This window comes from Mesocricetus auratus, unplaced genomic scaffold (assembly GCF_017639785.1).
Source record: "Mesocricetus auratus isolate SY011 unplaced genomic scaffold, BCM_Maur_2.0 Super-Scaffold_100055, whole genome shotgun sequence".
In the NCBI taxonomy this organism is placed as follows: Eukaryota; Metazoa; Chordata; class Mammalia; order Rodentia; family Cricetidae; genus Mesocricetus; species Mesocricetus auratus.
In genome coordinates this window covers 698,695-770,783 of record NW_024429232.1, presented here as the reverse complement: position 1 = coordinate 770,783, position 72,089 = coordinate 698,695, and the positions used below count along the sequence as shown (strand labels likewise).

The 72,089-nt window shown below is 45.9% G+C and overlaps 1 protein-coding gene across 3 annotated transcripts; it reads left to right on the top strand.

Moving 5' to 3' along the window:
- Positions 1-18,059: 18,059 nt before the first annotated feature.
- Kcnk9 (potassium two pore domain channel subfamily K member 9) lies at positions 18,060-59,580 on the top strand. 3 transcript variants are annotated; one of them, XM_013124769.3, is made up of 3 exons: positions 18,060-19,097; positions 48,753-49,661; positions 54,701-59,580. In XM_013124769.3, exons 1-2 carry the CDS (start codon positions 18,101-18,103, stop codon positions 49,616-49,618), a joined length of 1,863 nt encoding a protein of 620 aa, XP_012980223.2. In that variant the 5' UTR covers positions 18,060-18,100; the 3' UTR covers positions 49,619-49,661; positions 54,701-59,580. The 3 variants fall into 3 exon arrangements, with proteins under 3 accessions (XP_012980223.2, XP_012980222.2, XP_005085501.2); XM_013124768.3 differs by lacking the exon at positions 54,701-59,580 and adding an exon at positions 49,792-54,681; XM_005085444.4 differs by lacking the exon at positions 54,701-59,580 and having other exon boundaries at positions 48,753-54,681.
- Positions 59,581-72,089: the final 12,509 nt, after the last annotated feature.

Genomic DNA, 72,089 nt, shown 5'->3' with positions numbered 1-72,089 from the left:
GTAGATACTGGGGTGACTGCTTAGTTACCCCAGGGAACTTCAGGGCACCTTGGGGGCAGTCCAATTCAACTTTGGGCAGGTCTGGGCATCTGTGTGCTATGTTGTCCTGGTTTGTCAAAGGGAGGAGACCCAACTGACAATTGGCCTCTGGCCAGATGAGAAGAGAGACAAAGTTTCAGTAAGTTCTTGCCATTAGCAGACACCTCCTTAGGCTCTTCTTACAGGAGCTGGGCATTCACCCAACTTGCACCCTAGGGGCCACAGGCTGACATTCTCTATGCTGAGGAGCTCTCTGGGACAGCCCAAGCTGCATTCTGGCTAGCCCCATGTGATCCCTCACACTGCCAACTCCTGAATCTATGATCGCCTCCACCTCGTGTCACCCATAGGTGATATCTGGGCTGGAGAGCAGTTCAAAGTTGAAGAGGTTAGAACAGACACAGTGCCTGGACCCCAGAGACACCGGGGCTCAATTCTAATTGGTCAGTGTTTCTCTTGGTTTAGCCTGGACATTGTACTAGGGATGGGGACATAGGTGAGTCTTCAATGTCCTTTGGAAGCACAGAGAGAGGTGACTTCACACCAAAGGCAGAAGCTGCTTGAAACAGGATGTGTCTCAGAACCAACTTGAGAGCCCAGGAAGGCTTCCTGGAAGGAGTAACCAAAGAATCGGAGTAAGAGGAGTCTTTGGAGCCCTCTGGAGCCTTTGCTCCTTTGCTTCTCATTCCTTGGAAGTTGACAATGCCCATAAAGTCCCCAGAATTCCAAGGGTGAGTTCAGCGATGTTGATTCATGCTGCAAGTTGTTGTCGCATCCAAAGTGAAAATGGCAAAGGAGAGAATCAGGCCTCCGGAAAGGAAAATATTTAAAAACACCATTTGTGGAGGAAAGGGTTTCTTTGTCTTACAGGAAGCCAAGGTAGGAACTTGAGTCAGGAATCTGGAGGCAGGAATCAATGCAGAGGCCAAGGAGGAATGCTGCTTACTGGCTTTCTCCATTGTTTTCTTATTCAATTTAGGGTCACTTGCCCAGGTGTGGCACCACTCACAATGAGCAGGGCCCTCCCACATTGATAATCATTCAAGACAATGCCTCACAGGCTTGCCTATAGGTCATTTTCTCAGTTGACTCTTTCCTCTCTGATGATGCTGTGTCAACTTGACAAAACAAAAACAAAGCAAACAAAAGACAGAATGGGATTTCTACCTTGATTAGAATCCCCTACCCCCACCCCCAGGAAGCCTCCAAAACTTCCTCTTCATCCCAGAGAGGACCAGACCACCCCTGTTGTTTTGCCATAGAGAAAGTGAGAAAGGGGGATCTTCTTTTACCAAATCACATGAGGAGCAGGAGACAGGTGGGGACCATGGCTGAGGCCTGACACAAAAGCTTTAGTTGCTCCACAGTCTGAGTGGACTTTGAAGTCCTATTCAAGGAACAGTGATTCTAATGGTAAGGAACCAGTCATTTGGGGAGGTGCTCTGGGGACAGACTAGGATCCTCTGGCCAGGGAAAAAGTCCCTTGTCTGTCTCTTAACTCCTGCTGTCCCTTCCGAGATGGTGGCCATAGTTCATTGAGGGGATCCTATTTCATCTCCAAGTTAAAGGGCAGGAAACTTAGTTTCTTTGTCTTCTTTGGGTCTCCTAGTAAATTCCCAATAAATTATTTTTAGGTTATTTTTTAAAATCTTAAATAATGTTTTTATTAGTTCTTTGAGAATTTCTTTTTTTAAAATTGATGAATTTTTTCTCACATAATATATTCCAATTACAGTTTCCCCTACCTCTACTCCTCCCATCTCCTCCCCACTTCTCCTTCCATCAGGATCTACCCTCTTTCTGTCTCTCACTAGAAAACAAAATATCATTTGGGCCAAGGTGTCGTACGCCTTTAATCCCAGCACTCGGGAGGCAGAGGCAGGTGGATCTCTGTGAGTTCCAGGCCAGCCTGGTCTACAGAGCGAGTTCCAGGACAGCCTCCAAAGCTACACAGAGAAACCCTGTCTCAAAAAACAAAAATGAAAGAAAGAAAGGAAGGAAGAAAGAAAGAAAAAAAAGGAAGGAAGAAAACAAAATGTCTTCTATGGGATAATAATAAAATAAAATACAAGATTAAAAAAAGAAAAACCTAACCCATCAGAATTGGACAATACAAACAGAAGGAAAAGAGACCAGGAGAAGGCACAAGAAACTCACTTATTTGCACACTTATGAACCCCATAAAAACACTAAACTGGAGCCATAATATACATACACAAAGTACCTGTAGGGATAGATGAGGGAAGAAAACATGAGATTAAAAAAAAAAAGGGAAAACCCTGACATGACATTATGAGCTAAAGAACCTTCAAAGATACCACTGAGTTAATGGACTGTTAGTCGTCTACTGCCCTCGGTTTTCATTTGTAAGTGGTTATCAATGAGAGATGGCTTCTGGGTTAGGGATGGGGGCTTGTGTCCGCTTCTCCTCTCAGCTCTAGGACACCATGTGGTGCAGGCCCTGTGCTTGCTGCCTCATTTTCTGTGAGTTCGTATGTGAGTCAGCTTGGCTCTCCCTAGGGTTCTCTTAACCCTGAGGGGAGGAACTTGACGACAGAGATATGCCCTTTATGGATGAGTGTTCGGAGGTCTCTCACTCTCTATTTGACATCTAGCTGTGGGTCTCTCTATTTGTTCCCATCTACTTCAAGAGGACGCTTCTCTGATGATGACCAAGCAAGGCACTGATCTGAGTATAGTAGAATGTCACTGAGGAGTCATTCTATTGCTCTGTTATTGTTGCTTTTCTTTTTTTTCCTAGAACAACAGTATTGGGTTTTACACTTGGTCTCTGGACTGTCTTGCTTAACCAAGCAGTATCAGGCACTGGTTCCATCTCATGCAGTGGGCTTCCATTCAGATCAGACATTGACGGGTCACTCACACAAATTTCGTGCCACCATGGCACTAGCGTATCTTACAGGCAGGATACTATTGAAAATCAAAGGGCTTGTGGCTGAGCTAGTGTTTAAGGTTCTACTTTTGTAGCATTCAGCGAACCTTCCTGTACCAAAGATGCTAACACACAGGGGTGAAAGCTCTGTGTAGGCACCGGCTTGACTTCTTCATCTTCAATGAATTGTGTTGTCTTCAGCAATGGGGCCTTCCTGTCAATTTGTGGAGAATAACCTACAGTCTTGGCAAAGGCCTAGATTGTTTGTTGGTTCCTGTAAGACCCTTTTGGTCCACAACTCAATTAGATATAATCCAATCCCAGTACATGGAGGTTCATTTAGATTGCCTTCATATATATGGAAGCTTCTACTGTATGTTTCATACCCTTCCCTTTCCCTCTCTATGTGGTACTACCATTCCCATCTTTTACCTCTCATCAGTCCATAATTATTCTTTTCTCTTCTTTAGGGAGTTTATCTGCCCCCTCTCATCAGTCCCTTACATAATACCTAACCTCAGTGGGTCTATGGCTTATAGTTTGGTTTCTATTGATTGACTTAACAGCTACTATCCACATATAAGTGAATCATACCATATTTGTCTTTCTGGATCTGGGTTACCTCACTCCGGATGTTTTTTTCTAGTACCACCAATTTCCCTGCAAATTTCATTATTTCATTTTTTAGTGACTAATACTCATTATGTAAATGTATCACATTTTTAATTCATTATTTTGTTCAGAGACATCTAGGTTGTTTCCAATTTGTGGCTATTGTGAATAGAGCAGCAGTGAACATGGTTGAGCAGGTGTCCTTTTGGGAGGATGTAATATCATTTGGGTGTATGCCCAAGAGTGGTACAGCTAGATCTTGAAGTAGATCAATTCCCAACTACCTTAGGAACTGCCATGCTGATTTCCTTAGTTGCTGTACAACTTTGCACTCCAGCCAGCAATAGATGAATGTTTCCCTTACCCCATGACTTTATCCCACTAGTTTTACTGAACTTAGCCATTCTGACATGTGTAAGATGAAACCTGAAAGTAGTTTTGATTTGCATTTCTCTAATGAACTAAAGATGTTGAATATTTCTTTGTTTCTCAACCATTTGAGTTTACTCATAATTTGAGTAATTATGTTTAAATAAGTATCTTATTTTTAGTTGGATCATTTGTTTTCTTGCTATCTATGTTTTTTTGGGTTTATATATTTTGGATATTAGCCCTCTATTGGATGTGTAGTTGGTAAAAATCTTTCCCATTCTGTAGGCTGCTTTGTCTGAAAGATGATGTCCTTCGCCATATACAACGTTTTCAGTGTCATGTGGTCACATTTATTAATTGTTGATCTTAGTGCCTGTGCTATAGATGTTCAGTTCAGATAGTCAAGGCTATTCCCCACTTTCTCTTCTATCAGATTTGTGTATTTGGTTTTATGCTGAGAGTTTTTAAAAATAATTTTGAATTGAATTTTGCATGTTATAAGTATGGATATATTAGCATTCTTCTACATGCAGACATCTAGCTTGACCAACACCATTTCTGGAGATGTTCCAATATGTATTTATGGCTTTTTAAAAATATAAAATCAGTGTCCATAGGTGTGTGGATTTATGTCTGAGTATTCAATTCCATTCCATTGATTGACATGTCTGTTTTTGTGCCAATACACCATGCTGGTTTTTTAAAAATAATAATAGCTTTGAAATTGGGGATTATGATATCTCCAGCAATTTTTTTGGTGAGGATTGTTTTAGTTATCCTGGGTTTTTAATGTTTCCATATGAATCTGAAAATAGTCCTTTCAAAATCTGTGAAGAATTGTGTTGGAGTTTTGATGAGGATTGCATTGAATCTATAGATTGCTTTAGGTAAAATGACCATTTTTACTATGTTAATCCTATTGTTCCATGAGCTTGGGAGATCTTTCTATCTTCTGGTAACTTCTTCAGTTTCTTTCTGCAGTAACTTGAAATTGTTTATCATACAAATTGTTTGCTTGCCTGCTTAAATCTAACCTAAGATGTTTTGTATTATATGAGGCTATTGTGAAAGGTCTTGTTTCCTGGATTTCTTGCATCTCTGGGGTGAAACTTGCTTGATCATGGCAGATGATTTTTCTCTCTCTCTCTCTCCCCTCCCCTCCCTCCCTCCTCCCTCCCTTCCTCCTTCCCTCCCTCCCTCCCTCTCTCCTTCTCTCCCTCCCTCCCTCCTTCTCTCCCTTCCTCCCTCTTTCCCTCTTCCTCTCTCCTCTCTCTTTCTCTCCCCCTCTCTTTCTTTCTTTTTCTCTTTATCTCTTGCTTGTTTGCTTTCATTTGATGTGTTCTTGGATTCGATTTGCAAGTATTTTATTGAGATGTTTTGCATCTTTGTTCATAAGGGAGGTTGGGTAGTAATCCTATTCTTTGTTGGATATTTGGTATTAGGGTAACTGTGGCCTTGTAAGATTAATTGGGAAATGTTTCTTCTTTTTCTATTTTGCAAAATAATTTGAGGACTATTGGCATTAACTCTTCTTTGAAAGACTGGTAGAATTCTGTGCAAAAACCATCTGGCTTTGGGCTATTTTGGTTGGGAGACTTATGATGACTGCTTCTATTTTACTAGTACTTATAGCTTAAATTGTTATCTGATCTTACTTTAAATTTGGTAGTAGTATATATCAAGAAAATTATTCATTTCTTTTAGATTTTTCCAATTTGGTGGAATATGGGATTTTAAAGATGTCCTTATTACTCTCTGGATTTCCTCAGTCTCTATTACTATGTCCCCCTTTCATTTATAATTTTGTTAATTTGGATATACTCTCTCTACCTAGTAATTAATTTGGATAAGAGTTTGTCAATATTATTGATTTTCTCAAGGAATCAACACTTTGTTTCATTGATTCTTTGTATTGTTTGTTTCTATTTTATTGATTCCAACCCTGGGTTTGATTATTCCTTGCCATCTACTCCTTTTGGGTGCAATTTCTTCTTTTTGTTCTAGAGCTTTCAGGCATGTTGTTAACTTACTAGTACAAGATCTCTCCAATTTTTTAATAGAGGCACTTAGTGCTATAAGTTTGCCTTTTATAACTTCATTGTGTCCCATAAGTTTGGGTATATTGCATATTAATTTTCATTTAATTCTAGAAAGTCTCTGATTTCTTTCTTAATGTTGGCCTTGTCCCATTTTCAATCAGTGGAGTGTTGCTCATGTTCCATGAGTTTATAAGCTCTATGTTGTTTCTGTTGTTATTGATACCCATTTTTAATTTATGGTAGCCAGATAGGATGCAGGATGTTATTTCTATTTTCTTGTATCTTTTAAGACTTGCTTTATGTCCAATGATGTGATCAATTTGGGAGAAAGTTTCATGAGATGTAGAGAAGAATACATATTCTTTTGTGTTTGGACAAAATGTTCTACAAATATTGCACCTATAACATCAGTTAGCCCCAGCATTTCTCTGTTTAGTTCTTGTCTGGATGACCTGTCCTTTGGTGAGGATAGGGTTTTGACGTCTCCCACTATCAGTGTGTGAAGGTCAGTGTGTGAGGATCAGTGTGTGATTTAAGATATAATAGCATTTCTTTTATGAACGTGGGTGCCTTTGTGTTTGTTAAGATGTTAAGAATTGCAATCCCCTCTTGGTGGATTTTTCTTTTGAGTATGTGTTTTCTTCCTTATCTCTTATGATTAGTTTTGGCTTGAAGTCTATTTTATGGTATATTAAAACGACTACACCTGCTTTCTTAGTTCCATTTGCTTGTATTATCCTTTTTCATCTTTTTACCCTGAGGTGATGTCTATCCTTTATGCTAAGAGATATCAATGAGCAGTGTTCGTTGATTCCTTTTATTTTGTTGTTGGTGGTGGTGGTGGGGTTTGTGTGTGTGTGTGTTTCCCTTCCTTTGATTTGTTGGTCTGGGATTACTTATTCCTTGTTTATTTGGAGCATAATTAATTTCTTTTGATTTGAGTTTTCCTTCTAGTACATTCTGTAGGACTGGATTGTACATAGATGTTTCTTAAATTTGGTTTTATGATGGAGTATCTTGTTTTCTACATCTATGGTGACTGAAATTCTGCTGGGTAAAGTAGTCTGGACTGGCATGTGTTGTCTCTCAGAGTCTGCAGCCCTTCTGTTTAGGCTTTTCTGGCTTCTTGAGTCTTCACTGAGAAGTTGGATGTAATTCCAATGGGTCCGTCTTTATATTACTTTGTCTTTCTCCCTTGCAGCCTTTACCATTCTTTCTTTGTTCTGTATGTTTGGTTTATTATTATTATTATTATGTCCCAAGGAAACTTACTTTTCTAGTCCTGTGTTCTGTATGCTCCTTGTACCTTGACAGACGTTTCCTTCTTCGGTTAGGAAAATTTCTTTATATGATTTTCTTGAAAAGATTATCTATGCCTTTGACCTAGGTTTCTTCTTCTTCCTCTATTCTTAGATTTGGTCTTTTTTTTTTTTACAGTCTCTCAGATTTCCCGGATATTTGATGCAAACAGTTCTTTTTGAATTTAAGGTTTTCTTTGACTGAGCTATCCATTTCCTTATGGTGTCTTCAATGCCTCAGATGCATTCTTTCATCTCTTGTATTCTGTTGCTGAAGTTTGCCTCTGAGGTTCCTAAATTTTTTATTTCCAGATATCCCTTAGTTTATTGATTTCATTTCCACTTTTCAAGTCTTGAACAGTTTTCTTCATTTCCTTCCACTGTTTGTATTTTCATAGATTTCTTTAAGGGATGTATTCAATTATTCTTTAAGGACCTCTATCATAGTCATAAAGACTGTTTTAAGATCATTGTTTTGTGCTTCAGTTATGTTTCAGTATTTAAAGCCTGCTGTGGTAGAGTTGCTCAAGTGATGACATATTGTACTTGCTGTTATTGTATTTTTAGCTGGCTTCTAGGTATCTGGTTTTAGGAGGGTTGTAATTCTAGGTGTAATTCTGATTTTGTCTTTGTTGTGTGGGTGTTTTGTTTCTTGGTTTCTGTTGGCCTCTCAGGATTGTAGGAGAGTGTGTTGCCCCTTACGAAATTCTTCTGGGATCGTGATAAATGTGGCCACCAATCCAATATTCCTAAATTGTACAAATATTAAAAGTCTCACAAGTATGCAACAGGTGGAGATAAAAACCAAAGGTGGCAGGGCAACCTCTAAGCTTCCCTAGGAAAGTCCTGAACACACTAGCCATCCTGCTTTTAGGGAGATGTCCTTATCTATGCAGTTAAAGAAAACTTGCCCTCTTCCAGCAGCTATCAAATGCCAGTAGCTTCTCAGCTGTGGGGGGATTTCGTGTGCACCTCCCACTCCATACTGGGATTTGATCTGGCCTGAGCTTACACAGGTCTTGTGCACACTGCCACAGAGATTCTGTCAGTTCCTGAGAGTGTGTCCGAAAAACAGTTTCCTTGATGTTGCTCACCACCTATGGTTCTTACAGTCTTTCCACTCCCTCTTCTGAAAAGATTCATGTGGGGAGGGGTGTAGCCTAGATGGTTCACTGAGGTCTGGACATGCCACAATTTTTATTTCTCTGCCTGTTGACCAGTTGAGGATGTCGGTGTGAGTATCAGGCCAGTCATTATAGTAGCTGTCAGAATTCACGGTGGGGTGAGATTGATGTGTTTGTTTAGACAGAACATGCTGGCTTTTAACACACTGTGTACCCAGCATCTCTCCAGAAATTTCCTCTGGAGTTCTGGGATTGCATTTGTGTACCACCATGGCCAGTTTATGCGGTGCTGAAAATCAAACCCAGAGCTTTGTGCATGCTAGGCAAGCACTCAGCCAACTGACAGCAAAAGATGTTTTTAAATTTTTATTTTTAAAATTAAATTTAAAATAGAAACAAGGTTGTTTCACATGTCAATCCCAGGTCCCTCTCCCTTTCCCTCCCCTCCTCCCATGCCCTCCTATCAACCCCCCAATACCCCATCATTTCCCAAGGGAGGGTGAGGCCCTCCATGGGGGTGTCCATAGTCTGTCATTTCACCCAGGGCAGGGTCTAGACCCTCCCCCAAGAGTCCAGGGTGAGAGTGCATCTCTCATTGCTGGATGGGCATCCAAAATCCATTTGTATGCCTGGGATAAATACTGATCAACTACCCAAGACCCAATAGATTGCCTAGACCTCCTCACTGACACCCACATTCAGGGGGTCTTAATCAGTCCCATGCTAGATTCCCAGCCATCAGTCTGTGATTTGAGAGGTAACCCTTGTCAGGTCAGCTGTTTTTGGGGGTTAAACCAGTCCATTCTTAATGCCTTTGGTCATCAGTCCTCCCTCTCTGTTACTGGATTTCTTGAGTTCAGCTCAGTGCTTAGCCATGGGAGTCTGCCTCTGCTTCCATCAGCCATTGAATGAAGGCTCTGTTTCCCACATTCTCTGGCCATGGGATTGTATGCTGGCACTCCCCAGATCTATGTCCAAAATCTATATATGAGAGAGTACATACTATGTTTGTCTTTTTGTGACTGGGTTACCTCACTCAGGATGGTTTCTTCTAGTGGCATCCATTTCAGGATTCTATTGTTTTTTTCTGCTGAATAGTACTCCATTGTGTAAATGTACCACATTTTCTCTATCCACTCTTCAGTTGAGGGACATCTAGGTTGCTTCCAAGTTCTGGCTATTACAAGTAATACTGCTATGAACATAGTGGAACAGATGTCCTTGTTGTATGAATATGCATCTTTTGGATATATGCCTAAGGGTGGAATTGCTGGGTGAGCAGAAGATTTTTTAATTCAAGATGTATCTTATTTTATGTGTGCATGTATGTTCGTGTGTGCACTCACGTGTGTGCGTGTATGCCATAGAGATGTCATGTAGATGTCAAAGGATAACTTATGGGAGTTAGTTCTCTTTTTCTACTGTGTGGATTCTGGGGATGTAACTCAGGTCAAAGACTTGGAGGCAAACACCTTTATATACTGAATCTCCTCACTTGCTCTGTTAAGTTTTATTTATTAAGAAGACATAAGAATGGGTCAGTAAGTGTCCCTTGACTCTGACTGTCTAACCACTACCTACCCTGGGTAGTGGGAGGTGACGAAGAGAGGTCATCGTTGTCATTTTTTTTGTCTGCCAATGTCCCCATTGTTCCTGTGTCCATTTCAGGACTGGGGTCACTGAGAAATGGAGCCTGGTGTCAGGGATGTTCTCTGCTACTCACAAGGCACAGACCTGGGTTGCAGTGTCATATTGTGTAAGAACACCCATTACTGTCCATTCTATTGGCTGGGCTTCAGGACAGCTTCCAGGCACACTGATCCTGCCTCTCCAGTCTGTTACTGAGACCCTGATGATAGACACAGGTGTTCTGACTGCAACAGACCCCCTGAGAGCTGTCAATCGACCTCTGGTTGATCCTAGAAGATGCTGGAGTCCAGCTCCAGATAAGGGCAGGGACTGAAGGTGGGTGGATACAAGAGCCACGACTGGAGGCATCAGACACAAGACACTTGTTAGTTTCATTTTAGGAGAGAAGGACAGAGAAGCAGCACATCCCTTATAGAGATACAGGTCGCAGCAAGAGATGTAAGGAGTAGGTGAGGGAAGGAAATGATGGTGGCCATGGTGGTTGGGGAAAATCTTGCTGCCTGCCTGACTAGTAGTCAGAGCGCCTCTTTTTTATACAGAATTCAGTAAGTAGGGCTACATCCATGTTGTTCCAAAGCATAGGTCATATCATTTTTGTTTTTGGACATGTGCTTAACATTTTCTCTTATTCATCTTTTAGTCATCATTAATAAACTATGACAGAGCAGAGTTAAAATGTCCAATCATTTTCCCTCAAGTTTTGACATCATTGATAAATAGTTGTCTTTTATAACCATTTTTACTCAACTCATGACCCATAACCCAAATTTTAAGAGTCTAGAGGCATATGACAGCCTGTTTTCAAGCTGGTAGTTTTTGTAGGAATGAGGACATTAGATCAAAACAATCTTCAAGTCATCCCAAGTATACTGTCTTGACTCTTAATGGTCAGAGTGCTCAAGAAATCTCCTCAGGCCAAAGCTGCTGTAGTTATTATTCAAACTCTGGCACAATGCAGTGTTTATATTTATATCCTTACAGAATACTTTTATCATCCTTCCACAGCATTCTTTGCCCATCAGTATACGTCTCTGCGTAGGACAGGGGTAACTTCCGCTAGTCTAATTCCATTGCGTATCTATCTGAGTGCATAGTGGGAAGAGGCTAGCAGTCTGAACTATGGCCAAGTCCTCCAGCCCACTGAATCCTGTTGACTGTTTGAGTTTGCTTTGTTTTGATTATCTTATTCCTGAGTGAGTACAGGGGCAGATGTTTCAAGAGTGTCTCATAGCCTCATAGAGAGACCCTTGGCTTCTTTGTGTGTGTCACAACCTCCAAGGCGTAAGGAAGGCCTTCAAGTAGATAAGGACTCTAAAGCAGGGGAATGGTATGTGCAGGACTTTCCTGGGAAGCTTAGAAGCTCAGAGAGGCATAAATGAGGCATAAATAAATAAGAAATTCCCCCAACCCAATATTCCTAAATTGTACAAATATTAAAAGTCTCTCAAGTATGAAACAGGTGGGGATGAAAACCAAAGGTGTCATGGCAGACGTCATGCAGCTCAACTTTGCTGGATTTTGTCAAACAGCTGTGCTGTTTCCATCAGACATGGCTGTGCCTGGACTCCTTTGGAGAATGCAACACAGCTTCATATGGGTCAGGTAGGAGATGAGCAGCAGATCAGGCCACCTTAAGAAACCTGAATTCTACTAATCCAGTTTTCTCTAGTGGAGAAGGGCACCATGGGGCTTTATGGTGCCCAGAGGCATGCTGGTTTCATGGCAGAGCTCTGCGTGGCAATCCCTGAGCTGGCTTTGCCTTTGGTCACTTCCCTCACTTGCCAGGTGACCTTGCCTCCGAGAAGATGCCATTTATCATGAATGATATTCACACCATTAGAAGTCTTTTAACCCAGGGAGCAGACCACATCTACCCCCAAAGAATTTTATTCTTGCAATGGATATATGGTTTTCTCTGCCCATTTGGGATGAACAATGAACTGGCAAGTTTGAAGCTTGTAAATCCCCAGTGAGACCACCAGGAATAGGCAACCTGTCTAGACCCACATCCTTGGAAGCCAGGAGCTTGACAAGTCAAAGGTTATGCTCCCTGAGCCTCTAAAAGACCCAGTCTCTGTGTCCATCTTCCATCACCTGCTTGTGTCTTAGAAGCTCTAAGCCATCTTCCTTTCTTTGTTACCTCTTGTGTTTACATCATTGACACAAAATTCTGGGAACTCATTTTTAGCATCTTTCAGTAGCCACAAAAGAGTTAGGGGCACCTGGTGGGTAGCAGGATCTGGAGGTTCCTATCTTCCTTACCAGTCTTTATACCATCATATCACCACATGGCCACATCCTGTGGCTATCGCCTGCTTTAAAAAGAGAAGGGGAGAATATAGCTCCCAGCCTGCAAAAACCTGTAGTTTCTGCCATTGTGCTAATTACGGATATCTTGGCTCCTCACTAACCAAAGGCAGTAAGAGTGACTTTCCAGGGTCTTCATTAGGACTGCTCCAGCTACAGCAATGAGTGTCCCCCATCCCCAGACATGACACTCCAGCCTGGGCAATGGAGAAATTCCTGGAGGCATCATAGTGGATTCTTAGCAGGCAAACAACAGCAGTTCAGATGACAGGGTCTACAGGAACCTGGGTTTAAGGGAGGAATGATGAAAAGAGGGAGTTTGCCCTACTAGTGGATTGTCAGCATGAACACACAGGGTCAGTGTGTTCGAAAGAGAGCTCTGGCTTCCCAACAGAGAGATAGGTATGTTCAGCTGAGCTGCAGGTGGGAACCCAGGGAGAGGGGAGCTGCTAGACCCTGGTACTCAGTAGTTGCTCCAGGCTGTGCCACAGATTCTGGTTTGAATCAACAGATATGCTAAGTCTAACATGAATGCTCCAGAACCCAGACTACCTACTTCCCTGCCTCCAGTCCTTAATATGGGACAGTGGCTTCCAAAATGGGCTTCCAGAACCTGGTACTGCTTCACCAATAGGTGGTTCCACCACTGAATGAATTGGAAAAACCCTGATCACAGTACTACTGTGTGGGACGGCAATGCTTGTTAACAGACCAAAGCCTCCTAGAAGACCCATGTTCTACTCTTTAACCCAGTGGGGGTGAAACAGTGTGGCTACAAAACACAATAGCTCATATACCAAGAGGAGTCTGGGCAGGCTTTCTGCCTCACACTGGGGGTGGTTTTCTCTGGAACCTGACACTGATGGAAGGCTGAAGTGAAGATAAACTACTAACTGTGCAAATTGTATGTCTTTGGAGTTTGCCAAAGGATGGAGGGGATCCTGCTCTTGGGGCTTGGTTACTTTGCCTGTTGGTAGAAAAGCAACTTGAGGCTTACTTTGGTTCACAGTCCTAGGGTAGATAGTTATCACAAGGACAGTATAGTGGCAGAAGCTTGAGGCATCTAGGCATAGCCCAGCAGGGACAACTGCTAATGCTCAGTCATTGCCCCTTTAGTCAGCCCAGGACTCCAGTTCAAAGAGTGCTGCTGCTCACAACTAAGGTGGGTCTTCCCATATCAACTAATGTAGCCTAGGAAACCTCTTACACGTGTGCCCAAAGGCTAGTGCAGTCTAGATTCTATCAAGTTGACAGTCAATATTAACCATCACAGGGCTCCACACTGGGAAGACGCCACACTGCTCTTCCTTCAAAGCTGGGCTGTGAGAAAACTTACCCTCACCCATGGAGAAAACTCTCTGCCCACATTCAAAGATGGAGGTAGGATGGTGACAAAGCATTTTATACTGCCAAGGACTCAGGTGTCCAGGGAGCCACTGACATCTCTGACTTCCTCCTAGGCTAGCAGGTGGCATCAGCTGGAATAGTTGGCATAGAGCACCGTACCCTGCCACCCCTTCCGTTCCTGCAGCCGCAGCCGCTGTGGGCAGACCCACTGTAGGGATGCAAAGAAGCCCTGGCTTTCTTACTCATTGCGGGGCTGAGATATGCCAAGTCACTGGCCTGTCTCTGTGAATTGAAGGGCTGCAGACATGCCCACTGTGTGTACAGAACACAACAGAAAACAAGTGGCTGGCCCGAGTTATAAAATCACGATGTGTTTTATTAGCTAATAAGATGCATCTGTCTTTATTAAAGAATCAAAATGCAAGGTGTAGGGACTGACTCCTGAGGGGGCTTGGAGAGGTGTAGGGACTGACTCCTGAGGGGGCTTGGAGAGTCCATGCGCCACTCACAGGTCATAGCTGTGCCCTGCATTGACATCCTCAAAGCCTCTCCCTCCCTCTATGCCTCAGTTCTTCCCTGAACTGCTTAGTCATGCCCATGTCTAGTCCAGAAGCTCCAGGGTTACACCTATCAATCTGTAGCCCTGCCCAGGGAGGAGCGTTGTCACTGACTCAAACGTGGACAGGTGGGCCCACACCACACAATGACAGGAAGAATTTCTGAGCTTAATTGGCAATCATCCAAATGATAATTTTCCAGCATTAAAAAAAAATCCCTGGGCTCAGCACCCAACCCTGGGAGTTGGGACGCTCTTTGGACACAAGCTGTAGTGGTAGCTGAGCATCTCTCTCTCTTTCTCTCTCAACATTGATTTTTTAAATTTCATTTTACATCCCAACCACAGTTCCCCACCTCCTCTTGCCCCCCCCCCCCCATCCAAGCTTACCTCTCCATCTATTCCTTCCAAAGGGTAAGGTGGGAATTTGACAAAGCATGGTACATTAAGTTGAGGCAGGACCAAGCCCCTCCCCATGCAATCAAGGCTGAACATGGCATCCCACCATAGGGAACAGGTTCCAAAAAGCTAGCTCGTGCACCAGGGATGGAACCTACTGCCTGGGCCCCCTCAGATAGCCCAGGCTTCCAAACTGTCTCCCACATGCAGAGGGAGTGTGTCCTATGGAGACTCGACAGCTGCCGGTCCAGAGTTCCTGAGTTCCCATGAGCTTGGTTTAGCTGTCTCTGTAGATTTCCCTGTTAGGATCTTGACCTCCCTTGTACATATATTCCTTCTTCCTTCTCTTCAGCTGGATTCCCAGTGCTCTGCCCGGTACTTGGTTGTGGATCTCTGCATCTGGCTTTATGATGACAGTTGGGGTAATCGCCAATCTGATTATAGGGGAAGGCCAGTTCAGGCATTCTCCACTATTCTGAGAGTCTTTCTTGAGAATGGGTAGTGTAGACAGAATAGTCAAACTCTCCTCCAAGGAGCTCCAGTTCCACCGGCAGTCAAGAAATGTTCAAGGACTGGGTTGTGGGGTGTGGATGGGGAACTTGGGACTGCAGAAGAACAAGGGGGTCGGGGGTAATTTCAAATTTAAGTTCCCTTCCATTTTTCCGAAGGATTGCAAGTAACCGAAGCTCCCTAAACCGAATCAAAGTGTCTCCGCACAAAGCCTGCAATCCGGTCCTCAGAGCTCAGCCCATCCTCCAGCCCCCACCCCTGCTCCTACATTCGCCTTTGGGGACAGCTTGAACTTCACTACAGTTTGGCTCCAAAGTGGGCAGATCTTTGGGTCGGAGTCCAGCGCCCCCTGGTGGCACCAAGATCCACAACCCTTTGGACCTCTAGGAGGCCCGACGGCGGTGACTCAGGGTGCCAGCGCTGCCAGAGCTGCGGAAGGGAAGGCCTGATCCCGTCGTGGGTTGATCCACAGCTCAATTAATTACCAGCTGCTGGGAATCCTTGTCGCTCATTTGGGGTGACTCACCCCTCAGCCACGCTCACTTGCTAAGCACGGGGGTGGGGGGGGACACACATACTCGGATTCTAAAATGAATTTTGGAGAGCGCACCTGCTCTGGTGTGGTTCCCATTTGGGTACCCGAAGACCTCATGGAGACACCCCTGCTCTGTGGCGCACCCACAAGTCTTTGAATTTGGGTGAAAAGCTTTTTACCTGGGAGCCTACATGAGGCCCCGAACCCATCGGGCTGAGTTTGGGTAGACAGAGGATGGGCTATGGTCCGGAGTCTGAAGAACATGGGGCTTCTATAACCTCGAATTCAACAACTGGGTCTGATTCACAGGCTCCAGCTTCTAGCTCTGGTCTCTTAGCTATTGCCTGGAAGGGGGGGGGGGGGGTGTCACCGGATTCCTCCATCTACATCTCTTCCTTGGCTAGAGAAGATAGCCTAGCTGAGGAAAGCAAGTCCCCGTGGTCTCAAGAAATTGGTTTTACGTGCCCGTTTGCAACATCACTGCTTTACGGGCACTTTGTAAGCAAGAAAACCTCTGGGCAACCTAAAGTGAGATGGATGGGTGGGGGATCCGGAAGGTCTAAACAGAGAAATCTGGACTATTTTCTTGTTTGCTAAGACTAGCTAATTCTTGGGATCCTCCAGTCGCATCCCCAAGCCTGAACTTAGAGGCTGAATCGTCCGGGTGTTCGCTGGAGGGATGCTGTCTTCTACCACGGAAACAAGAAGTGATTAGAAATAGGGCGGTTACTGGCCGAGTGAATGCGAATTCCCGTCCTTCCTTTTGAGAGGTGTGTGCGACTCTAAGAGTGCCGGTCTGCACTATTTGCCAGAGCTCTAGGGAAAAGTAGCTGGCGTCAGCAGGTGCAGGACCACCGGAGATGCATCCAGCATCCCACAATTGGGACTGAGGAGAATGTCAAACTCAACACTCTAGGAGTCAGTAGGGTGCTGCTGTGCTATGTGGCTGCTGCAGCAGAAAGTGTGTGTGTGTGTGTGTGTGTGTGTGTGTGTGTGTGTGTGTTCATGCGTGTGTTAACGGGGTGTGGGGACTGCGAGACCACTGCTGCTGCACTCCCAAGTGCTCATAGCCCCTTCCCCTTCTATTCCCCACTCTCTCATTTTCTCGTTTAACATCCCAATCTGCCTCACTGGCCGAATTCGTTCCTCATTCTTCAGTTGCGGGTTTTTCAAACTCTTCACTTTGCCAAGGCTGTGTGAGCTCTTAGGGGAGCGGTGCTAGAAGGAACCCAAGCATTCGTGTTTATCCATCCATCCCAGCTAAAATCCACTAACGGCTGGGTTCCTATACCTGCACCCTGGCGGCACCCAGTTCTACACCCCCCCTGGACCCCCTCCTCCCACCCGCCTCTGGTCACCTCTCCTGGACTCCATAGCGAGCACCCTGTGCAGCACTAGGTCTGCTGCAGGAGCTGCCAGGCCAGCTGGCTGGGGACCAGGCGGGAGGTGGAGCGACCCAGAGGCTGCAGGAGTGAGGAAGGAGGGAGGGAGGGAGGAGGGGAGAGAAGAGAAGAGAACAGAGGAGGGAGGGAAGCCAGTCCTCGGAGTAGCCTGCTCCCCCCTCCCTCCCGCCGGAGCGGGGCCGTCAAACGCAAACACGCGCGCACGCACACCCGCGAATACATACACTCCGGCTCCCTCCGGCGCGCACGCACAGCGCCTCAGGCAGACCAGAGCGGCGGTTGCCTCTCTGGACTCCTGGACGCCAGAGTCTCGGGATCCTCCCGTGGCTGGTGCTCCTTTGCCTGTCCTTATCCCTACCCTTCAGTTCCTCTAGACCCGCAGGACCACTCCCAGCTGCCGCTGCCACCTTGCCTGCCGCCCCGGGAGGAGCTGGCCGGCCAGCCGCCGCCGCCACGCAGTTTCCACGTCGCCCCCGAGGTAGCTCCGTCGCAGCTCTTGTCTTGGGCTTCGCCCTGTTCCTGAGCTTCGCAGGCTGAGTGGAACAAACTTCGCAGACCGGCTGTCGCGCGGCGGGCACCCCGCGTGCCCCGCGCGCCCAGGTGGGCACAGGGCGTTCGGACTTTGGGGCGTCGGGCTGCCTCGCCCGTTGCACCTGCTAGATAGACTCTCCCCCTGCTTGCAGGGGATTCTAGAGACATTTTCATTTAGCAAACTTTTCTGTTCCCCCAACCCAAGGGGGTGAGGAAAGCTAGAGGGAGAAGTTGGTCCCCACGGGGCAACCGCCACCCTGGAGGCCATTAGCTGGGCCCCGCTAGCCGGGGAACGCATCCAGAGAGATGCACAACCTCTCCCCGGGTCGCCCTCTGTCCCGGCTTCTGATCCTGCCCCAGCCCAGCCAGCGGGCTCGAGGGGCCAGGGGCCGAGGACCACGCAGCCCTCGCGGAACGAGCGTGGGCCATCCATCCGCACGGCCATCCGCGCTGGGGCAAGCCGCTTGACCCAGGCCTGGCGTAGGATGTCCCGGGTCCAGGATCACTGGCCTCCGCGCGCTAGCGATGCCATAAACATGCCTACCCTCTTGCCTATCCCAGTGGTGGTCACTACGCCCGCGGACCCCGTTGAGTTCGCGGAATCGCCTGCTACGCCCGCAGAGTCCGTTGTGACTGTAGAACCCGTTGTGATCGTAGAACCCGCTGCCCCCGCGGCACCCGCTGCCCCCGCGGCACCCGCTGCCCCAGCGGAACCCACTGCGCCCGCGGAACCCGCTGCCCCAGCGGAACCCGCTGCGCCCGCGGAACCCGCTGCCCCAGCGGAACCCGCTGCGCCCGCGGAACCCGCTGCGCCCGCGGAACCCGCTGCGCCCGCGGAACCCGCTGCGCCCGCGGAACCCGCTGCGCCCACAGAGTCCTCCGAGCCTGCCGAGCCCGGGGCGTCCGCTGAGCCCGGGGCGTCCGCTGTGCCTGCGCAACCCGCAGAGATTAGGGAGTCCGCTGTGGACATTGAATCCGGGGAGCCCGAGGCACCCGAGAATGCTCCTCAGCCTGGAGATGTTGAAGTTCGGGACAGTGAGGAACCCCAAGATGACTCCGTTTCCACCATCAGCTGCGGTATCTGCTGTTACCACCGCTTACAACTTCGACTCCATCGCAGGGGAGGATTCGTCCGCGCGGCACTGCATTGGGATGCGCGCGGTGGTTTTTTCCCCTTTGGCAGCTCCTTCTTCGCAGCTATGAAGCGGCAGAACGTGCGTACCCTCTCCCTGATTGCCTGTACCTTCACCTACCTGCTGGTGGGTGCCGCGGTGTTCGATGCCCTCGAGTCTGACCATGAGATGCGCGAGGAAGAGAAACTTAAAGCTGAAGAGGTCCGCATCAGAGGCAAGTACAACATCAGCTCCGATGACTACCAGCAGCTGGAGCTGGTGATCCTGCAGTCTGAGCCCCATCGCGCTGGTGTCCAGTGGAAATTTGCCGGTTCCTTCTACTTTGCCATCACCGTCATCACAACTATAGGTAAAGGGTGGGCGTGCCGCCACCAGGCTTCTGGGGGACGCGGGAGGAGTCCTGGGGAGGTGGTGGGCACTGCAAGGCTGGGTGTGGGGCTCCCAGGATCAAGAAAGCTCTATGTTTCTGTGTCTCACCCCTTAGGGGATGATTTCACTCCTCCAGGGCATCCTATCCTGTGTCCCACACTTCTCTGGTGTCTGGGCCAGGCTTGTGAACTCCCAGAGATAGAGTGTTGCTGTCTTGAGGGTGGAGGTACCACTTTTGCGAAGAGGGGAGCGCTAAGAATAATCCCATAGCTGACACCCACCCACCTCAACGCCCCTGTGCGGGCTGCGCTTCCTGAGTGCGTTCCAAGACTTACACTTACTGCCTTTTGGAGAATTTGGGACAGAATTTGGGATGGGGCTGCTTATGGGCTATATCGGGAGCCAAGATTTCAGTACCCATTTACCTTCCTTTGAGTTGTGGAGTGTGTTAGGACCCAGGAGAAGAGTTTTCTCTTTTTCCATTGGCGTGGGTTGGCCTTGGCCGCAGGTGACCTGCAATGCGGTCCTGGTGGGTTGAGTAGGACAGTGCTTGTTTGCCCCCGTGGACGGTGAGTGTGGACCAAAGGAGTCTGGATGTGGTTTGAAAACGGGGAGTTTAACTCACTCTCGGAAAAAAGTCTGTGTGGTACAAGATGGGGTTGCCTATAGATTCCCATGCTCAGGTCACTGTCCACAGAGCAGTCTCTGGTGGATCCTTAGGGCTGTACCCCACTGAAGCTGGGAGCTGGAGGACCACTCTAGATTTGCAACCGTGGGAATCTGAGTGCCACACTTCATCCCAGGGATGTGGTAGTTGTCATTTTGGCAGGAGACAGAATGGTGTCTCTGGCTGGCCACTTGCCCTGTCATGGCAGAATGCCCAGGGTCATGTCATAGGACCTGTGGGGGCCAGAATACTGACTCAAAGGTGGTCTCTTTGAGTCACGGCTGACGAGAACCCATCTTTTTTTCCTGGACCTTCCCCCAATTTTCCCACGGTACTTTTTTTTCCCCTCCCTGAAAAGCTCTGTGATGCTGGAGGGGAAGGGGGAAAAAAAAAGGACACAGGATCGCAGGATTTCAGGGTGTCATACACACCAGCCCAGGACAGCCTGTCTTTTCTTCTTGCTTGAAAATCGGCACAGGTTTTTATATTTGGAGGAAGAAAGTCACCCTTCTGTTGTCCACATAACCAGCTTTGCCCCTGATGGTCCCAAAGCCCCCAGCCCCATTCAGGTGGGAGAAGAGACCAGTGTCACTTCTCTTTGAACTGTGGTGGTGGCATACAGATGTGCAAGTCATTGGTTCTAGTGGCAGGCATATTTGCTGGAAGGCAAGAATATGCCTGTGACACAGACAGAGGGGAGAAATCTCCTGGTCCCCTAAAAGTACCTTTTGTGATCTAGCTCTGAACCAGGGGCTTTTGCTTTTCAGCCTGGTTCCCTGTAGTAAAACCAGCACAGAAAAACTGTTGACTAGTCCCCAGATGTGGGTGACACAGTGAGGGTTAAAAATCCTCATAATCATGGTGAAATAATTGGGGTTGAGGAAGCTCTCATTGGGGTATGCTTCGTTTATTGATATGATTGGCGGTTCTGGCAATAAGCTTCTAATATTTGAAACCCCAAAGGAAATGGCATCAATGGAAGAGGAGCTAAAAGCAACTGTTGTCTTAGCCCCCTGACAAGGGGGCTCTCATAAGTACAGGATCAGGACCACTGAGAAAGAGAAATATGTTGATTTTTCTCATTTCCTGATTTGGGGAAAATATTGGACACACACACATACACTTGGACATGCATGCATACATCTACACTCTCACACATAATCATATGCATACATGTATATACTCACATACATGCACATACTTATACATATCCACACTCTCATGCATATTCATATGCATGCACAATACATTTACATATATGCAGACAGACACACATAAACACACAATACTCTCACATACATGTACATATATGCACACACATACATACATATATGTACACATGCACACATGCATACATGAGCACACATACACATGTCCATATACATACATCCTTACTTGAATTCACATATACACATATGCAGGCAGATATATTTCCAGACACACACTCATATGCACATGTACCCACATGCATCCACATATGTATGGGCATGCACTCGTACACACCTGCCTACATGCACACACATACACATGCATATGTGCACACACACCATGAACACATGTCCTAAGGCAGCTGTGCTTGAGTGGGAAAAGTGGAATCTGGAGCCTGCCACACCGTAAGACTACACTGATGCCATTTTCTGACCTCCAGCCTCAGTTTCCCCACCTGTAGAAAGGCTATTACATAATAACCATTGGCAAGTGTCCTTTCCTTGTAGGTTATGGGCATAAAGGATCCCCATCACAGCTCTGTACATTGCAGCGCTTAGTAGGTGCTGAATCCATGCTCTTGCTTTTGTCTGACTGAGCCTCTTGCTGTCTGGTCTGAGAAGCGGCTCAGCAGAAGCCCCAGCGTCTGTAGGAAACAAGGCACCCTCACAGTTACTTTTGCTTGTTTGTTTTACTAAAAAAAAATGTAAATGAAAGTGCTTTTATGCTCAGGATAAAAGTCAGCCCCAAGCCATGCCCTCAGAGGAATCTTCTTCTACTGGGCAGTGATTTCAGCAAAAACGAGCTTCACGTTCATAGCTGTTCTCCCCCACCTAAGTCTGGGTGATTTCTGGTGTGCCTGCACATCAGCTTCGCACCCAAGACTCTGTGGTTATGGCAGGAGTCCTGGAACTGGCTAATAAACGTTGCCTCTTAGACACAGTTACCAGATTACTCTGTGAAATGGATTTTCAAAATGCATATAATTACGCTTCATTTTGAATCTGTGACTATGCCTCTCTGAAAGACGCTGGAGGCCATTTTGACTCTGGTCTTAGCTCTCTGGGGAGTCCTGTGCATAACAACTGCCCTCTTACTCAGAATGGTGCCAATTCTTTCCAGTGGCTTTCAGGTTGCTGCCACTTGTAGTTCTCCTTAAAGGGGCTTTACTGGTTGGTTTTCACCTTGGGTGAGGCACCCTTGCTTATAGACCACTGACCAGATTGGCTGTACGGTTGAAGCATCCCCTCCCCAGGTGGGAGAAGCAGGTGGTGCTGGGGTGGGGGCTCTGCATGGGCATAGGAGGTCTTTTAGAAGTATCTCTGCTTGGGGCTCAGGTCTTGGAGCTCGAATAATATGTCACTGGTATAAACTTATCACCTTCCACAGGGGGAGGTTCAAGCTAAAACTGCCCCACAGTCAGCCTCTTTGCACAATGTACCAGAGATGGGATTGCCATTACACTTGGTTTTTCCAGTCTAACACCTGTGATCTAGGTTGGCTACCTTCAGGATCGCTAAACCGGAAGACAACAGGTGCCATCTGCAGAACGATGGAGGACAATTTAAAGGCTGGTTTCCATGGGGGAAGGAGGGTTGGCCTGTGGGCTTTCTTCTCTAGTTACAGTTTTTTTGGGGGAGGGGGAGCACACACTTCCTGACTCTGTGGGCCCATCTGAAGCTCAGGTTGCTGCCATAGGAGTGGAGGTGACTGGTTTAGGACTGGGGTCTCCAGGTGCTGGTGGGACCCACTGAGAGAATCCCTAGGGGTCCTGTCCTGTCCTAGACAGATATGGAACCCCTTCCTTTCCAAGGTAGAAGCTTGTCACTGAACTGATGTTTCACAAAATGGACAGCATTCATTGCAGGTTTTGGATAGAGGTGGTACATGATTTCACATTTTGTCAAGCATCTGCCCTCACTTGCTTTTGCTGCCTGCTTTGATACTCTGGGAACAGTATAGATGGCAAGATAAGGCCTAGCCTTGGCTGAAGGTGCTGGAAACCCAGATAGTTGGTTGTAGTTCAGTGTGAAGTTTAGGTACAACTAAGCTTAAGGAGAGCCTTTACCTGTCCTGTGTCAGAAACACCCACACACACATACACACACACACACACATACACACACACAGGCACACATAGGCACACACACATACACACATACACACACACACACAGAAGCACATAGGCACACACACAGACACAGAGAGACACACACAGAGATGGACACACAGAGATAAACACACACAAAGACATACATACACAGAGACAAACACACCCATACAAGACACACACATATACAGACACACACAAGCACACAGACACACATAGGCATACACACACACACACAGGTACACAGACACACAGATACACACACACAGGCACACAGACACACATAGGCACACACACAGATACACACAGGCACACAGACACACACAGAGAGACAGACACACCCACACAAGACACACACATACAGACACACACATACAGACACACACATACAGACAGACACACACACAGACACACACAGAGAGACAGACACACACACACAAGACACACACACACAGACACACACATACAGACACACACATACAGACAGACACACACACAGACACACACAGAGAGACAAACACACACACACAAGACACACACACACAGACACACACACATACAGACAGACACACACACAGACACACACAGAGAGACAAACACACACACACAAGACACACACACACAGACACACACATACAGACAGAAACACACACACAGACACACATAGGCATACACACAGACACACACACAAGTACACAGACACACAGATACACACACACACAGGCACACAGGCACACAGACACACACAGAGAGACAAACACACCCACACAAGACACATACACACACAGATGCACATACACACAGGCACACAGACACACATAGGCACATACACAGACACACACACAGAGACAAACACACCCATACAAGGCACTCACACACACAGACACACACACTGCAGGCACACACACACACAGAGACAAACACACTCACACAAGACCCACACACAGACACACATAGGCACACACACATACATACACACAGATACACATAGGCACACACACATACACATATACATACATAGGCACACACACACAGACACACAGACACATTCAGACACATACACACAGGCACACAGACACGCATAGGCACACACACAGACACACACACAGAGACATACACAGAGACAGATACACAGAGTTTATAAACACACACAGAGACAAACAAACCCACACAACACACACACATACAGACATAGATACACATAGGCACCCAGACACACATAGGCACACACACAGACACACACACCCATTGAAGACACACACAGACACACACACAGAGACACACACCCATTGAAGACACACACACAGACACACACACATACAGACACACACACATGCACACACACACAGACACACAGACACATACAGAGAGACACACACATGCACACACACACATGCACAGACACACACAGAGAGACAACTACATGCATACAACACACACACAGGCACACAGACACACATAGGCACACAGACACACACAGGCACACAGACACACACACATACACACACAGAGAGACAGACACACCCACACAAGACACACACACAGACACACACATACACAGAGAGACAGACACACCCACACAAGACACACACACAGACACACACACATATAGACAGACACACACAGACACACACAGAGAGACAAACACACACCCACAAGACACACACACACAGACACACACAGAGAGACAAACACACACACACAGACACACACAGAGAGACAAACACATACACACAGACACACACACATACTGACAGACACACACACAGACACACACAGAGAGACAAACACACACACACAAGACACACACACACAGACACACACACATACAGACAGACACACACACAGACACACAGACACACACAGAGAGACAAACACACCCATACAAGACACACACACACAGATACACACACATACAGGCACACAGACACACACAGAGAGACAAACACACTCACACAAGACACACACACACAGACACTAATACACACAGACACATATAGGCACACACACACATACACACAGATACACATAGGCACACACACATACTCACAGACATACATACACAGGCACACAGACACACAGACACACACACATTCAGACACACACATGCATTCAGATACACACACACTCAGGCACACAGACACACATAGGCATACACACAGACACACACAGAGAGACAAACACACCCATACAAGACACACACACACAGAGATATACACACATACATACATACACACAGACACACACACAGACACACAGATACACACACACACACACAGGCACACAGACACACATACAGAGACGGACACACAGAGATAAACACACACAAAGATACACAGACACACACACAGAGACACACCCAGAGAGACAAACACACCCATAGAAGACACACAGACACACCATACGCATTCACACAGACACACACACACACACACAGACACACAGACACACACACATACAGACACACACACAGGCACACAGACACATAGAGATAAACACAAAGACACACAGACACACACAGAGAGACAAACACACCCACACAGAGAGCTAGATAGCGAGAGAATATCCTTACCAACATAGAAACCACCCACCTCACAGACTTAGACTTCCTAGAGGAGGTCGGACCCTCTCCAAGGAGCCGAAGGGAAGTGGGGGGGATGTGGAAGGGGCAAGGAGGAGAGGAGGGAGGGGGAACTGGGATTCGAATGTAAAAAAATAAATAAAAAGTCAAATAAAAAAACCCACCTGCCTCTCTGAGTCCTCCAAGCCCTGCCCTCGCCCTCCTCTCCTCCAGTCAATCTCAGCTTTGTGAACTCTGGACATTCTACTTCAGGTCTAAACTGCCTTTGTTCCCTGAACCGACAGTGTCCAGAACAGTACATGCCATACAGCAGGTATCTGGCTGATGCCTGAAGAATCCTGGAGCTTACATACGCGCGCGCGCGCGCACACACACACACACACACACACACACTCTGTCTCTCTCTGTCTCTCTCTCTGTCTCTCTGTCTCTGTCTCTCTCTGTCTGTCACCCATGAGCTTGTGGGAACCTTGTCCTGCTTGACAGATGAGGAAACTGAGGCAAATAAGGCAACGCACACCAAGGTGGAATGCATTGAAGGCCATATGCAAATAGGGTTTCCTTACTGCAGGCTCTAGCTAGATACAATTCCAGGTGTTATGGTGGGTTTGTGTACCTTACTTTTCATTCACCATTTGCGGAGCCTGCTGAGCCAGATGTAGGTAATAGGTAGCCCTGGGAGCAAGGGGGCTGGGGCTCTTCATTTCCAGACTGGTGGCTGTCATGCTGAGGACGCAGGAAGTGCCTGTAGAAAGCTCTGATTTCCCAGGTCCTTCCTAGTCCTGGCCCCTCCTCATTCAGCATCAAGGCTCTCTAGCAAGCATCCTGCCTACAGATGCCATGGGTAAATCAGGCGAGCTGGGCTGATGATTTGGGGTAGCACCACAGACACTTCTCCTTAGACATTCAGAGACATTCCAGCTTAGTGCTCTGAAACAAGAGATAAGGGCCAAGGGCCCCCAGGCACTATCACATGCAATTGCTGGTCCTGGCTCACCTAACCTAGGAAGCCCAGAAAGGGCAGGGTAGGAGCAGGAGGTGAACCAGGCTCTGGAGGATGTCTTAGTGATGGCTTCCCATGTGCTTACTATGGACGCCTCTATCCATGCGTGCGTACGCACTGTGTACTCACCCACTTTGTAACCACACAGCCACACAACCACTCTGCCACCCACCGTTTTACCGTTAATCTTTGGTGGGCTTGCCATTCACCGTCCACCCAACATGTCTCTGTGCTCATCCTGTCCCACCTATCATTCCTTCCCCGTTGTCCAGTCACCATCCTTCTTGCCGTTGGGTACTTATCACACCACCCAACACGGCACCACTCAGCCCTGCAAACTCTTGCCGTCCAACCTCCGCTACTGGTGCACACTGCGGTCCTTGCATGTTGTTGCTGTTGTTCAGCATGTGACACTGTGTCACTCACCTTCTGTGAGCCTGCCATCCATTTCCCCATTCAATACACCCTCACTAGTTTCTACACAGACCTGCCATTCACTCCCCGACCAGCCACGGCGTCACTCAGTCCCGTGTGTGCCTGTACTTCATTCCCATCAGCCACTGCTTCATTTGCCGCTCCACAGGGAGTCCCTCTGTCTGACATGGGTGTCACTTTGTTCCACGTAGCCTGTCATCTGTAGCCATCCCTGCATTAAGGTCCACTGGGCACCTGCTGTTCACTCCCCGTCAACTGCTGCGTTACCCAGTTTCTTTTTTTTTTTTTTCACACATACGATCCTTTCACCCATGTACGGTTGTGTCACTTGGACGGCCATCCTCTTGTCATTCATTCTTGCACCTGACGTTGTGTCTGTCACAAAGTTACTGGATGCCTACTACCCATGTTTCTAAATTGCTGCTGTGCCTGTGGTCCTCCATCGAGCTAGCTTTCACTCGCCCCCATCACAGCGTCATCTGGTCCTCAGTCCACGTGCCCCTCATTTCCTCACTCACTCGGTGCTCCACGCATCTGCCGTCCTCCTGTTTATCCCTGTCTGCTTTCCCCTCCCCTTCCTCCCCACCGTTATCTCTCCGACCATTTCATCCTTGCATCCTTGTTGGACACATCCTTGTCACCCAGCTGTCATTCCGTTCTCCACTCGCCTGCCATTCACCCCTCGGCTTGTCTTTGTATAACTAAGCTCTCCACACACCTGCCTGTCCTCCTACCTGCTGTTGACTTTCCCCATCATCTCCCATAGCTTCCCTCCGACACTCACTTGTCCGGGCGGCTTCCATGCCCCCATCCCCCACTGTAACTCAGCTCTCCACACCTACCTCTCATTTCCTTGTTCTTTCAATCACCACACACTGGTCACCCCCCCCCATCTTTTATTGCACCACTTCCTCTGTGACCCTCAGTTCTTCAACTCCCTGTCCTTCACTCCTCCGTCCGCCCACTGGCCACAGAGTCTCCCATGCGCTTGCCAGTCATTTGCTGTGGGACACTAAATTAGCTCCTACCTCCACGTAGCCCTCCTTCACTCCACTGTCTCACACCTCTGAAGTCACCGCCCATCCCCTCATCTGTCACAAGCTGTTCAGTTCTTGCGGGCCCATCAGTCATTTCCGTTCCTGCTAGTGTGCTGCTCATTTCTTCAAGTGCTAGTCACTGGTTTTCCGTCTGCCAGTGTCCTGGGGTTCCTCCTCCCTGCTGTCTCTCTCTGTCTGCATGCAGCTCTGCCACCCAGTGCTTCCTGTGCCTGTTACTGGCTTCATGTATACCTCAGTAACACAAAGCTTTCCCGCACCCGTCGTTCATCCCCCCTGTGCCATTTTGTCACCCAAACCTCCCGGTATTTCCTCTCTCCACCATTGTTTTGCTCAGTTGTCCAGATGCCTGCCATTATTTCTCTACACACCATAGCTTCTTTCCGTCACCCACGCACATCCTGTGGCTCTTGTCCTACCTGGTATCGCATCATTCATTCCGCAACGCGCCCTCCATTCATTCCTCTATGCACAGTCACATCGTGTGACCCTATGTGTACCTGTCATCCGTTCCTAGACGACGGCATCACCCATTCCTCAATGCCTCGGTCACTATTCCCTCACGCACCATTAATCACCCAGCTCACCTTGCAGCTGCCATTCATTCTTCGACGCACCATTGCGTCCTGCCGTCCTTCGTTACCCAGTCCTCCCTGCGCTGTCACTCATTTTCCTAAGAACCATGACATCACTTACTCTCCACACATTCCCCTGCCACTCATTCCCCTGCGTGCCACACTGTCACCCAGTGCTCCAGGCACTGCCACTCGCTTCACTAAAACCATCAGCCCTCAGTCTATTCATCATCTGCTCCCCTAACCCTCACCCATTCCCAAACACATTTGCCATCCCCCATCACCATGGCATCAGTGAGTCCTCTGTGCACCTGTTGTTAGTTACCCTGAGCACCATGGTGCCCATCAATCCTCCATGCCCCGTCACTCATTCCCCATGGACAGCGGCACTGTCATTGCGGGTCTCCATGAGCCTAACGCTCCTTCCTCCACACACCCGCTACTCATTTCCCTGCGCACCGTCACGCCTCCCAGTTCCCCAAGCACCTGCCATTCATTCTCATGCCCTGCTCTGTTACATGGCTCTCCAGGAAACCATAGTTCATTACCTGTCAGCTATCACATCCTTCAGTCATCCTCTCGCCATTCTTCTCCGTTTGACGCGACACCACTAACTCTCCGGTGTAATTGTCCTATTTCCCCATTACTCCTTGTGTCTCCAACCCTCCACCATTTTCTCACTCCTCCGTCCATCTGCCACTGCCGCACCAGGTCCTCTATGCATCCGCAATGGAGTCCTTCCTCTGCCCTGACACAGTCTGCTATGCACCATCCAGGCATTATTCCATTCACTGTATCAATAAACAACACGCTTGCCATTCATTCTCCTCTCTGACATTGTCACACCCATTTCTCCATGCACGTGCCATTCACTTCCTCACAGGGCCCAGTGTCGCTGGATCCTTTTCACACCCATCATTCTTTCACCCTTATTCCTTGTTTCACTTGGTCCTTAAACTGTGGCTCATTGTATTCTCTGGCATTGCATATCACACTCTTCCACACTCTCAAACCCTGGCCCCACTCCCCACCTATCAGGGCACGACTAAGTCTCCCTGTCCCGGCCATCCGTTTATCCTTCTCACAGCATCTCTCGGTTTTCTGTGCGCTCGCCATTCATCCCCCCTCTGCCAGTATACCACCGGGTTGTCAGTACACTGTCATTCAGTCTTCACTCAGCACACTAGTCACCTGCCGTTTTCCCCACATCTGACATTGTATCAGTCACTATGTCCACCCTCCTTCATTTCCACATCAGCCATTGTCTTTATAGATGCATTCATTCTCCTATCTTCTGCTCTCTCTTCCCTTCTTCCGTAAATGGACCACTAATTCTCCTATCTGGTGTTTTCTCATTTCTCCACCATCCTGCCATTTATCCTCCTTCCCATCTTTGTGTCACTCCTTTCCACTAACTCATCTTTATCCAACGTCCACTGCTGTGTTTCTCATTCCTTACCCAGCATTGCATCACAAGTCCTCCTTGTAGCTGTCATTCACCCCCGTCTGCCTTTGTATGGTTCCGTTACTCAAACACGCGATTCTCCCTTGTATTCAAGGTCTACTCTACTCTCATCATCCATTACCTTACCTGTGACTAAATCACTAAGATCTCCCTCACTTGTGAGTGTATCAAGCTTTTAGGTCTCTGTCACTCATCTGACAGTCACTTCTGTGTCATTTAGCCCTCCATATGTCCAGTCTCCTATCACCATTCACTCAGACCACGATCCTCTCATGGCACACCCTTCACAACCTGAGGTGGTGTTTGGGTCACTCTCTTGTCCTGATTCTGAGTGAGGTATGATGGCTGCTGATGCAGGATAGGGAAGGCTAAGCAGAGGCTGGAGTCCTAGCATAAAGAGGCAATGGGGACTGGGAGGTTGGTTTCTCACAGCATCCATACTGGGAGGTCCTGGAGGTAAGCTTTTTTCTGACACACCAGGGAGAGGAGGAAGTTTAGCAGCTGAGAAGCTTGGTATGGTGTTTGTTGGGGATGATGTTCAGGCCAGGGAAACCTAAACACAAAAGAAGTAGAAGCTAGAGTGTATTGTTTTACAAAATCACTATTTCATCACTGGGAATGAGAAGTAGTAAGTGATGGTCGAAGACGCCGACAGAATATACAAAGGCAATTGCACCTCTTGTTCTTGTTCTTGTTCATTTGTGCTGCTGGAATCATCCAGCAATTTTACATAGCTGCTTATAGTATAGAACCCAAGAAACAGTGAATTAAGGGAGCAGTGGCTATCTTTCTAAATTAGGAAGTCTGGGTAGGTAGATTCCTGCAAAGCTTAAGCTTATGTCTTTCAGCTTAGCTAGCTTAGCTCACAGGCTCTGACTGATATATGTGTTTTACGTGGCTCTTAACTTGTTTGAAAATATGGAGCATTAACTAACAACATTTGTTGATTTACTATAGTTACCTTAACATTTGCTTTTCTATTTATAAACACTTGTTTTACTTTATTTTATTTATCTCCTCCAAACGTCGTGTGCTGGTCAGTAGGCCTTTTCCTTTCCCTTGATATGCCAAAGACTATGTGTTGTTTTACTTTATTTAGCTCCTCCAAACTTCGTGTGCTAGTCAGTAGGCCTTTTCCTTTCCCTTGATATGCCAAAGGCTATGTGTTGTCCTCTGTTTGCCACTTTGGCTGAACCCTATGACTGACCAATGATTTGTAAAGACTTTGTAAGTGAGATTTTTCCTATACAATCAATGATCTGCAAATGTATTTAAATGAGCTTCTTATTGTCATCATCATTTATCTATAAATAATTTATGAGTTTATTTTTTAAATTCAAGAGGTAAGTGGGTGAGTTTTTAAAGTCACACAGCATGCATGCATATGAAAGCTTATTAGCAGAAAGATAAGAATCATGAGCTTTGGACCTGATTACCATTGACTGTCGTTTGTTAAGCAACCTTGGATATGTGATTCGACCTCTCTGTGCTTTGCTCTTTGCTATCTATAAAATATGGAGGATAATAACTACAAAAATGGCTGATAAGATTTTTTTATTGCATTCTAAACATTTAGGGCAGCTAACACATGCTGGGCGTCATAGTCTGTCAGCACATTCCAAACACTCATTTTCTATATTTTAAATTTTGGGGGAGGTTTGCTTTGCTGCTGAAGGATTTACCTTTTGCTGAGTCCTATAGCTATTTGAAAAGAATAGCTATTTCTCTGTTGTGTGTAATGTTCTGTATAATTCTAGTAACTCTAACTCATGCATATTTTCTTTCTCAGGAGTTGGAAAGCAGTGAGTTTAGCACAAAGTGAATCGGGCTATCATCATGTTGACTCATGTGCCTAATTGGCACATGAGCTCTGTGAGGCTCACCACCACCCTGGAGCCACCATGATTAGGTCCCGTCACTCACGCACCTCAGTCACTTGGCTCCCTGGGTTCTTCAGTGTGTGTTCCTCACTTCATACTGTTATTGTTGTTAAAAGTCTGCTTAGCTCCTGATCCACTGGAGTCTTATTCGGTGCTTTGCTACTGGGGTTTATCATTGTCTCTTCCCCTTTATGCACTCTGAAGCTTTATGGTTAGATGCACACAGGTTCATGTTTGCTATTTTTTTTCTTGAAAGAGATAACAAGCTTCTTTATTGTGTGATGCTTTTTGTCTGAACCTCCCTTTCTGTCCTAATGATTTGGAGCCAGCTTTCTTTCATTAACACTTGTTATATAAATGTTAATGTTTTTTAGCTTATTTTTACACTTTTTCTTCTAGGAAGAATTTGGCATGGCTTTTAACAAAAGATACAAATATAGGTGAAAAGCCAGTGTGATAATCTGAGGATCTATGCACACTCACTTCTGTAGGGATGTTATAGAAGTTCATGCTTTCTTGGATAGAAGGGACAAAAAGGAATCAAACACTCTAGTTGCTGTCACTGAGAACAAATGTTGCTGAGCTGCACAGGTATGTAGTTTTGTGGTTTTCATGAATGACATTGCATTCATATTCAGCACATTAATGAGATGAGGACCACACTGAGCCCTGGCTATGCAGAGGCTGCTGTTGCCTTGGAGTACCCAGATGAATGATGGTGACACTCAAGTCTCCAGGGTTCACTGCCCAGGATCATTTTGGGCTTCAGCTCCTTTAATTTTTCTACTTCGTCTTTCCTGACATGTTCCTGTGTTCTTACAGGAAGGATGGGGAAAACCTGGAAGGGTTATTTTGGCCAGGGTTATCCTAATACTTTTCTAGAAGACCCACACAACAATGTTTTCTCCCCTATCCCAGTGCTGCCTTCTCTCTTTGGGCTTTAGACTTAGAGTGTTAAATGAGTCTGGTCACAGGTTTGGCCATTAAGGATGAAGACTGAGGATGAAACCCTAGGGCCTGCTCCCAAGGAGAAGCCATCAGCTGCTGTTTTGATATCTTGGGATGTCCTCAGGGACCCCACAGCAGTGAGAATTGATGATGGAGCCGAAATCAGTGCTGGGAAGGGAGCGTCCCTTAGCGTGGAGAGAAGGAGGCGTGAGCAAGAGGAAGCTGGCATCAGGGGGAGGACTTCTTAGAGCAGAGGGGAGGAAGGTGATCAGAAAGAAGCTGGTGATGGCAGGGAACACCCGAAATTAGTGGGGAGGAAGTTATGGGGTGGGTGAACCTCTCTCTGGCTGATTTCTTTTCCTCCTGTTCTCTGGAAACTGTTCTGCATCCCATCCCTCAGGAGAGAACTCAAAAGCCAACAGAATATCATTGTTCCCATCCTCTTATGCACCTGTCCTGAGCCCAGTAGTATTTCCTTATAAAGCAGGATACTAAGCATCCTATTTCCCCAATGCTTTCTCCTTCCTACAGGTGGCATTTGCTGTCAGTGCTGAAATCTTGCCCTACCATACTTTAGAGGGGCGCTCCCTTGCCAGGCGGTGGTGGCGCACACCTTTAATCCCAGCACTCGGGAGGCAGAGGCAGGCATATCTCTGTGAGTTCGAGGCCGGGCTGGACTGATAGCCTCCAAAACAATACAGAGAAACCCTGTCTCATAAAAACAAAACAAAAAACAAAAAAAAAAAAAAAGAAGGGAGCTCCCTTTGGTTCTCGCTGTTCCTGGCTGAAGTTTTCCCTTCTCCCACACTCAGGAGACCCAGTCATTGGGAAGGATTATTTTTCATCTCTGGCTTTTTCTCTCCGGCTTAGCCTGGACCCATTCTGGGCATATGCAAGGCCCCTGCCTGTTTTGTTTTTTGTTTTTTGGTTTTTGGTTTTTGGTTTTTGGTTTTTTTTTTCTTCTTAGGGGATGATATAAGCATTTGTTTAAAAGGCTGACGGGGGAGGAGGGCCACAGTTATTATGCAACACTGTATTCTGATGGCGTTCCACACCTGGCCTCCTCCTGGTTGCATGCGTTAGTGGTGGCTCGAGGCTGGCACTGACACCCGTCAGGCCACCGCCCTGCTTGAGAGCCCTCAGAGGCTCCTTGTGAGCCACATGGGTGCCCACCGTGACCTTCAAAGTCCAGCTTTTTGCTGCCATGTAGCCCTGAATGTCACTCCACCCCTGCCCCATGCAGACTGAGTCACAGGCTATGGTGGACACCCTCACCACCCAGCGCCCCTGGCCTGCAATCCTCCTTTTGGTGTTACATGCTTATCTTCTATGTCTTTGCAGCCCTAGGGCTCCTGCCAGCCAAGCATCTGTCAACCTGTGTTATATTAGTTTCTCCCAAGCCAGTCTTTGTCCCCTGCCCCCCGCCTCTGGCCAGGGACCATGTTATTGCCCGCCAGTGGCTGGCTTGTCCACCCACCAGTGTCTAGCACTAAGCCGGCCCTCAGAGTGCTTGTTGAATGAACATAGACATGTAAATGGGACAGCTTTCATGAGAGCTATATTTAACTGTTCTAGAATACTCTCTGGGTCTTTCAGAAAAACAAATCCTTGAAAAACAGCAGCCCATGAATCTGAACAGCAGGTGTTTGCAAGAAGCAGTGGGTGGTCTCGCAGGAGGCTGTCTGTTTCCCAGGAGGCCCAGGTTCATCCTGTTGCCACTCTGGCTCTCCGTATGGCCCAAGGTGTCTGCTGACTTTTCTCTTTGAGTCCCAAGACACCTGGCATCCCAGGCTCTGCTGGAATTTTAGAAGAGGAAATCCTAGGTTGCATTAGGTTGCTGGGGACCTCACCACTGTGGAGGGTTGACTCTGCAGACTGACTTCAACAAGCTTCTAGGACTCTGGTTCTGAGGGCAGAAAGCAGTCAGTGGCTATATATCACATGCAGCCCCTCTGCTTGAGGTGAGCTTCCTCCACCAGTAGCCCCGACTTAGCTCCCAGACAAACCTTCAGGGCCATCAGGAAATCTGCAGGGCCAGGTCCAAACATGCCATGTACAGACCACATGTCACACTTCTCCTTTCCTCCCGCTCCCATCGCCATCCAGTGTTCCCAGCTGTGAAGTGGGTAGGAATGGATGCTTCCAAGAGGCTCTGAGAGACCTGATGAGGCAGTGTGGATGAGGCACTTGACTGGTCTCTGGGTCAGAGCCGGGTAGAAAGATGGCGAATGGCTCCTTATCGTTCATATCATTGCCTGCAGTGGAACATGCTGCAGCACCAAGAGCAGTGAAACAGACATGAATGCCCCCCGTGTGTCTGGGGAGATGGATGCTTTTTCATGCTGCCCCTCTTTCCAGCCCCTTAGAACAGCTGTCTTCCAGGTTAGACTAGTAGAAAGCAGGGCAGAAGACCAGACACAGTGCTCTGGAGACAGGGTCTGGCAGAGGCTTTTGACTGCAGCTAGGCCGCCTTCCTCTCTGTCACCCTCAGGACTTAGACATTGCAACTTCAGGCCACTGCTTCCAACCACTGCTGTCCGATGCTGAGCCTGAGTCATTCTTGGCTGCTTTAGGCAGAGGCACTGCCAGCAGGAAGGGAAGCTGCCAGTTCCTGCTAGTCTCAGGCACAACTCCCAGGTCCCTGTAGTTGGGGGACCAGGTGGCTCAAAGGAAGAGATCAGTGGGGTAGGGTCTGTGCCTGGGAGTGTCTGGTGTTAGCAAATGATGACACTCACTTCTTCCATATGACTGTGACATCATAGGGTGGTTATGAGAAAGACCAGGAAATGGGCAAGAGAGATATACATGATTCCAAGCAGGGGTCAGCTTAGGCAAGGCAAGGTTTTGGGGGCTTAGTTCAAGCAATAGTAACAAGCTTATAAATGACAGAAATTTATGTCCCATAGCTCTAGAGGATAGAAGGTCCAGGGCCAAGAGGAGAAGGTCCTTTTCCAAGATAGAGACAAAGACAGGGCTGACATCTCACCACCCAGAGGCACTGTAAGCAAGAACAAGGCTGCCCTCTGTGTTGGTCAGGTGATGTCTTGAACCTGTATGGATGAGCAGTTATTTCTTCATATTCAAGTGCATAGGAAGACTTGTTGGCCATGACCTCTTGGGCCTTACCTTAGTCTGAACAGGCAAGACTTAGCTAGTGGTGAGTGGGTTAAACCCAGGGTTGGTTAATCATAGCATGTGGGTACCCTAAAGCTGAGGAGAATGGAGATGGGACAAGGAGGATCCAGATGCCACAGAGCCTGAGTCCCTTGCCAATGTCATAGCCTTATAGTGCCGGGGACTCTCCAGTCACTGGACTCACCAAGCTTTGTCTCTACTCTTGCCCTTTTCCCTGGAGATCTAGTAGATCTTGAGACCCCACAGACTCCTCTGTCCGTGTGCCATCTGTGGACAGTGGGACTCTTACATGGAGTGTCCAGAGTCTGGGCCACCCCTGTCCCACACCACTGTCTTCCTTCCTTAGAGACAGTCCTCAGACCCAGGGTGTTGCCATGGGGATTGTGAGCTGGAGTCTATTTTGAGATCATGTTAGAGTGTGATTTTTTAGTTCTGTCTGCCTGTTAGTTTTACTGTTTGTCCAATGACTAGCTAGGAAGCTTGGAATGGTTTTGCTCCAGAGATACTACTCCTTGGTGTGGAGGGCAGTCGATGAGCATCCAGTTTGATCAGCATGCCCCTGCTAGTGGTCCAAAAGTACCCCCATGGCTGGGGGAAGGTGAGGTGGGGCATGCCTTCCTGCAGGAGGTGTCCTCTGCCAAGTGTCAACACTTCTAGCTGCTCACTCAGCTGACTTCTGCTGGCTGGTCCTGTCTACAGATGGCAAGGGAGTGGTGGGTGCTCCAGAAGAGATGGGGAAGGGCCTTGGCAGAGACAGTAGCATAGCAAAGGCCAGAAGTAGAGGAGCTGGTGACATCTGGGAGTAGGGGTTAGTTTAGGGGAAGCAGGGAAGGCTTGTAGGTGGGGGTTGCTAGGCTCCAAATTCAGACTCTCACTATCTCCTAGTTGACTTTATTATCTGCTCAGCTTAGTCCTAGGTTCTAGGTGAGGCTAGCTAACCTACACTCAGAGGTTGTCTCCAACCTCCTTTACTATGATCATGAGAAATACAGTACAGAGGAGTCTGGGCCACTGAGGGTGAGGCAGGGGTCTGATTTCAACTTTATCCGCCTACATTCCTCCCTGCTGTTTCCATTCTGTAGATGAGGAAACTGAGGCTCAAAGGGCCCCAGGGACTTTTCCAAGGTCCCATGTCATTGGCTTGTCTTTCACTTGCTGTAGGCAGTAGCCTTTCTCTGAAAATGCCATTCGCTCTTCAGGGTGACCCTCCGTGGTGACCCAGGGTGCTGTTCTCACCAGGAGAGCTTTGGGATGGCTCTCTAGGTGCACAGTGTGATGTTGGGACTGGCTGCATTTCCTTGCATTCAAGTATGTACAGTCTTTCTCAGATTCTTCTTTCTGAGCCTCAGTTTACTTACAAGAGACATGGATATTTGTCATAGGAAGGATTTCTCAAATATTGATGATCATAAAGTCCCCAACTCAGAGCTAGGCAACTCTTGGCTCCTCCAAAGTTAGTGGCATCCTCTGGTATTCTCTTCCCTGGACCTGCTGGGAGTCATAGAACCTCATGCCTCATCTGTTCCCCAGCCCAGCTCAGGGCCTGGGAATTCTGCCGAGTCCGGTTTGAATGCAGGAGAGCCAGCCAGCCTTGTGTCTGGGCCATGAGAGGCTATTTTGGGAGTGAGTCAAGGAAGGAGTGAATGCTTTGTTTTGTTTGCTCCTTGTGACTACCAGAGGTGATGGAGCCCTCCACACCCGTCCTAGACACCTAATGAGCAGGGAGGAGATGGACTGATCTCCTGCCTAACAACCAGAGGCCACAAGAGTCTAACCCTTACCACCATCAGCTTGCCCACCAGCAGAATCTGAGAGAGGAGAGTGGAGGAGAGCAGGGAACTCAGATTCTGACAAGTTAGGCTAATCCCAGCTCTTCTGTCTCTCACCTGCCTATCTATTTCCAGAAATCCTTTGTCCTATCCCCATCTATCTGTTTACCCATTTTCTTCCTCCCATCCAGTTACTTATTTGTACTATTAGCTAGTTATCTATCTGTCCACCTATCTGCCCATGCATCTCCCATTCATATTCCATATACCCATTCACCCATATGTCTGTTTTTAAACTTCCATTATCTATCTACCAATCCATCTCCCATCACATTCCATGTAGAAATCCATTCATCTCTTCACTATCCACTACCAATCTATTTGTCTGTACATTATCCATCTATCCACTTCCACCTGGTTCCCATGCACCTATTAATCTTCCAATCATATACCATGCATCCATCCTTCCATTACTTCCATTATTTGTTCACTCACCATTCATGTGTCCACTCATTTTTCATCCATCCATCCACCCATCCATCCATAATCTACTCATCTATCTGTCTGTCCACTATTCATCCATCTGCTCTCCATATAGCCCTCAGCTACCCATCAGTTTGCCTATTCATCCTCTTACCTTTCTATTTCACACATCTATCTGTTTATTCATTGTTCATCCATCTATGTATCTACTCATCTACCCACTCTATTTTCTATCAAACTTTCAGCTATGCATAAATCCCCCTATCCGTTTTCATCTCCATCCATATTCCATGCATCATCCATTCATCATCAATTCACCTTCCACCCGTCATCCGTTCATCCATTTCTCCATCCACTGGCCCACCCATCTATTCCCAAGCAACCATTCTTTCATCCATCTACTCTTCTGTCCCAGTACTGTAATCTGTGTTTCCTGTTGTACTGAGCCCCAAAGTAGATGGTAGACGAATTACATGGATAATCTGCTTTCCCTACTAGAGACCACCACTGACAATGAATTTGGCACTTACAGTCAACTGTGTGAATCTTGTAGTATCCCTGGACGTTTGGAAAGATTTGAGCATGGTGCTGTGACAAGAGTTGGGGGTTGGGGGGGGTGGATCAAATTGACACCCAAACAAAAGACTCTTGAAGAAGACCAAATTTTTAGTTTGAGAGCCACTGAGGAGTCTTTATGTCCTCTTCTGTCACTCTAGCTGAGGGGAGAGCTTGGGGCATGGCCTGAGGGGGAAAGGGCTCTGTGGTCTTAGAGGCACCATCCAGAAAGTCAGGGATCTGAGGTTTACTGAGGGGTATGTGACAAGATGATTGATGAAAAAGGGAAGAGGTATGAGGGGTGGCTGAACAATGTCAGGTCAAGGGATAGGAGAATGTCTGCCTGTCTGTCTACTGGACATATCTGTCTATTGGACACAGTTGATGGCCCAGCCTCCTGGCAGGATCTGGATGTGCTATGGTACTGGCTTCTTTTCTGGAAGCTCTGTTCCTTGAGCATTGCAGAGAGGAAAGCTCAGTGCTATGGACCCTGGGCACCAAAGTTTTGATAGCTTATGCTGTTCATGTAAATATTGGAAACAGTCCCATCCTTCCCTGCTATATACAGAAAATCTGAGTTAATCTCAGCTACCCTGAGCTTACTCCTAACCTTCTGGTGGTTTCATTTCTTTCCATTACAGCATATTCACCCCACAGGGTAGAAAACTAGAAATCTATTTTCCAAGGGAATTAATTGTTCAGGTGGCACTGGGTTAGGCACATCTAGGCTTATATCTAGCTGGTCATGTGGCTCTTTGCCATTGTCTTGATACTCTGGGTGATAGGAGAGAACTTAAATCTTAGCTTTCCCTTCCTTCTCTCAGGTTCTAGGACCTGGGCACAACACAGCATTAGGTGAGTTCTCACACAGTGTGGAGTAGACAGGTACCAGACAGTCAGGTGTAGAAGATGGATTTTGATGGATTTTCCTGAGCCGATAAATGCAGCCTTATGTTTGCAGAGAGCTTTACAGGTTTTGAAAGTATGTCTTCATAAGTCTTTGGATCTGAGTTTTGAGTGTTGATTAAACAAGAATTTGTATATAGTGGGTAAGTCAAGATTGGTCTAGGCCCTGAGATGAGGGAGGGAACAGGAACTTCAGTCTTCCTTAGACGCAAAGCAGAGAGAGCACAAGGAAATAAAACATTTCCTGTTTTCTTTTCATTATGTTATGATAAAAGAAAATGGACAGAAAATATGTTCATGATATTTACCATTCCCAGTTATATTCTTGAGATATAATACACTTTAAGAGAGTGACTCCCTGCCCTCTTGGAAATCACAGGGCTGGTAGTTTGGATTCCACTGATATATTCATTAGTATCCGGTGTGTGTTGGGCATGAAGGTAGACATTGGGGCCATTACTTCTGTATCCCATCATATGGATATCCTGTGAATAGCTGAAGGATGTGTTTACGGAGACAACAGATGGGGATCCTACAAATGTCATGAGATACAGCAGTAAGCCATCCTCACAATGCTCTCATATATGTGGGCATCTGGCTTCATCCCCAGCTCGATCCTGACACATCAAATTCTGATGCTAACATAAATCTAGAGTAGGAGCCCAGACCAGGCTCTGCCAAGCTTGGCAGCATCAGACTATTGGAGAGGCCCAGGTGAGCACTGAGGCTTGGGCAGCAAGGTTTGGACAGGGCTCAGACCTTTCTACATGTAGGTTAGAGCTCCTGATCACTAGTAGTCAGTAGCATTTGGCAGTACCAGTGCTTTGTATACTTAGGACTCCCAAAAGACCGGTAAGTCCCATATACTTCCATTTGGAAGATAGACAAGTGGTCATTTAGCCCTCAACTCTCAGTATGAGGCTATCATTCTGGAAGAACATTAAGGCAGACAGCATTAGTAGAATCTCCTTTTATGATGTTGGGATGGGGTCACAGTACGAGGCATCCCCAAGCCAAGGACAGAGCAGGGGAGAGCCCATTTACACATATGTAGTCTGTTTTCTTCCTTAGACATACAGACAAGCCTAGCTTATGATGACTCAATTTTGTCATAGATAAAAAGCAATGTATGTTTAGCAAAAAATCAAATTCTGAATTTTTATCTTCCCTAGAGTTAGTAGTGCTTATAGTCTAGACAGTGGAAGATGCTGCAGTTACCTCATGCCATGTGAGCATAAGGGGGAACTTATGACCTCTGGGCTAGAGCTCTGCACTGTGGTATTCTGTCTGTATTCTAGGGAATGGAAGATGCTCAAGACACATGACAACAGGTATATTCAATGCACTTTTGACTTTCAATATTTCTGACTCACACTAGGTTCATTTGGAGGCAACACCATCATTATTGCAGGGCATCTGGTGGTGTGATGAGAAGTTGAGGAGAGAACATGGGTTTGGAGACAGGAGACCTAGAATGAAAACTTCTGGGAACAACATGTTTCAGAAACCAAGCCCAGCAACTCCATGCTCCTGTTTGAATTTAGGCAAAATACATAATATAGAACTATTGGACAACACTCAGTTCAGTGGTATTTAACTTCAGCATTGAGCAACCATTACCTCTGTCTAGTTCTATGCATTTCATACCTAAGCAATGTCTTACCCCTATCACCAGTCATCCACTCCCATTATCTCTTCCCTTCCCTCCACAACCATGAATTCACTTTTTGTCTCTGTGGGGCTGGATACTAAAAATGGTATCCTGTGACATTTGGCTTTTGGCCTCTTCACTTAGCAGAGTATTTTTTGGGGGTTTATACACATAATGAGCATTAGCTTCTCGTTCTGTTTTATATCAAGATGATAGCCCATTGAAATGTGCCACATTTTGCTTGTGTGATCTGGTTATGAGGAAGCTGGGGGTTTACAGACCTCTGCAGGAATGCTACTGTGCACCTGCATATGTATTTATTACCCAGATTCCTGCTCTCTGCCTCTTTTGGTTATATCCCTAGGAGTGGGGTGGCTGGGTTTCATGGCAGTTCTGGGTTTAACTTTCTTCTATCTGCTACAATGGCAACAGAAAAGGTTTACAGACAGCAGAGTGATGCTTCAGATGAATAGATGTATGGTTTGGCCAACCGTGGTGCTAAGGAGACAGCAATGGAACCTGTCTTGCTGCTGAACCTTGGATCAGAGGAGTCCCGTGGCCACCTCAGAGAAGGGAGAGGATCCAGGTGCCACTTGAGGGCAACTGCTCTATACTGCAGGTCTCATCCTACCCACTGCTGGATACAGCCACCTCCTTATTCTGGGCCTTGGAGAATAAGGGGAGGAAAACCAAGTTTGTTGGTCACTAGGAATTGTTTTAGCTATGACCTAGGGTTGAGCCTCTGTGGCTCCTCTCCAGCATGAGAAGTACCTGGTAGATCCATTTCTTCTGTAGGACCCTGGAGAGGGAATGATAAATTATAGACACCCAGATCTCCTCAATGGACAATGGGAAGAGCAGCCTCAATGGTGTGGCTGCTGGCTGAGACAGTGACAAGGTTTAGGTAGCCATTGCATCAGGACATTCTGTTTGGGACACACACACACACACACACACACACACACACACACGATTGTAGCACCTTCTTGATACAACAACTCTCTTACCACTTCAAAGCTTTTTTCCCCTCTAGTGACATGTATTCTTTAGGACGCAATGCTAGTACTGGCATGCTAGCTTTTTTGGCCAGTTTGTATGACATGCCTTGTGTCCGTCCTTCAAAGGCTGCTCATGTCTTTGAATTTAAAGTGTATCTTTTATAGACAGCAGCATGTTCTTGGAGCATAGCTTTTGTTTTGTTTTTGTCTATCTTCCAACTTCTGCTGATTGGAGTGTGTGTTTAATTTACACTTAATGTACTTACTGATCCGGAAGGTGTTAAATTTGACATTATTCTACTTGTGTTTTGTGTTTCTCCATTACTGGTTTCTTTTGTGGTAAGTAGATATTTTCTAGTGTGTCATTTTTATTCTTGTGTTATTTCTTTTATGATTTGAATTAGTCTCTGGAAATAACAATGGGCATCTTTAAAAACAGCTAGTTGGAGTTGATATTATCTTACAACTTCAGTGGTTCACAAAAGGTTTTTTTCTAACATAGATCCATTCCTTCTCTCATTATTGTGGTACCAGTAAAATATTAAGGCACCTATTTTTTTTTAGTGAAATCATTACATCCACACCTTCACTTTAAAATATTAATTTTCATTTTTTGTGCATAAGTGTTCACCTACAGGTATGTATGTTTTCCCCTGCCTAGTGCCCATGGAAATCAAAGGAAGGCATCACATTCTCTGGAACTGTAGTTGCAGGTGTTTTTGAGCTGCTAGGTGGTTGCTGAGAACTGAACTAAATTAAGGCACCTATTTATCATTCCTTTATCAACACTCCTTTGTAATTATTACTCTATAAGTTAAGTAGCTGCATTTTACATAGATGGAGAAAGATTATGAATAAAAGGATATGATGCTCTTGTGTATTTACATATGTTGTTACCTTTGTTGCCAATCTAATTCTTTTTATGAATCTGAGTTACTGAGTTTTTTCACTTCAATCATATGAACTTTAAAAATAGTCATTGTAGTACAGCTCTGTTAGCAACAAATACTTTTAGTTTTTCCTTTTGTTGTTGTTTATTTATGTGGGACTATCTTAATGCCTTTGTTTTTTAGAGGAATATAGAATTTTTTGATTGACTCCCACTTTTGTTCATACCTTTAGCCATGTCAATTCGCTATCTGAGAACATCTTAATTTTTGTGAATTTGCAGAATAGTTTAAGTGAATGTAAAATTCTTGGTTATCACTTTCTTCCAGTACATTGGCCATGCCATCCCTTTGTGGTCTGGATTTTGGCTTGGCATGAGAAGTCATTCATGAACCTTATTGTGTCGTTCTAACAATGAATTGCTTTTCTCTTGTTTGTTTTTAGCATCATGTTATCATCTTGCACTTATAGTAGCTTAAACATGATGTGTCTAGGCATGGATCTTTCGAAGTTCATCCTTTTTGGCATTTGTTAAGCTTCTTAGATGTTCAGATTAACATTTTCATCAAGGTTTGAATGGTTTTGTCCATTATTTCTTTAGATAATCTTTTCTGCCATTTTCACTTTTCTTCTAAACCTCCCATGAAACAAACATTAATCTTTTAGTGTAGAGCATGTGTGTACCCGAGGCTCTGTTCTTTTGTTCCTATTCTTTTCAGCTTCTTTCCTTAAGGAACATGTTGCACACCTGCAGATTCTAGTCCTGGTTGCATCCATCCACCCATGTACATACTACCCTGAGAAGAGTTAAGGCTTTGGGGTCAGAGAACTCAGGGTGGCCCTCTTACTGTCACTGCTTGTAATTTACTGGACCTGGGAAAATACTTGACCTTCCCAAGTACCTCTTCCTCTAGGAAGTAAAGGGGTCATCTACAACTGTGGGTGTGCCACTCTAGAACACTGTTATTATTGGTGTTAGGATCTAGTCCAGCCCAATTGCTGGCTCTTACTTGGTTTCTCATCTTTGCTTTTGAAGTAAAACCTCCCAGGCCAGGAACAGTGTGCTTTTGGCTAAAATACAAATGGTTGTTAGCAACAGAAGCAAATTAGAGTCCAACACATTCTGCATTTAGTCTATTTAGGTGAAGAATTTGTGGCGCCTCTACTTGGAGTTGATAAATTAAAAATGATGCTTCTGAAGAATGCTTTTGGCAAGAGACTGGTGTTAGCATTTCCTTATAATTGCTTATGTGCCGTTTTCTCAAAGCTTTGGAAAATTCATTTAGGAATAGAATTTGGGAAACATAAAAAAGGTTCCCAGGTCTGAGTGGAAAGATGGAGAGATGTCCATGAATTTTCATCTCTCTTCTGTTTTCTCTTGTTTCTTTCTACTATGTGAATTTTGCCAGTGAGAAATTATTATTCCTGTAGCCAGCAACTTTCAAAGAAGGATAGTCTAAAAATCAGCAAGAAAACTAAAAAGAATTGGCTGGAAGTCTAGAAGATAATCAGGATTGGGTGGGTGGGGATAGTTTCACTTCTTTTCTTGTTTGGGTTTTTGTGTCTCCATCCCTGCATGTTTAGGTGACTTGCCTGGGCCAGAAAGCTGAGCTATTGAGGAAGACCACTAGGACTAGGGTCATCCATCTTTAGCTGTTCTCATGCAGTGGTTATGGAAACCATGCATCCCCAGGCAGTGCCTGCCTGTACCCTTTGCTCGTGATGTTTCACAATGCTGGATGATGGGAATTGGTTGTGACAGATGCACAAGTGTCCACCCCAGCAACTGTCCTCCTTGCCTTCTTAGGGAGGAAATCAAGGACAATGCTCCACTTGGTTTTCTCACTGTGAAGCTTCAGCCAAGAAGCTTAAATAGGTAGATACTTGTCTTTGGGGACCTTGTTGGCCCCTTGGGATCCATCCAACTCCCTGTCTCACCACAGCCCACAACGGCACACTGTGTCATAAGACAAAACATAGTAAGACTGTGAGTTTAAGTCCTCATTCAGGGTTTGGAAATCCAGTTCTCTTGTGTCTCTGGGGGGAGGGACACACCAGCATAATAGAGATCAGTGTGAATAATCCAGGCTAGCTTCCAGAATGGACTGCTGTAGAGATGTCAGAGGCCAGAGATCATGTGAAATGTGAAGGCTGTCAAGGCCACATCATCTCTTACTTCTGATCATCCCTAAGTCTTGCTTCACTATAGGTGACCCAAAGCCATTTGAGCTGACACCCTTAGCCTAGGGAGAGAAACAGTGAGCACTTCCTCCTGCTGAACCAAGCCTACCTAAGGCTCCGTGGCTGCCAACTAGCACTGATTTTTAAAAAAGATTTTTATCACACACTTCTCAAACATCAGCCAGATTTCTATCCTGTTTTTCCTTATGAGTCTTTGACTTGTCTCTTCACATAGAGATTTTGGATGGTGGAGTACAGGAAAGAGTAGCAGGAGGTGAAGATTTCCTGTGGATGCAATGGGAGGACCCAGAGTTTCCATTTTCTGACCAAGGGGTCAGTGTTGACACCTCATTTGCATTGTGGGTGTGGCTGACAGTAGGGGCTTAGGATCAAGGCCTAGACCAGTTTGTCATGGGAACTTAGAAAATCACCATACTAAATGCCCAACATCATGGGCCCTACCTCATCAATGCTGGAGAGAATATTGACTACCTGGAAAGGTTAAAAAATGAATTTTTTTTTTCACTCTCTTTCCCCAGGAGATAAGCTATTGAGTGTAAAAAGGTTTTTTTTTTTTTTTTTTTTTTAGCTCAGCTTCTGGTACCACAGGCTCTCAGTAAACACTGGTCATTACTGTTCTTATATTTTATTTGTGCCCAAATGCTGTTGATTTCCAAGAGAAAAATCCACCTGTAATAAAATTTTGCCAGTGAAAAAGTTTGGTGAGTGTCCCCTGTGACTCTAGATCGTCCGCCAGAGGGCACCCTTGTTCCTCTGGTGGTAGGCCGAGGCCGAGCACAGGCCAAAGCTTCCGCCATCCTGCCACCCCGTGGGCTCTTTGTGGACAGCATTTCCAGAGCTGCTTCTAAAAGCAAGCTTGTGTGGAGGAAGACATGGAGCCCCAGCCTTTCTTAAAAGCACGGAGAAGCTGTGAATCCAAGCCTAAGATACTTGGAGGCTGGAGTGTGTCCCATCCCAGGCAACTGATGTGTGGCTTGGGGCTCACATCACAGTCTAGGCAGGCGTCTCCGCGGCACCACATTGCCCTATGAGACAGGGTTTTGTGAACCTTTTACAGACGGAAGCCATCTCAGCCCTTTCCTTTGCCCACATTCCAGGAAAAAAAAATCATGCTTTTCATTTACATGTTACAAAATGTATTTGGGATTCATTTGCACCTTTAAGATACAAAGTTAAAGGAAACTGACTGGGAAGCCATGTTTCTCCGGGGCATCGGAGAAGCACATAGAGGGGTGTTCACGTTTTCATTACATAAAACCATCTGCCAGGTTTCCCTCTGCAGAACACAGAGGGCTCTGTGAATAAGAGATGGATTAGCATGCGATAACTACAAACTGACACCTCCCTCATCCAAAGGAAAGACTAAATTCAGGAGAGCAAGCTATAAAAATGCCACACGACTTAAAGAGATTGCATCTCCTCATGTAGTCTTTACAGGAGAGGGAAGTGAGGTCTAAAGAATTTTGAGAGCGTGTGGGAGGATGAATGGGAGGCTAGCTGCATTGTGAGCAGAAGCATAGGGGCTGAGGTTAGCCCCTCCCCCAGCATGTCTCTTCTCAAAGCCACCCTGAGTCATCATCCTTCATTGGGGTTTCTGCTTTAATCCCTATTGTGATAAAAAAAAAACTCTGTCATTCATAAGCATTTTATTCCTTTCCAGTATCAAATTCCCTAACACTATCTTCTCCATGCTGGAGAAGGAAACAGGGCACCCTCACCTGGCGCCAGGCCCTGGGCAGTCATAGTAAACATGATAAACAGAAGAATGAGTCTAGGAGATGGAGGATCCTGACTGTTGTCTCTAAGGTGGCAATCTGGGCTCAAGCCCAATTGGCCCGCTTCAAGTGCCAATCTTGACTACTAGGCAAGACTGCACTGTAGTGAGAATTCAAAGATGGCTTCTGAAAGCCTTTAGTGGCAGCTCATGCCTGCCTGCCATTCAGACATTTAGGTGACTGAGACAGGGGGATTTCTGTGAACTCAAGGCAAAGCTATGTAGTAAGTTCCAGGCCAGACTGTACTAGAGAGTGAGACCTTGTCTAAATGAAAAAAAAGGCTTGTGTTGGAGGCTTTGGAAGTGCTCTTTGAGCTAGACTTGAACATGAGAGACGGACAGGGACAGTAAGACCTAGCCCACAGCTTTTGACCTGTATGATGCTGTGTTGATTTCCTCCATTAAATATATCCCATGTAGAACTGATAGGTGCTTACTGAGTTCCCAGCAGCTCTCTGACTTTGATATCTGCTATGCAGGTGAGCTCCATAGAGGAGGAGTGGGAATCCCATCCGTGTTTTATATTTACTACCTCACGGATTCACTTTTCCCTGAAGACTCAAATTTCCATCTGGTGTCTTCTTTTGGGCAGGGCCTCCTACTCTAATAAGTGCCCTGTGAAGATCTGACGGTGTTGAAGTCTCCTCCCTTGAAAAGCTCAAAAAGAAGGTTGTCTCCTTTGGGTGTGGAATTCTTAGTTAATGTTTTTTTTTCCCCCTTGACTCTGTGTTGACATGGCTCCAATTGCTTCCTGCTCTCCACTGCTTATGATTAGAAGTCAGTAGTCTAGGTGCTGTTGTTTCTGTAGTGTTTGTGTCATTTTTCTCTGCCTGTGCTCCAGCAGACCCCTTCAGCTTTCTTATCGCTTAACTGATGTGTGCTTTTTTTTTTTTTTTTACAAAAAATTCAAGCACAAAGTTTCTCTGTACGGAATCTTCTATTTGTGGCATCATGCTGATACCCCAGAAGTCTTGAGAGCATATGTCTGTAATCCCAGCACTTGGAAAGTGGAGGTAGGGGATCAGGAGTTCAGGGGCAGCCTCATCTACACAAAGAATTTGAGGTTAGTTTAGACTGCATGAGACAGTCACAAAATGAAAGTTTTGGGTTTTGTTGGATTTTTTTTTATTTTACATTTTTGAGGTTAGAGGTGCTTAATCTGTCTGCCAGATCCCTTTGTATTGCAAATCTCTCCTACCCCAGTGCTCATGGGACTTCTGAACTGGTCGTTTGTCTTTCTATGCTCCAATCTCCTCGCTGTTAGAAATGCCCAACATTTCCATCGTTATTCCCGAACCTCACAGAACTTTTTCTGACCAATGTCCCCACTCTTCTTGTCCTTCCCATAGGCTATGGACACGCTGCACCTGGCACAGATGCTGGCAAGGCCTTCTGTATGTTCTATGCTGTGCTGGGCATCCCTCTGACGCTGGTCATGTTTCAGAGCTTGGGTGAGCGCATGAACACCTTCGTGCGCTGCCTGCTGAAGCGTTTCAAGAAGTGTTGCGGCATGCGCAACACTGAAGTTTCCATGGAAAACATGGTGACCGTCGGCTTCTTCTCCTGTATGGGCACCCTGTGCCTTGGAGCGGCTGCCTTCTCCCGGTGTGAGGACTGGAGCTTCTTTCACGCCTACTACTACTGCTTCATCACACTGACTACTATAGGATTCGGCGACTTCGTGGCCCTGCAGTCCAAAGGTGCTCTGCAGAGGAAGCCATTCTACGTGGCCTTCAGCTTCATGTATATCCTGGTGGGCTTGACCGTCATCGGTGCCTTTCTCAATCTCGTGGTCCTGCGATTCCTGACCATGAACACCGACGAGGAGCTGCTGGAGGGAGAAGTTGCGCGAATACTTGCTGGAAACCAGAGCGGCGTGGTCATCCGTGTGCCAGGCGGCCCCCGTGCTTGGCAGGCTCGGTCCTTCCTGAAGAGATACGGCAGGACCCTGTGCTATCTCTGCTTCCCGCGTGGTGCTGGCGCCCAGGATGAAGATGATGATGTCCCTGAAGACGTTGCTGTCGTTGCTGCTGCTTCTGCTGTGGGACACAGACACGTCCGGGCTACTGTCCACTCCGTTTCCTGCAGGGTTCAAGAGATCTCCGCAAGCGAACTGAAGCACAGCTGTTTCCGTACCCCGTTTGGCCCCATCGTTCACGGGATGCACACCTGCGGGGAGAACCACAGGCTGGCCCTCCGTCGCAAGTCCATCTAAGTATGGGAGGGAAGTAAACAGAAGAGTCATTTGTCATGCCGATGTAAGTTCCATTGGTCCAGCTCCTCTTTCCCTCCTTATTTATTTGTTATTACTCTTTTTTGTGATTACGCTCATCATCATTATTCTTTTCTTCCTCCTTTCCTCCTTTCATTTCTTTCCCACCTTTCCAGCTAGGCAGAGCTGTCCAAAGGGAAAACAAAGGCCCAATCCTCTCTGAAACTCGCACCTGAGCATGAAGCATGGATTCCTTGCTTTCTCCCCAGCAGAGCTATGCCTTACATTTCTCCCTACCCTGCCTCCTCTCTCTGGGATGGCTTTCCTAGGACAGGTATGAGAACAAGAGCACCAAGACAGAGCTGAGAGGATGCCCAACCCGAAGCCTTTGACTGCCTACCTGTAGTGATGTCTCTGACCTAACTCCTCTCTTCTTCCCCAAGGACTGGGTGGCTGTATGCACGAGTGTGCAAAATGAGTATGTGTGCTTCTGTGTGCAGGTGTGTTGTGGGACAAGGTGGAAAGTATCAGGTGTTCACTTCCCTTCTCACTCATACAATTTCATTAATGGTCTCCTTGAGGCTGCTTCCAAACAAACTAAACCCTGCGAGGCTGATCACCTTGCCAAATTGAGCACACCCCATAAAAGCACTTTTGACCCAAGATGTGTCATATTGCCATATTTCAAATGGCTAGTTTCTGAATATCATTCACCACAGGGATCAGGTTAGCTTTCCAGTTTAAAATTAAATCTTAAGAAGCACGTATGTATCATTTGACATAAGAAAGCAAAGGTTGCAAAGGGATAGTCAGAAGTCACCAGTGTCAACTTACTCAAGACATTTTTAAGTTCAGCATTTCCAGTTCCAACAGTTTTTCCTGCAGCTGGAGTTGTCAGGGTAAACAGGAAAATTGTTGGGACCCAAGAGTACCTATTTTATTATTTCCCTCTTCCTAACGATGATGACTATGACGATGATGACTCTGAAGCCTCTAACTGCATGGATAAGAGTACTAGTTTTGGAATGCTTGGATGAGAATGGGTATCAGAATGACAATGTGGTTTCTTTTCCTAATAACAAAGTGACAGGGCATTCCTTGTTTAAATATATATATATATATATATATTTAGAGAGAGAGATATATTTTAGGGAAGATTCTCTAAATGCATTTGCTCTATAAATAGGGAGAAGTTCACGTTGGTCTCAGGAAGAGTTTAGAGGCTGTATGTTGGCCTACTGGGAAGTTGTCAATCTCAGGGGATGCTTTTGTCTAGGTAGTGGAGAAATTCTTCCCCACTCTCAATAAAGGGTAACCCCTTAGGGGACAGTTTAGGCTAGACTATATGGCACATTGTATGTAGGCCCTTTCAATCGCAGGGGTCTGAGGGCAGCTCAGCTCCACATTCACTGAGGGACTCTTAATTTCTCTCATTGCCATCCCTGTCATCTCTAAAAGTCACCCACTCACTCATCCTTCCACTCCTTCGTACACTGGAAGTTCCTGGCTTTTGGATGGAAATGGTCTTTGGCTACACTACGCATGCACAAGGAACGCACTTACTGGTTTTGAAGATTTCTTAAAGGACACATCATCCAAATGCCACCAGTCCCAAGCATGTGTGCCATTGGGCTGAAACCAGGAGCATCCAGGACTCCTCTGGAAAGTCAATGCATGCACTTAATGCTACGCCCCTGTTGAAATATCCCCCTTCGTCTAGGACATGGGACCTACAAAAGGAGTCTGTGAACCTTAGACTCTCTTGACCAAAGTTGACATATACAAACTTCAAGGTCTTTATCAGTTGACTTGTTTGAGATTTTGTTGTATGGAATGCCCTGCACAGGGTTCTGAAGTCTGTCCAGAGAATAGAAGCAATCACTCTTCTTGAATGTGTGTGCTCTGCAAAGAGATTGTTGGCTCTTTTGGGTCACAGGCGTGACAATCCTGATGCTTACATGCAGAGCACTTTATGCCTCGGAGGAGGCTTCCTGGAACACATGTAGGAATGCCCCTGAAGACTGTTGTAAGATTTGCCCTCAAATGGGGGGTATGTGTGATCACCTCTCATTTGTATATGGCACTGAGAAAACTAAGGGTCCACTCTCAGTCCCTACTCAGAAGGGCCCAGAAAGTAGACTCCGTGACTCCTGACTCAGCCTTCCAGTGGAGGAGGGACCCTGCTCTGTGTCTCCACAGGGCCAGTTGTTAGGCCAAGGAGTCAAGTCACAGGGACATAGGCTCAGCCTATCTTCAGAGCTGGCTTCCCACTCATGTATCTGTGCAAAGTGGTCACACAGTGACCATTGTGTTGGAAAGATTTAATGGCAGGAAGATCCCTCTTCCAAGAGAAGTATAGACAACACTTCCTTCATTCTCACTTAGCTGACTCACCCTACTTTCTGCAAGGTAAAGATCTGTAGAGTGAATTCGTTCTTGTAGCCCTCCTGTGTCTTCGGCTGTTCATTGCCAGTTCAGCTTTGGAAGAAAGGGCACCAAGGTGTCTCTTCCAAGCCCAACATCAGAGGATGGAGGGAGGGAATGAGTCTTGGCTTATCATCCTGTGAGCACCTCTCAAATGACCCATTTGTCCCTTAGCAGGGAACCTGGTGAGATTGTTCTCTGGGCTCATCCAGTGATGTGCTCCCTTGGGGTGAGGGCAGGGATAAGTCATGTCCTGAAAGACTTTCCTCTTTGCAAGATGGGAGTGGGCCACTCCCATGAAGAACCAACCAGTAGAGGCTGAGAGCCTCCAGGCAGGGGGATCACCACTGACTCCCTCATTTTCAGAAGAGGAGACTGAGGTTCAGGAAGGTCAACATATCTGAGGGCATGTGTCAAGAATATAGGTCTTCACACTTCGTTTTGCTGTTGTCCTAGCTGCTTTCTTGCTGTTCTACACAACATTCCAAAGATACCCTACTTCTGGACTGTATTATGTCTCTGGCCAAGGCCTTTCTCCCCCTGTCATGTTCTTGACAACTTCTTTCAGCCAAGTGATTGTTGTAACCTTCCCTGCAGTTAGCCAAACCCCTTCAACCGCAAGGGAGACGACCTCATGCCAGGTTGTTTGCATAAGGGACTCAGCTTCAGGAACTGGAGCCTGGCTTGTTGTCCAGTTCCTGGGAGTCGATTTGCCTTGTATATACTTAAGATATCTGATTCACTTGAACTCTTCACTAAGTGATCTCCATCTTTACTTCATTAAGGACAGGAAGAAGTAGACAATGCTATGGAGTAACCCAGAGCTCTGGGCTTGATGATTTCTAGTGTTTATCCCATTTTGACCCTTAAAGGTATTCAACCCAGGAAGAAGGTGCTGTCTCACCCATTAGCCTATTAGACTTTGAACATCAGAGGGAATCACCCTCTCTGCATTTTGAGATTCTCTGTGAGGCTCCCAGTTCTGTGCTTTCTGATTGTCCCGCTCAGTCTGGAGGCCAAGGCAGCAGTTTCTAAGACCAGCAATCCTATGATCAACCTACCATTCTCCTGGGAAGGCTGTGAGAGCCACGGTAGGTGATTTATTGACAGGAGTGCCAGCACTCAGCATGGCCATAGTAGATGTTTTCTGTATGCCTGATGGAGAAGACATCTGGAGGGTATGTAGATAAGCTGAGACAGTCATTGTTTTAATCGGTTTCATCCTGATGTGAAATCTGTATGGACCTTGAGTCCCAGTACCACCCATTCCAGCTGGAATCTAGAGGGATAAGGGCTCCTTGGAAATCTTTTTGTCTGTGTGCTCTGAGAGAAAGAAAGAGATCAGAAAATAATCACTCATCATGGGCTCTCCAGCCTCATATCCACATATTCTTTCTAAAATACTGAGCCCTATATTGAGAGTATCCACAGAGGTATGAGATCTGAGATATATTGTAGAATGTGTCCATTCTAACAGCTCCAAGCTTGCTGTTAATTATGACTTAGTTTTGAAAGTGGTTATGACTTTCACACACATCTGAGATGCAGTTTCCTCCAGAGTCAAGGTCTTTTCAGGACCCGGAAGGCATCCTGGGTGAAGAAAGAGTAGTAGGACAGGGAATGGTTTTTCTGTCTTGCTTCACTGGCTTCTTGGAAGTCATTTCGTTCCTTGAGCCTCTGTGGCTTTCTCTTTGACATGAAGATACAGTGAGGGTAGCACAAATGAGCTTTACCCATAAGGACTTTCGGTTTGGATGATCTGGTCACATTTGAAGACTGAGCCATCAAAAACCCAGCCAAACTTATGGTGGGAGTTGGAGTTCTGGGAAGGCAAAGAGACACAAGTGCAGGCATAGAGCACTGGTCATTGTGTAGAACATGGTATAACACATCGTGGGTTCCCTACAGTACTGGGCTTACATTGACTCTCTGTGGTCCCATCTTGACCACATGTTGGTAGAGGTTGCTGCTTCAGGAAAACAAAAGTCTATGATCAGGATTCCACTGACACCAATTCTGAAAAAAATTCAAGGGTGACAGAAAAGTTGATAGAACAACACCATGGGTTTTCTTATACCTTTCACCCAGAACCCCAGCCTCAGTACCCCTTCAACACTGAGATGGTTGGAAGAGAAGGTGTCGTGATGTCTACAGCTTTTAGATAGTTCAGCCAAAGATGACATTGTATATTTCCCATGAAAAGTGCATTCTCTTACGTAATAGTGCCATTGTCACACCTAAGAAACTTAGTATAAGAACATCTAATATAATAATATAATCTGTATAAAGAATTCCCCAAGTGTCCCCAAAGTGTCCTACTGAGCTTGTTTGTGAATCTAAGACACCATCCAAGATCACACCCCACACCTGCTTGTCTTGTTGTTTCCTAGTCCCCCAATTGAGGGCATCTCCCTCACTGTGTTTGTGTCTCTTGACAATTGATATTTTGAGGACTCCAGGCCTGTAGTCTTGTAGAATGCCCGTGATCTGCTGTCGTCTGCTTGTTCCCTCGGGTTAAGGAACTGCTGACAAGAAAATGATGTAGTTGATGTTGTGTAGCCCTGATTTATGCATTTGATGTTCGTCTCTCTGGGGACCTCTGTGGCTACTGCTTTTGTTGTGAATAAATAAGTTATAATAAATATTGTTTTCCTCTGTTAGGGGACCTAACTGCGTCTTCAAGAGAGGCGTCCATGGATGCTGGGTCTCACTGTGAAGCCCAAGCAGGCTTCGGATTTCTGACCTCTCCCGGGGACCTCTTCCACGAGGGGCGAGTGTCAGCACCCTTTCCCCTAAAGACCTGTGGGAATGGCCCAGCTATACTTAGACAGAAGGCACAGAGACATGGTCCTTGTAGGGTCCCTTGCCTGCAAATCTGTTGGGCCACCTTGGCACCTAGCAGCAACCTCATGAGTGGCGATGACCACCATACCCTCTCCTGATTTGAAACCATAGAAGTGTGACTTATTATCATGTCAGTGCCCTGGCCATCAAGGGCTACATTTGTTACCTCTATCTTTGAGATGTTTGCTCTGGTATGTTCTAGAGCACAGTCCTTTCCCTTCCAACCCATGAGACACACCTGCTATGACCATGTGACCTTTTCTTGCCCTCCTGGAGGGTCTCCCTGTTGCTTAGCAGCATGGGGGTAGAGATGGAACATATTGGCCCTCCCTTCAGAGTCTTTCCTGCCCTTTTTGCTCCCCTGTGGGCTTAACAGTGTCCTTCTCTGTGTTCCTCTATGTTTGCTTCTCGTGGGCCAACACACCGAGAAGCAAATTCCCATGGGTCAACCTTGGGAGCAGAGAGTTAGAAAGCACTCACAGAGGGGAGGAAGGCCACAGAATAAAGCAGGTCCAAGCATGAGTTATTGGGCTGAAGTAGACATGGGATATTCCAATGCAAATCCCTGGAAACAACCCAAATCTTGGTTTGCATTGCATTGCTCAATAGTCAATTGCATGTGCCTGGGGGGGTTGGGTGTGCCATTAGCATAAGACCAGGAGATATCCACAGCAAAGCACTGCAGCTTTGGAGGGCGGGTACATCTTCAGACTATGGAAGCATGCTGGGTGGGATATTTCTCCCTGCAGTAGGTGAGTCTGATGATGGGGATATCACAAGGGAATCAGGTGGAGGCAGTGTCAATTTCTCGAGGGATATAGGGTGGTTGGGGAGATCATGCCCAATGACCTCTGGGACCCTGGGAGAGACAAGAACACCCACCCACTTCTTGTCCCCCACCCAGAGCAGCATGGTGTGGGACAGCTGCTTGGGACCAGGTTCTGTCCTTCACAAATGGGTGGTGGATTTATCCTTCAATGTCATGTCTCAGTTTTCCCACTCTTGCGTTAGAGGTTCTAAGTAGCTTCCACTGCACAGGGTGCTTGTGAGAACTACACTACATGTAAATGTTTACTGAGCACCTGCTTTGCTCTTGGGAAAGTATGTGCCTTTGGTCTAGCTCGTCTCCCTTCAGGTCAACTGGTTGCTATTGGGATTCAAGCTGTAAGTGTAACTCCAGACCAATTCTGGTGCAGCAATGTCCAGATGAAGCATCACATCCTGTTGTCTGCCCATGCTCTGCTACTGGCAGGGTTGTTGGTGCAGGGCAGGAGGGCAGACAGAGCTCTTCTGTTCAGCAGGTGACTGACAAGGCTCAGAAAAGCTGCAAGACTGGATCTCCAAGGATCACAGAGGGCTGGTACTGAAGTGTGTGGCTGGGGTGGAGGTGGAGGCCTCAAACACAGAAAATCATACAAGGGCACAACTTAGAAAAAGGAGGGAGGGGGTGTTGCCTCTGAAGAAATCACATGGGTGGGGCTCACCCTGGGGAGGAGGCTTTGCATGGATTCCTAATGGAGGGGAGAAACTTCCAGGAATGTACCTGGTGCCAGGAATAGACCTCCTTTACCTGCATTAGTAACAGATGCTAAGAGATGGATACCTGTAATTGTCATGATTAATCTTGTAGACGTTTGTCTTCAGGCATCATCTTCATATCAATGGACCCTAGAGGACACACCTGGGACCAACGGTATTGAGTTCTTTGGCATAAAGGGTGGCCAGCAGGCCCATGCACATGGCAGAAAGTGACTGCCACCTGCACAGGACAAAGGGCTTCTGCTGGACCCCTCCAGTAACACTGTGTGACCCTGTCAGGTGACCCTTCCTGAGAGGTAGACCTGAGAGTAACTTTGAGCATAGAAATGCTCAATTATGTCCTTCCAGCCAACAATGGTTCTGGAAGGATAAGGGTAAATAGAGCCTCATCTTGCAGATGCTGGTGTAACTGACCTTCTAAGAACATGGGGCTGGAAAATTAACCCCAAATGGTACCTTGGTTTTGTCTGAAATTGTGTGGAGACCCAAAGGTGGATGGTGGGAGGGGTGGGCTTGCTCTTCCTCTCACTGTATCTTCATTATGGTGACAGCCAACGTGAAGGGTTATGTTGGGGACAGCTTGTGGTCTGGAGGGAGGTAGAAGAAGAGGAAGGAGCTTGAGTTACTTGGTACATTTGGCTTTCTAGTTTCCCATTTGCTCTTGGGTCCTGGCCTCTCTGGAGGCTCCAATCCAGTTCTTGGGAGACCTGGTATCCAGAGAGCATGCTCATTTGGAGTGTGAGGTGGGGTGAGGGAGGCTCTTGTAAACTTTAGGCACAGCTTTGGTTCTGAAAACAGTGTTGGTTTACTTTTTGCAGCTCACTGGGTAGTGGGTAGAGGGGACCCTGGGCATCTTTCTAAGAGCCAGCCCTTCCTTCCCTTCCTTCCTTATATATAGTCCGGGCATAGGGCTGTGACAAGTCATTTCTCCTCCTCCTCTACAGCAGATGGAATGGCTGGGCACACACTGGTACAGAGAGGATGGAATTCATATCACTGCACCCTAGCTCTTCGCTGGCATTTGGTGGAAGAGGTCAGAGGAGAGACTAGGTCAAGTCCTTTCAAGATGGTGTGAGACTCCCAAGAATGGGCCAGTTGCCCTCTCTTGGGGACTTATCCTTTCCCAGGCCTAGGTGTATAGTGAACTTTTCACTGAAAAACTAGTCTGAACCAAGTTTATCACTCAACCAGTGACTTTTTCTTTATCTCCCTCAAACAATGCATGGCTGTGGGTGGGACAGTCAACTAAAGTTCTCCTTCTCTTAAGGGCTCCTTATTTTTATTCACCTAGAGAGGGTGGCACAGTTCCAGATGTGGCTGATGTCAGCCTACTGGTCCCACTGTCACTCAGAGATCAGGTGGAGCAACTCTGCTACATTGGGAGTTAGTCTGGAGAGCTCCATGGGCAAGGCCCTCCCTGGCCTCACGAGTTCAGTGGACCACATGCTTCCAAGAAGTGTGAGCTCTTACTGCCCACTTGGGGAACAGAGAGAGGAGCTATAGCATGTTTGGGCAATCATTTTTTCAAGCTGGAGCTTTAGAAGCTGGGTTGAAAAATAAAAATCGAATGAAACGGGAAAAACACAGTGCGTGGGAACCCAATGAAGCAAACCCACAATTAGCAAGATTTCTCCAATCTGATGGCTCCTCAGAGAAGAGCACACTCCAGAAAAGGGCTAATTATACGCTTGTTTATTCAGGCCACAAATAGCATTTTGACAACTGGTTTGGGGTTGGGAAGGCCCTTCTGAGGTCATCTTAGCCCATCTTCTGCCTTATCGGAAACCTCCACCAAACAGACACTGTGCCTAGGACATACCCTGTGAATTCCGCTGAACAAAGTTTGCATCAGATGTCAGATAGTTTCCACTGGGAGAAATCTAGGAAATTTTGTTATTTTCCTATACATTGATAGAAAGGTTTACATACAGAAGATGAGGACGTCAAAGGCAATGAACTGAATTTTTTACCACACAGTTGATAAAGAGGGGAAGAATGCTGTCTAGCCTATTCCTATCAGATTAAGAAATGGTAGAACCTTCCCCTCATAGCTGTACTGTCTTTACCTCAGCCCAGTGTGTATCTGTGTACCTTGTGACAGCAAAACAAAATCAGCCCCAAAACAAAAAGACAAAACATCTGTTATTTGTGACCCCAGGTAGAGACATGAAGCTTGAATTAGTGTCAAATGCATCTCTGTCAAAGTAACTGGTGTGTACTCACAGGGTTCATTGTGGGATTTGGGGAGGTTGTGGGAAGGTGGGGACATGGGAATGTGGGACCTCATGTAATTGTGCGTGCGTGCGTGTGTGTGTGTGTGTGTATGTATGAGAAAGAGAGAGAGTGTGTGTGTATGAGAGAGAGGGAGTGAGAGAGAGAGAGAGAGGGAGAGAGAGAGAGTATACATGAAATAATGAACATATTCACTAGGTGTCTTTGGATCGAATATTTTTTCTTTTGTTCTTGAATGTTTTTGTGTGGTGAGGTACAGTATGAGTACCTGGGTTTGTTTTTAAAGGTGAAGCTACCAAAGACTGGGTAGAATGCCTTCCCCCGTGGGAAGGGCAATGAAAACCTTGAGAGTTCCACAGGATATGAGGTTGAAGCACTCTCTAGGTATTGTCACATTCCAAGAGTGTGGCATAGTGTATCTGGAGCCGTGGTGGGAATCCACCTTTTTGTCCTAGGGTTGGTGGATGTATTTGCATGGCAGGTTCAACACAGATACCAGACCTTTGGAGGAAGCCTGCACCTGAAGAGGCAAGACCACAACCCCTGCCCAACCACAGGGTCATTGCATTCCTGTCTGTGCCCTGTGCTCACCCTCTCTGGCCACTCAGCCTTCAGAAGAGAGAGCAGCTTCACAAAAGGCCTTGGGCCCCACCCCCCAAGTGATTATCAGATGTATTTATTATGTAGCTTACCTGAAAACTGAAAAGACAAACCTGTATTACTAATGTTTACATATCTTAGTAGCCATCTAGCTCATGCAAAATATGTATCTTATGCAGGGACTGTATCTTTTCTTCTTTCTTTTATAACAAATGCAGTAAGAAAGCTATATATATTTTACATGTCTGCAGGAAAATCATCTGCTGTTGTGGAGTTGTAAACTGCTGCACTTTTCTATTTTTTTAAATTAAAGTCTCTGGCATGTTTGTGGTGTGTTCTAGTCTTCCTTCCTCAAGCAGCTGACTAGGGGTGGGGGCACCCTGATGGTATGTCATTCATGCTCTTATTTCCCTCATTACATCAAGACTCCTGGGTTCACATTTTGGAGACCAAGCAGTCTCCACTCAATGGCAGCCACCTGGGATGCTCAGCACCAGGCTCCTGGGCCTTGCAAGTACACAGGGCTGAGGGGGCTATGGGGGGTTTGGGGGTTGTGGGGGGCTGTGGGCCCAGCCAACTCACTTCTGTTTTCATTCCTTTCACTCATACCTTCCCAATGACACAAGCTGACACCATCAATGGCCTTTCGCCACATTTCTACCTCATTTCTTATCAGCACTTTTTAAAGCATTGCTTACAAACAAATGAATTCTTCCCTTACACATGAGGACATCAAAGGCAATTCCTTCTCTAGTGGATTCTGTGGATAAACTTAAGGATTCTTGACTTACCACCTTTCCAATTCCCAATCTGACTCCCAAAAAATTCTGTTGGTTCTACTTTTATCAGATCTCCACCATCTGATCCCATTTCTGTCCACCACCTTGGTGACAGAAGCAATAGAAATCGTTACACTCTGTCTCTCACCATATTGTACCTTCTTGAGACTGTAATGTCAAGGATATGGAAGTTTATATTTTCATCAGGCTTGCAAGGTATGTTTGTGACAAGGTGGCTCTGGGATTCACAGCAGCATGAAGGCCAGGTGGCATCCTAGCTTTTGGTCTTCCTCTGAACAAATGGGAATTCCATAATCAAAAAAGCTGAGGGGAGGTTTTAACAAGATGATGCATTAAATATAACCACAAAGACACATTACAAGTGTAAATGCTTGGAGGTGGATATATACAATGGTTTGTAGGCAGGAAGCTGAGGTGAAGCACCCCAGGGAGGAGTTCTGTCAGAGTAATTAGCCTCATGGCCAGAGACAGCCATGATGGGGCCTTGATGGAAAAGCTAGACCCATTAACTCCCTTAAGTTTCTGCACAATTAGGAGTGATAGCCATTGTGGAGACATCTTTCACTTTTCTTCAGTTGGGGGAGGGTGAGAACCCAGCTCTCCAAGAGCTTCAAATGTCAGAGCACATTGTCTGATCATCTCTGCCCTGGGAAAGAGATTACAGGGACATGGCCTGATGAGAAAAAGAGAAAGAGAAAGAGAGAGAGAGAGAGAGAGAGAGAGAGAGAGAGAGAGAGAGAGAGAGAGAGAGAGAGAGAGAGAAGAGAGGAGACACAGAGAGATTGAGCGAGGACACACACACACACACACACACACACATACACACAGACCAAAGAGTCAGTAATCACACAAGTGGGTCTGATCAGTGAGCCAGGTTGTAGGCAGGTGCTTTCCATGAGAGACTATGGCTCTCTGATGGCACTGTCCATGGACTAGACCGTAAGCTGCACATCTCAGCCACCTCCACAGTAAGGGATGCACATGTAACCAAAAGACCACATATACCACTATGCTCTCGGTCCCCTTCCACCATACTACAGGATTGATCAAAACACAAATCCACTGGGGAGGGGCAGGGAGCAGCACTTCCTGGTCCCCTCAGTGGGGACAGTTATATAACTCATTCTGGCCAATGAGCCTTGGGTGAAATAACTTGGTTATGTCCTAGATAAAATGTTAAGTAGCAGCACAAAAACTTCTAGAACTTTCCTTTGTTATACAGATAAGAAAGCTTTTAAGAGCGGCAGCTGACCCTGGGTCATGAAGCAAGGTGACCTTACCACCGAAGGACACACACAGCGAGAGAACATGATGTCTTCAAACCACTGTGACTTTGGGGGTCTTGGAGGGTCAATAGTGATCCATGCTTGTTCCTGAGTACATGGGCTGCTCAGGAGGTCAATAACTAGCTTAGGACTGGTTTACAACATCTCTGGATGAATCAGGGGTCTGCACAGAGATGCCCCTGCATACTGAGTTCCTAGATCTGATTATTCAACATAGTTGGGCACTTCCCTGGAGTGGCCCACTGTCTTTTAGGCCTCTCTGTTAGTACAGTCTTTTACATGTACACCCCCCTCCATTTAAAATGTGAGTGACCCTTACTTCCAAGTCTACATACCCTCCTGACAACAGGAACACATACCATGTCAACATACTCATGTCATGCAGCAAGTTCTTTACACAATGACTCATCTTTCTACACCCTAGTTTTCTTCCTAAGGGACCTTTGCTCTTCTAGTTGTCAAGAATTTAGCTATGAACGTTCTGGAACATGTCTTTGGGTTACAAAGCAATGAGATCACCCAGTTACGAGGAGAAGACAATATCCATGCCACTGGTTGATCCCCAGAGTCCAGCCCACACTGTGTAGGACTCACTTCCTGTAGCTGCTCATTTTCACATCAGGGTATCTCCACCCCCTGAAGATCAGGGACACGGCTACTAATTTGGGATGTCCTTCCAGCAGGCAGAATCTTAGGGACAGGAAGCAGGAAGTGTTATGTAATCTAGACTTGATCACCATTGAGTCATTCAGTAGCCCAGGAGCCAAGCCTACAGGTGGCCAACTCATGCAAACTAGATTCCCAGCCCAAGCCTCTTACATTAAGCCAGAAATGCCTGCAAATGGGGACTCCATGCCCATACTATTCTAATCTTTCCCTTTCAATTCCTGTAATTAATAATCATTGGCTCTCATTTCCAAACTTCTAGGGAGACTCGGACTGACCAGACTTAGTTTGGGCTTGTACATATGTGACTGGTGCCCAGGGTGGCCCAAAACATAAAAAAAATTTCTGCATAGACATGACAGGTTGTGTTTGCAGGTGTGGGATCTGATGAGCTGATGGCACCTGTGCAACACATAGCCTTGGGCAGTGAAACATAGCTTGGTGAACGTGTATCCTATTTCAAAGCCTTGCTCTAGTGCACCCATGCAGAAACCAACAGGTCTGAATACATGCAGCAGCCCTTGGTTTACAGTGTTGAAAACTACCATGTGGGGGCCATTCAGAACAGAGCCAAATGTGTGAGCCTGGTGCTGATGCAATGCTGAACTCCAGTCATGCAGGATAGTAACCAATACAAAACGTATTAGACTCCTAGACTCCATGGGTGTGCTTAGCATGCACCCTGTCCTTTTTACAGAGGATCACAGATTTATCGAGTATCTTCTAAGGTAGGCTCATTCTCTGTCATGTTTTAAGAATTCAATTTGAGAAATAGTTATTCAAAGTCTATTATTTGATGGACACCTCAAAGGATCTGGAAGCCGGATTCTGCACTAGAGTGAGAACTCGGTGCCTTGTTTATACTGATGGGCACACTGTGCCTGGGCTTGAGTGAGAAGGGAATGGTAGAAGTTTGTTGTTGAGAGCATATGTGTTTTTTAGTTGCATTGGTTAACACATCAAAGATAACTTCAGAGTGTGCACCAATGTCACATTAACGAAGAAAACACAGTAACTTCCAGTTGGATTAATTTGACCAAAAGCAAACCCTCCACTTGCATCTGTCTGTCATTTGTGGTTGCAGCCCTGCCTGCAGTCAAGTGAATAAAATGGCCCATAATTATACTGTTAGGAGAAAATTCCCCATGGAGCTCTGGTGCATAGTTATCTGATGTGTGCTCACTCTCTGCACAGATAGAAGTGTCACTTTGAGCTGGTGCATACCCGACTAAAGGGGAAATCCAGAAGCCATACACTAAAGCACTTGAGAATCTGACTAAAACATTGAAAACCTTGAGCAAAAGCAAATGGTATACAGATAAAGTAAAAATAAATATTAATCAACGGACAAGCAAGTCCTTAGGCTACAGATGTAACGGGTAGGGCACTTATAGGGTGTGAGCAGAAAGTGGAAGTTAGCCTCTTCACTGTCAGATGGGGGGCTTTGGTGCCCCAAGCTTATTGAAATTTGACCCTTTTTGCTAATTTTGAAAGTAAAAAAGAATAGGAATAACATGTCTTATTCTCATTTTGTGTTTACAATGAGATCTTTTGTTTACTTACAGCACTCTTTTTTGTAGGTATTGCCACACAAATTTTTCCCCCAAATGGGCAGTGAGCTTTATCCAGGCAGCACCCGTAAGTGACACTATTCTTCCATACAGAAGATGGATGTGCAGATGCGGCTGAGGGCGGGCAGGGGGCCGGCTTACACCTCCACACTCCAGCATTGGTATCAGCTGCCCACGGCTGGCGGACTTTCAAAGTCATCCTGTGAAATCAGAATCCAACTCTCGAGGGAACATCCAAGACTCTTGCCCCAAGCTGAAGCTGTCTTTCTGATCACCCCCACTGCCAGCTTGTCGCTGCATGTTCCCGAGAAGGTCAGGCTAACGGGGAGAAAGTTTATTGTGACTCGTGCGGTCAGAGGGTTCGGCCCACAGCCACTTGCTTCCCTGTCTCTGGATGGCAGTGAGGTGGAATGGTGAGGCAGGAGTGTGCAGTGCAGCCCGAGAGAAAGGAATAGATCAAAGGCACACATCCAGTTACTCCTCTCTTCCAAGGACACACCTTGCTGAAGTTCCCGGCATCTTCCGGTAACACTGGGTGTTGTCTGCCTCATACATCAGCTTTTGGGAAACGTTTCAATCCAAACCACACTCTACTTTTGATGAATATGTGTACTAAAATATTATATTTAATCCAGAGAAAGGCTGGTTTTGTTGGCTTGGCAGTATCCACCAGCCACAAGTTTGGTCAGAAAATTTTCCAAAGGATTACAAGGAAATATATTCCCTTGAGCCTTCCTTGTTAGTTAGTCTCTCTGGGTCTGTTGACCATAGCATGATTGTCTTTTACTATACAGCTAATACCCACTTATAAGTGAGTACAACCCATGCTTGTCTTTCTGGGTCTGGAATCCTTCACTTAAGATGATTTTTTTCAAATTCCATCCATTTACCTGTAAATTTCATGATGTCATTACAGTTGAGTAGTAGTACTCCAGTGTGTAAATGTACCACACTTTCTTTATCCATTCTTTGGTTGAGGGACATCTAGGTTGTTTCCATTTTCTGGCTGTTATGAATAAAGCTTCTATGTACATAGTTGAACAAGTGTCCTTGTGACAGGATGGAGTGTTCTTTGGCTGTTGGGAGTAGCATAGCTGGTTCTTGAGGTAGATCATTTCCCAATCTTCTGAGAAACTGCTGTATTGATTTCTAAAGTGGCTGTACAATTTTGGAGTTGGAAACAGAAGGGATCAACAGGGAGAAAATACTGGGGGAAAGAACTGGAACTGAGAAGCATTTTGGGAGAGAGGTGGAAACCTAGCGCAAAGGAAACACCTTCACGAGTGACCCTAGCAAAGACACTTGGTAATGGGGACATGGAGCCTGAATCAGCCATCTTCTGGAGCCAGGGAATGCCTCAAGCAGAGGGACTGGGACACAAACCCAGCCACAAAACCTTCAAGCTACAGTGTGTCCTGCCTGCAGGGTGTTCTGAGACCAGAGCCTGTCAGAATTGTCAAAGAGACCAGAAAGACTTCATCCAGTGACTGATGGGAGCAGATGCAGAGTCCCACAGTCAAACACTGGGTGAAGCTTGGGCAAGTCCTGCAGTGGAGGGGGAGAAAGGGTCAGAGGAATCAGAAGAGTCAGGGACACCAAGAGAGCATGACCCACAGAATCAACTGACTGGGACTCATGGGGGCTCTCAGAGATCATGGAGTCTGTAGGGTCTGACCCACATCACCTGCATGCATGTCATGACTGAGTTGCTTGGTGTTCTTGTGGGACTCCTAACAGTGAAAGCAGGGGTGGTTGCTGACTCTTTGCCTACTTTAGGGACCCTTTCCTCTTTCTGGGTTGTGTTGTCCAGCCTTGATGAAGTGGTATGTACCTGGTCTTATTGCAGCATGTTGTGCTGCTTTTGGTTGATGTCCCTAGAAGGCCTTCTCTTTTCCGAGGGGAGATTGAGGGAGTGTGGATCTGAGGGAGAGGGGAGTTTGAGGGCAAGACATTGGGAGGAAGAGAGGGAGGGGAAATTGTTGTTGGGATATAATAACATGAGAAAATAATGGTGATGATGATGAGAATGATGATGAAGGATGAAGAATACCGGGTTGAACTTATCAAGAATGTGAATAATGAAGCTGGAGCAAAGACTCAGGGGTTATGAGTAATAACTATTCTTGCAGAGGACTCAAGGTCAGTTGCCAGCACTGACACCAATGGGTTCACAATTGCCTGAAAACCCAAGTTCCAGGGGATCTAATACCCCCTTTTGGTGCTCAGTGGGCACTTGCATATATGTAGTACATATTCATATACCAAGACACATAACACACATGAAACAGTAAACACTTCTTTAGAAACATTTTCAAGCATATAGATACTGGGAAGATGGCTTACTTAACAAGCCTGAGGACCTGAATTTGGATTCCTAGAACATATGTCATCCTTAGCTACACAGTGAGTTCAGGGGCAGAGTGGATATATTAGTTCATCTGTAATTCCAGAGGCAAGTGATCTCCTGGGCAAGCTGGCTGGCTTTGGGTTTGAGAGACCCTGTCTCAGTGAACAAGGAAGAGGGGCAGAGATTGAGGGTGACTCCAGACATCAAGCACTGGTCTCTGTACACATGCAAAATGTGTGCAAACCACACATAGACACGTGTAAAGAAAAAAAACTTGAAATTTTTTTGTTTTGTTTTGTTTTGGTTTGGTTTGGTTTTTACAAGACAGGGTTTCTCTGTATTGTTTTGGAGGTTGTCAGTCCAGCCTGGCCTCGAACTCACAGAGATCCGCCTGCCTCTGACTCCCAAGTGCTGGGATTAAGGGCGTGTGCCACCACCGCCCGGCAAAAACTTGAAAGTTTTAAAGGACAAATAAACCACTGTTCTAAGACAAAGTCACTCTCTCCTAGGAATAAGCATGCCTGCAGCCCATGTCTTCATGTTGGGTCACTGTGGCTATCCACCATGCAACCTTTCTATACAGCCAGATCCACACCCACACTCCAGGCTTGGACTAGGAAGCACAAATGTGTCTTTCATCCTCAAGGTTTGCAAAGTGATTTTATATGCTACAGAAAGGGTAGATCTCTGAAAGTTTTAAGCAAAAGCCCATGATAAATGTTATGCTAAACAACATTATATTTGAATTCATATATTTTATTTAGTAATCATGCAGCTATTCCAATGAATATTTGTTACTTTTATTAGTTTAGTTTTAGTCCAATGTTTTCAGTTACCAAAAAAAAAAAAAAAAAGAAAAGAAAGAAAAGAAAAGAAAAGAAAAACCCTTGGAACTACCATAAAATGGACAAACTACAAGACAATGTCAAAATGCAATTTCATCATTGTAATGGCTTGATTTAAACACAGATTTGGGCCACATGTAGTGATACACACCTGTAATCCCAATACTTGGGGATTAGAAACAAGAGGATTAGGAGTTTGGGGTCATCCTTGGCTATATAACGACTTTGAAGCTAACTTGGGCAATGTAAGACCGTGTTTAACTATTCACCCAGCCAAGCAGAACAAAGATTATGTTTTTCATAGACACAGGAATGTCAATTCTTTGATCAACAGACTTGTATTGGTTTAAGAAGAACATATTCCAAGTTGAACAAAAATAATACATTTTAATTTACCTAATACTGATACATCAGAATATAAGGTTTATTCTTAAGAAAAAATTGAGTTTGAGTGGATAGTAATTACCTAAATATGAACCTATTTGAATTAACTTTTAAAATATTAGGAATATTTTGGAATACAACACTAACGAGGGGCTATTTTAAGTGTGAAGTGTATGATTAGTATTTTAGTATATTCATAGAGTGGTATAAAATGGTCACAATCTAACTTTGTAACATTCTGTCACCATAAGGAAACTCTATATCCACCTGCAACAGCCCTGGGCAACTCCTAATGTCCTTTCTGATTCTACTGATTTTTCTGTTGTGGACATTTCATATAAACAGACTTGTACCTTGCATATATATCCAATTCTGCCCTCCCCCTTTTAAAATATTTATGTGTATGGATATTAGTGCATGTACTACCTTTCCAAGTCAGAGGAGGATGTCTGATACCCTGGAACCTGGAACTGGGTGCTAGCTATCTTGTGGGTGTTGGGAATCAAAGCAAGATCCATTGGAAGAGCAGCCAGTGCTCTTAACTGCTGAGCCATCCACCTAGGCCTCAGATTCTTTTAAGCATAACCTGTGTATTGGAGTTGGTATGATGACTTTCTCATTGACAACATTCCCTTGCAAACAACCAGGCCATTTCCCCTTTGTAGCTGTTATGAACAAAGTCACCATGAATACCAGTGTGGAATATGCATATGAATGCATTTTCATTTCTTTTAGGAAGCAGCCAGGAGAACTACTGCTGGGTCATAAATTACCCAGATTAAGAGTTTGAGAAGCCGCTAGCCTCCCTTCCAACACGGCCTTACTCAATCTCATCTCTCCCCTTATTATTTGTGCCAGTTCCTGGTGGATACCCTGTTACTTCCAGGTGGTGTTGATTCTGCATGCCTTTGATGACTGATTTGGATCATTTTTTGTGTGTTTATTGGCCATGTGGACAATGTGGACAACAGCTGGAAGAAATGTCTAAGTCCTTGGCCTAGTTTTAATTGGCTTGTAAGAGGCTTCATTGACTTGGGGCCTGGGTTTTCTTGTTGGACATTTGTGGTTTGCAGGGTTCCCCAGGCTTCCAGTTCTCTCTTTACTTTCTTTGTAGGAATACCTTTTACATTGAGTACATTAAAAGTATTATATTTCAATTTTCTGATTTTCCTGGAAAATTAGAGGGACAGTCTATTCATATGAGTGCTTCTTTATCTCTATAAGTCAATTAGAAGAGAGCTCATTGACTTCAAGAGACACTGTAATCTAATTTATTAATCCCATCCGGACATAGAACATTGCTCGTTACATAATCAGAGCTAAAGGATTTTCTGAATTGCAGACATGGCTGTTGATAAGAAGAAAGCAAAAACTTCAGTTTTAAATGTCAGCCACTACTGAAGGGAGGATGGAAATATCAAGTGGTCCATACAGCCCAGAAGTTGCTCACTATCCTGGTTGGCACAAAATTACTCATAAAATACAAAGGAGACACACAGAAAGATTACAGAGCCAAACTACCACCTGTCAACCAACAGATGAGACCTTCATCAACTATCCACCTGTTTGCAGTGTTGGCATTCAGGCATTGGTGCCACTAACAAGAAGTAACTCAAAGACAGAACCCAAAAACCCAAATCAGAGTTAGTACACGTGGAAATTAAAAGTGGTCTCAGTATCATTTACTGCCACGTTGTGCTTACCTCTGTTAGCAGATAAATGCCTGGGTTCAAGGAGCCTATAGGTCTCCAGTCATGGTTTAGCTGTCTCTGCTGGAAACATCTGGAAGGTATCACAGATCCTAAAGGGCCAGTAACAAAACCCTTGCAAATTTTCAAATAGTAGTACCAAAATATGGCTTCCCAAACAGACACAACAGTGGCTGCATGCTAACTTGGGCCCAGCTTTGTTTTGTTTTGTTTTTTGGAGACAAGACACAGTTTCTCTGCGGCTTTGGAGGCTGTCCTGGAACTAGCTCTTGTAGACCAGGCTGGTCTTGAACTCACAGAGCTCCACCTCTGCTTTCCGAGTGCTGGCATTCCAATGCCCAGCTCCTTGGGCAGAGTTTTATTGAGACATATTTGACAAACACACACACACACACACACACACACAGGAAAAACACATGGCTTTGTAAACATACATTACCATAATAAAGCTAATTAACACATTTATCATCTCACACACTTAATTTATTATACTTAAAACTTGGCCACCTCTTAACAGATTCCAAGCATACAACACAATATTTATTAGAATCCACATGCCAAATCTTAGCCCTCTTGAACTTACTTATCTTGTATAAGTATACTCACAAAAACATAGGCAGTAGATAATGACACTTTGCCAAAAGCCAAAAGAAAAAGCGGGGTAAATCCACAAACAATAACACCACCACCAACAAATCAAAAACAAATAAGAATTAGCACTCAATGGTCCTTAATTTCCCTCAATATTAATGGTCTTAACTTGCCTATGAAAAGACACAGACTAACAAAATGGATATGAAGACAGAATCCATCCTTCTGCTGCATACAAGAAACACACCTCAACTTCAAAGACAGTCATTACCTCAGAGTAAAGGTATGGAATAAGAATTTTCAATCAAATGGACCCAAGAAAGAATCTGGTATAGCTATCCTAGTGAAAGACCTCGGCATCAAAGCACCGGGCACCGAACTGAACCCTCTGCCCAAGAACCGGGGCCAGACCACTGGATGCAAATGCAAGAGGTGGTTTATTGAGTACACAGGCACCTGCGGATGCTATTGCAACACAGGTGCAGAGCATACCGGGCTTGCAGGGAGCACAATATTTATAGAGTTTTAATGGTTACATAAGTATCAGCATAGCAACAGGCATTTCATTGGCTCATCTTGGGGACAGGGGGAGTTGCTAAGGACTAGGTTTCCTGGTATTACCACATGAAAGACCCCGGCACGCTTCAGCAATTATTATCCGGGTCCCATAACTGCTCTGGTGACCACAAACATCCTTTTTGACATCCTGTCTGAGGTGCCAGCTGGGCGAGGCACCTGGTTTGGGTTTTTCCATTAGGCAATGGCTTGGCCTTGTTTTTCTTTTCCCAGGGGGCCCTGGGTAGGGGTCTTTCACTAGTACCTAATAATTTAGACTTCAAACTAAAATCAATCAAAAGAAATGAAAGAGGTCATTTCATATTCATCACAGGAAAAATCCATCAGAAAGAAGTCTCAATTCTGAACAGCTACGCCCCAAATACAAAGGCACCTACCTTTGTAAAAGAAACATTACTGAAACTCAAATCACATACAAGACCTCATACCTATAGTGGGAGACTTCAACACCCTACTCTCACCACTAGATAGGACCAACAGACAGAAACTTAACAAAGAAACAAAGGAACTAACAAAAGTTATGACCCAATTGGGTTTACCAGACACCTATAGAACATTCCATCCAAACACAAAAGAATATACGTTCTTTTCAGTGCCACATGGGACCTTCTCTAAAATCGACCACATACTTGGCAACATAGCAAACCTCAACAGCTACAAAAAAATTGGAATAACTCCCTGTATCTTATCATACCACCATGCTTTAAAGTTAGAACTCAACAACAACACAAATTGCAGAAACCCTACAAACTCATGAAAATTGAACAATGCGCAATTGCACCACTCCTGGGTCAAGGAAGAAATAAAGAAATCAAAGGCTTCCTAGAATTTAATGAAAATGAAGACACAACATACCCAAACTTATGGGACACTTTGAAAGCAGTATTAAGTGGAAAGTTCATAGCACTAAGTGCTCACACGAAGAAACGGGAGAATAGTCACACTAGAGAATGAACAGCACCACAGAAAGAATCAAACTCACCACGGAGGAGTAGACACCAGGAAATAATCAAACTGAGAGCTGAAATTAATAAAGTGTAAACAAAGAAAACTGTGAGGACAACAAACCTTGGCCAGAGACCCACTTCCCCATCAGCCTGGGACCAGGCAGCTGTAAGACAATGTTTACTAAAAACATGTTTACTAAAAACAATACAATGCCGGGGCAATAAATTTAAGAAAAAGGGCTTGCCCATGGGAACACCCTGACCTCGACCTTTTCCAAAGACTAACCACCTCTTCTGACCCACCCAAGTCAGTCTCTGGTGTCAGAGCAGAACCAGCCAGGGGTAAGAGAGGGAGCAGAAGCTTTTCTGGAGGGAAGCCTTTCTTGGGAAGTCTTTTGGGGGACTACTTAAAGTTTTCTTTACATCGTTGACTGTTCTTTGTGTCATCAATCCCGACACCCTCTGCACATTCTCGGATATAGGCTGTGCAGGGGGGCGCAGCAGAAAACAATACAAAGAATCAAAGAGTTGATTCTTTGAGAAAATCAACAAGATAGACAAACCTTTATCCAAACTAACCAAAAGGCAGAGAGAGAACATGCAAATTAATAAAATCAGGAATGAAAGGGGACATAACAACGGACACTGAGGAAATCCAGAGTATCTTCAAGTCATACTTTGAAAACCTATACTCCACAGAATTTGAAAAATTAAAGAAATGGACAATTTTCTGAATAGATAACACCAAAATTAAATCAAGAACAGATAAGCAATTTAAACAGATCTATAAACTCTAATGAAATAAAAGCAGTCATCAAAAGTCTCACCAACCCCCCCCCCCCCCAAAAAAAAAGCCCAGGGCCAGATGGTTTTAGTGCAGAATTCTACCAGAAATTCAAAGAACAGCTAATACCAATACTCCTCAAAGTGTTCCACACAATAGAAACAGAAGGCTCATTGCCAAACTCTTTTTACAAGGCTATAATTACCTTGGTACCCACGCCACACAAAGACACAACAAAGAAAGAGAACTACAGACCAATATTGCTCATGAGCATTGATGCTAAAATACTCAATAAAATACTGACAAATTGAATCCAAGAACACATCAGA

Bases quoted from the DNA above. Each gene is read 5' to 3' on its own strand.
- Kcnk9 (XM_013124769.3), top strand. From the start codon at position 18,101: ATGTCCCGGGTCCAGGATCACTGGCCTCCGCGCGCTAGCGATGCCATA. The intron at 19,098-48,752 runs GTAAAGGGTGGG...TCCTTCCCATAG, and splicing joins CACCGTCATCACAACTATAG to GCTATGGACACGCTGCACCT.